This window comes from Nicotiana tabacum, chromosome 21, assembly GCF_000715075.1.
Source record: "Nicotiana tabacum cultivar K326 chromosome 21, ASM71507v2, whole genome shotgun sequence".
Taxonomy (NCBI): Eukaryota; Viridiplantae; Streptophyta; class Magnoliopsida; order Solanales; family Solanaceae; genus Nicotiana; species Nicotiana tabacum.
The window spans coordinates 15,681,302-15,753,390 of NC_134100.1; the positions used below are offsets into that span (position 1 = coordinate 15,681,302).

The 72,089-nt window shown below is 38.0% G+C and overlaps 3 protein-coding genes and 1 long non-coding RNA gene across 7 annotated transcripts; 3 read left to right on the forward strand and 1 right to left on the reverse strand.

The window, feature by feature from the left end:
• Positions 1-23,933: 23,933 nt before the first annotated feature.
• On the forward strand, positions 23,934-26,101 carry LOC107778891 (WEB family protein At2g17940-like). 2 transcript variants are annotated; one of them, XM_016599219.2, is made up of 2 exons: positions 23,934-24,364; positions 25,312-26,101. In XM_016599219.2, exons 1-2 carry the CDS (start codon positions 24,224-24,226, stop codon positions 25,798-25,800), a joined length of 630 nt encoding a protein of 209 aa, XP_016454705.1. In that variant the 5' UTR covers positions 23,934-24,223; the 3' UTR covers positions 25,801-26,101. The 2 variants fall into 2 exon arrangements, with proteins under 2 accessions (XP_016454705.1, XP_016454704.1); XM_016599218.2 differs by having other exon boundaries at positions 23,943-24,364; positions 25,306-26,097.
• Positions 26,102-27,771: 1,670 nt separating this feature from the next.
• LOC107778889 (uncharacterized) lies at positions 27,772-39,401 on the reverse strand. Of its 2 annotated transcripts, none has more exons than XM_016599213.2 (7): positions 39,138-39,401; positions 37,341-37,762; positions 37,166-37,232; positions 30,138-30,211; positions 29,871-30,046; positions 28,775-28,855; positions 27,772-28,031 (listed from the first exon to the last, which is right to left on the reverse strand). In XM_016599213.2, exons 1-7 carry the CDS (start codon positions 39,295-39,297, stop codon positions 27,983-27,985), a joined length of 1,029 nt encoding a protein of 342 aa, XP_016454699.1. In that variant the 5' UTR covers positions 39,298-39,401; the 3' UTR covers positions 27,772-27,982. The 2 variants fall into 2 exon arrangements, with proteins under 2 accessions (XP_016454699.1, XP_016454701.1); XM_016599215.2 differs by having other exon boundaries at positions 37,341-37,727; positions 39,138-39,390.
• A 1,184-nt stretch (positions 39,402-40,585) lies between these two features.
• LOC107778890 (uncharacterized) lies at positions 40,586-47,649 on the forward strand. Of its 2 annotated transcripts, none has more exons than XM_016599216.2 (3): positions 40,586-40,732; positions 43,195-44,057; positions 47,252-47,649. In XM_016599216.2, exons 2-3 carry the CDS (start codon positions 43,198-43,200, stop codon positions 47,421-47,423), a joined length of 1,032 nt encoding a protein of 343 aa, XP_016454702.1. In that variant the 5' UTR covers positions 40,586-40,732; positions 43,195-43,197; the 3' UTR covers positions 47,424-47,649. The 2 variants fall into 2 exon arrangements, with proteins under 2 accessions (XP_016454702.1, XP_016454703.1); XM_016599217.2 differs by having other exon boundaries at positions 40,636-40,774.
• A 10,624-nt stretch (positions 47,650-58,273) lies between these two features.
• LOC107778893 (uncharacterized) lies at positions 58,274-59,688 on the forward strand. Its single transcript, XR_001646496.2, has 3 exons — positions 58,274-58,523; positions 58,734-58,886; positions 58,977-59,688. It is a non-coding gene; the product is annotated as an uncharacterized LOC107778893 (long non-coding RNA).
• The last annotated feature ends 12,401 nt before the right edge of the window (positions 59,689-72,089 follow it).

Below are 72,089 nucleotides of genomic sequence, written 5' to 3' on the forward strand. Positions count from 1 at the left end.
GAGGAGTATAAACTTCTGAAGCTTTGAAAGTCGGCTCTGGGGGGTAGTATTGGTTATCCTGGGCTTGGAACACAGGCTCACTAGAAGATTGGTGTAGTGTAGCAAATGGGGATGCTACGAAGACATGAGTGATTGGGGGAGGAGGATATGGAACTGGTTTGGGTGGTGGAGCTTGCGGTGTTTGGGAGGTGGTGCCATGGCATTGTTGGTATAGGGGAAAGGCCGGAGATGAGTTCACAGTGGGAGGTTCCTGGGGCTGAGCCAATGGCGGGATAAAAGCAGGGTCAGCGGGGTAAGCTGGTGGTGGTTGCCCTTTTGCCCAGGCCTGGTACATTTCAGCCATCTGCTGCTTCAACTTATACATCTCTTCTTTCATCGAATTAACATCCAACTCTTCCACCTCTCTTGAAGGATCGATGACACTCGCATCAAGTTCTTGGCTAGACATGATAAATTCGCCTTTGGACCTGGTGTTGTATGGATGGGTTGCCAGAATGCTCAACAAACTAACCACGTGCCTTGGTTCTGGAGCATCAACAACACATTCGTTAGTGATTAGAGCTTAACAGATTGGTAACCGCATATTTGTGGAATGCAATGCACCTAAGTAATTAATCATTTCTATCATGTATTTGCTCGATTGCTTGTGTTATCCCGGCTTTTCCTTATTTCCATGTGCAACTTCCCTTTTTCTCTTTTTTTTTCATTCTTGCCTTTCTTTGTTTGACTTCTCTTTGTTTTTTTTTATTCTCTCATTTCCTTTTCTTATTTTGTTTCCTTGTCACGGTTCCTTATTTTCTTTCTCTTTTCTTTTGGTTATGGTCGAATCCTATGGAGATTGCCTATGTATCATGATCCCGTATGAATCAGACCGAGCGTAGTTCTGGGTATATGTGTAAAAATAAGTAATAATTTTTTTTGGGATTTTCAAAAAACAAATACTTTGATTATAACGACTCAAAAACTAACAGAATAAAAAGAAACTAACAGACTCTAACAGAAAGAAAATACAGACTCAAGTAAAAAAAATCACGAATACATTAATTCCTTAAATGCTCTTGGGGCCCGCAGGACATCATTCGGTCTCGCCACGGGCCTATATGCAAGATCCCTTTGAAGCCTCTCCAAGTCACTCATTATCTGTCGGGCCAACGTCATCACTGCCGCAAAGAAAGTGGTGCGAGTCATATCCTCACATACTTAGCATTTCACAACAATGTAGTCGGCGATGACTCTGACCCGCTCTCGAATTCTGCCCTTTTCCTGAAGCAGACGCCCGACCTGTTGATTTCGGGTTTCTAACACCTGAGTGTCGTAGAGATGTTGATTTTGCAATTGTTGCATTCCTTCTTCCATCTGAGCCATCAAATCATAACAGTGTTTCCTATCAGCTTTGAAGTCCTTGGCTTGCTTGGTTGCTTCATTCTCGAGGGTAGTCATTTTTCTCCTCAGGATGGTGATTGTCCCTTAATACTTTCTTTTCATTTGCTGCACAAACTTTGCCTACTCTTCCGCCTTCTCCCATTGTGCCCGGACTTTGGCTAGGTTGGCCTCAGACTTTTCCAGGTCATCTTGACACTCAAGGGCTTTTTTTCCAGACATCTTATAAGCCTTTCATCCGCTCGGCTTCTCTCCGGGTTTCTAGCAGCTGTTTTCATCTTCCGGATTTGAGCTTTGAGGGTTTCATTTTCCTGAGTTAGATTTTCTTTTCTCCCTCATCTGCGACGGCTTGCAAACCATTTTCAAATTGAAGGTCCAAGACTTGCCTTTCCAACTTGCTTATGGTAGCCCTGTACTCATTTTCTTTGGTCAACTAGTCCCATTGCACCTGTGCTCCATCAGTGAACTGTTGGACATGGGGTAGAATCTGCACTGATGCCAAATCCGACGCACGTTTTCTTCTGGAAAGGTAGCTTTTGGTTCTAACTCAATGACATGCCGACTCAAATCTTCATCGTATGGGATGGTCTGGTATCTGCATAACTGACGCAGGACTCTATGCAGAGCATAAGGCTGGATACTCCGAAGCCCCATCAACAGTAGGAAACACACCTCAGCCGACATATAAATTACTTCACTGACCGAGAGCCACCCGAACGTCCATTCGATCTTGATTGCAGTCAAGGATCTCAAGTGGGCGTGCCATGCTTTTGTACCCTTCGGGAACTCATAACCCCCCACCCGCTTTTCCTATTTTTCAATGCACTCGATACCAGTCATACCACAATTCAAGTATCCGGGACGGTGACAAAGGTGTTCCTCCATCCATAATTGTAACAACATATTGCACCCTTTAAAGAACTTTCCCCTTTCTCGACAAAGGGTCAGAGCTCGGTAAATTTCTACTAAGATCAGCGGCATTATAGTCCCATTTACCTTTTTCATCATAAAGTCAGCTATCCCCACGAGTCCCAACTCTATATTCCCATCTTTCTGGGGCAATCAAAATACCCAGGAACGCCGTTATAAAAGCTAATCCTCTCTGAGCGTCCCACTTGTCTTGGTTTTCTGCATGAGTAATACCGGTATCCGGCGTCTCGAAGCCACGAGGATTCCCATAACGTCGGTACAGGAAAAAGAAGGTACAAAATCCTTTAGCTAAATTTCCATCTCGGATGTCCCGAGTGATGCTTAACAGGTCCAAAAATTTGTGAGGGGTTACTGCTCTAGGTGCCACCGGGTATTGATTTCTAAGATTTCCGTCAAAACCGGTGTAGCCTGCTATCTCTTCTAGTGTAGGAGTTAACTCAAAATCAGCAAAGTGGAATACATTATGTGTTGGGTCCCAAAATGGTATCAAGGCCTTAATTATGTCCTTTCTCGGCTTAATCTTCAAGAGCTCAATAAGACCACCCAACGCTTTTGTCACAACCTTCCTATTGTCGTCCTCCAAATCATGCCACCACATATGTAGCTCCAAAGGGATCTCTTCACCGACTGAGAAAGGTTCATTTTGAATTGTGCTCATCCTGCACATTTATTAAGGTAATTTCAATTAAAAGAAAACTACGACTCATTTTGACTCAAGAAAAATGACCATCTTTCAAAATTTTTACAAAAATATCTGGCTACGGCCTTTCAGCACTCCGAAAATGAAGATTTTAAGGCTGTGTCGGCTAACCAGCCAAAACCTTAAAAAATGACTAAAGGCGGCTATTCTTGCAAAAACAGCCTTCCAGCGCCCTTTTGAGGGACATTCGGCTATTTTTGACAAGAGTGGCATCACCTTACTTATTTGTAATAAAAATAAAAATTTTGTTCTTTTCGGGCTATTTTTGCAAAAAGAAAGTTGGACCCGATAGAGATTGCCTACGTATCTCATACCCTATGATAATCAAACTGGCGTAGTTCGGACAAATAAAACAAAACCAACTATTTTTAAAAACAAAACCTCTTTTTTTTTCCTTTTGTTTTTCATTTTTCTCAAAATTTCGGCAGAGTTTCAGCACTATTTGGACATTGGGTTTTCAAAACAGGTGACGAACTCACTTAACCCTCACATTGCTATTCTTTTTTTTTTCAACCTTCTCCCATTATTTATAAGCCGATCAACATGCAAATACGAAGCAAATAAATGCACAAGTAGCAAGCAAGATGCATCAGGATGGTCCTTTTCATTTCGGGTACACATGTCCTAGACAGACCCAACCCCTGTGTTGAGTGTCCAAAGTCAAATGCACGTGATGCAAACAAACGTTCCTACTAGGGATCCGACATGAGGCTTTGTTATACTAGGTTTAAAACCTGGTTTTGTTGTTCTAGACCTGGCTTACCCGAGCGGACAACTCGAGCCGAGGGGGAGGGGGGGCAGCGTACCGGGAATAAAGAAGCTTCATCGGCTTTGCAACTTGTCCGAACCTCTTTCTAAATTTGGGATATGACTCTAACAGAAGAGAAATCACACGAAGTGCACACTCCTCCATGATTTAGAAGACTCAGACATCAGATGGGTTTCATAGCAGTTTATATACAGTTCACAGAATATCAAAGCGGTAAAAGCAATATTTAGCACATTAGGCCCAAACATGTAACAAAATCAGATAATAAATAAAGCCAACTATAACAATTCATCTAAGCTCGAATTCTGAATCCTGAACCAGAGATTCTGGGTTCTTTTCCCCAACAGAGTCGCCAGAGTTGTAACACCTCCTTTTTCCTACACCCCGAAAGGTACAAGGGCGTTTTCCCAATTAAAGGACAATCGAAACGGGACTATTTATTATTAAATTCAGAGTCGCCACTTAGGATAATTTTATGGTGTCCCAAGTCACTGGTTCAAATCCCGAAGAGAGGAAAGATTGACTCTGTTTTACGGTCCGCGAACCAGAAATTTGGGTAAGGAATTCTATTAACCCGGGAGAAGGTGTTAGGAATTCCCGAGTTCCGTGGCTCTAGCATGGTCGCTCCACTGTTATAATTAGCTCATTATCTGATTTAAAACATTTTAGACCTATGTGCAAATTTTAACTTTTAACCGCTTTTATTTATTTTAAAGAAGATTTAACGTCGTCTAAAATATGTCTTTGGATCGTGTCATATGAAATGCACCCGCAATCCGAAACACATTTTATTCAACGTTATTAAGATTTGGATTTGAGTCACATGAAATGCACACCCGAGTTTAGGAAGGTAAATTATTAAAATGACGCGCCTAAAGTAACTACGCGTTTGCAACTTTGTGAGGGCCATGGAGAAAGAAAACAAGAAGGAAAGAAGAAGAGTAAAAGGTGAAACAAATTTAAAAATGAACAGAAAACAATAAAGGGAACTCACCGGCTAAACTTGAAATTACCCTTGATACTCTAACTCACCCGAAACTGATGCTAATCATTTGTTCTTTGTCAAAAACAAATGAACAACATCAGTTTTGTAGTGAATCGACCTTCTAATCATGAAAAACTAGAGGCTTAGATCGATGCATGTTATCAGGTTCAACGGAAACTGATTTTGAACTTTTAGGGTTCAAACTTAGATTTAAAATTCGACGAGTTCCGGTCAGATTCGAAGGAAACCAATGATGGATTTGGTATGAGGGATTTATGGGAGTTATGTGGTATTGATTTGGGGTCGATTGGGTAAGCTAGGGTTCGGGGATTTTAGGACCGGACTGCTTCGATTGAATATTTAAGAAGTCCTAGGGTGATTCGAGGGAAACTAGCTACAGATTGGGGAAGAGGGGACGGAGAGGGTCTTGGGGTGTTATTTTCAGGTGGGTAGGGGTGGTGTAAGGCTGCGCCGCCACCGGAAACGATGGAGGTTTCAGGGGCGGTGTCTCTAGTGTTTGGGTGTTTGGGAGAGACGAGAGTGAAGTGTGTGGGGGGGGGGGGGGGGTCTGGGGGATTTGGGTATATTAAAATGGGATGATTAATTGGAGTCGTCAGATGATTGGAATCCAACGGCTCCGATTGAATCCTTAATCGAAACGGGGTCGTTTTGACTAGGGGCAGTTTGGTTCTGGATTGGGTCGGGGTCGGGTTAATGGGCGATGTAGTGGACCGTTTGATCAAATGATATCGATGGCCTTGATCAAAACTTGTCAAACGACGTCGTTTGGGTGGCAATGGGGCTGGACCAGGTAGGGGGACGGGTTTGGACGGGTATGGGCTGGGTCTATCCGGGTTTTGGGAGGGATATTTGATTTGGGCTTGGGATTTTAATTAAATTGGCCCAACTTCTGATTTCTTTTTTATTCCTTTCATTTTCTTTTTATTTCAAAAGTATTTTTCTTCTCAAAATAAAAAATAAAACCTTAATTAATTCCTAAATCAAATTATTCTATTAAATTAACTTAATTATCTCTAAATAATAATTACCACAACTAATTAAATGCCAAAAATAAAATTGCCAAAAATTCGAAATTAAAATGCGACATGACTATTTTTATGATTGTTTTCTATTTTGTTAAACAAATTAATGTACTAATTGATCTAAAAATATAAAAATTAAATCCTTAACATAGATGCAATATTTTTGAATTTTTAATGATTTAAACAAAAATGCAAACAATAACAGGAAATGCGACAAAAATCCAAAAATTGCGAGCAATGGAAAAAATTATTTTGTTTTGAATTTATGGGAATAATTCATATAGGGCAAAAATCACGTGCTCACAGATCAGAAGGCGTGTGATGTATCATTCATGGTTGGCGAGAAGGTCCTCTTAAAAGTCTTGCCAATGAAAGGCATTATGAGGTTCCGGAAGAAGGGCAAGCTGAGCCCAAGGTCTATTGGTCCAATTGAGGGGTTGAGGCGAGTTGGGGAGGTTGCTTACGAGCTTGATTTACCCCCCAGCTTATCGAGAGTTCATCCAGTTTTCCACGTGTCCATGCTTCGGAAGTATCATGCCGACTTACCCCACGTGTTAGACCTCAACACTATTCAGCTGGATGAGAGCTTAAGTTATGAGGAGAAGCCAGTTGCCATTGTTGATATATAGGATCGCCAGTTAAGATCCATGAGGATTTCAGCAGTGGAGGGGCCAACCAGTCGAGAAAGCGGCCTGGGAGTCCAAGAAGGACGTGCGGAGCAGATATCCACATTTATTCAGCACCTCAGGTACTTTTCTATGTCCGTTCGAGGATGAACGTTTGTTTAAAAGGTGGAGAATGTAACGACCCGACTGGTCGTTTTACTTCTTAGAACCCCGTCCCCCTAAATAAAACGTCCTGTTCTTGCTTTAACTAATTTACGACCTGCAGGGATGGTTGGTTCGGGATTTGGAAGAGTTTGGGTTGAAATAGGCTAATTTGATTCCTTAAGATTTTCTTAAAAGGCTAAGTTTGATGTTGGTCAACATTTTTAGCAAATGGACCTGGATTTGTGTTTTGATGGTCCTGGAGGGTGCATAGGAAAATATAGGACCTGGGCGTATGCCCGAAATCGAATTTCGAGGTCCCTAGCCCGAGTAATGATTTTTTATTAGAAATTGTTAAACTGAAAATTCTAAGGATTTAAAGAATCTAAATAATGATTGATCACGTTGGTATTCGGCTGGTATGTTGGTTCTAGAGCCCGGTACAGGTCCAATATAACATATAAGACTTGCCCGTAAAATTTGGTGTCAATCCGAGTAGTATAAGCACGTTTCGGCGCGTTAGGAGTGACTTGAAGAACCTAAAATTCATAAGTTTGATTCAATTGGTTTTAGGGGGTGATTCTTAGATCTAGCGTTGTTTTGAGCGTTCTGAAGGTTCAAGCGAGTCTGTTTCATGATTTCAAACTTGTCGGTATGTTTAGGTGGGGGCCGGGAGCCCCGAGCATCAATCGGACGAGGTTCGAGTGAAGTTGGAAATCTTGGGAAGAGCAGAAGCGGCTTCAAGACCGCAGAAGCGGTCCCAGCTCGCTTGGCCAATTTCGCAGATGCAACCTTCCTCTCGCAGAAGCAGGATCGCATATGCGGTCTCCTGACCGCAGATGCGAAAATCATGAAGCAGTGAGCTTCATTTAATACGGGCTCTGAGCCATTTTTAGCCATTTTTCTGTCACGAACCTAAACCCGGACCCGGTCGTGATGTCGCCTCTCGTGAAGACAAGGCCAACGACACTTATGCATTTCAGTTTTAAGCAGTTAAAAATGAGAATTAAGTCTAAAACATGATAATTAGTCCAACATTTAAGCAATCAACAGTACAAATATGCTGAAGAACAACCCAACACAGCCCGATATCGGGGTTTCACAAGTCACGAGCATCTACTAAGGTCTAAAATACAACAAAATTTCTGTAAATGTGCTAAATACAGTATAATGACATCAAAGGGAGAAAAGCAGCGCTGCGGACGTCGGGCAGCTACCTTGCTAAACTCCAAAGACTCTGCCTCTGATCAACCAATACCCGCTACCGGGTGCAGAAATACCTGAATCTGCACACAAGGTGCATGGAGTAAAGTGAGTACTCCAACTCAGTGAGTAATAATCATAACTAAAGACTGAGTGATAGGAAATAACGAAAAGTACATCAACATGCTGTATAGAAGTAGTACAAAATCAGTAAGAAAGCAATGAAGCTGTGAAATCTCTTAAAGCATCTTAGCTCAGTTTAAGCTTCTTTAAAAAATGACTTTTCAATAGTTAAGCAATTGAATGCAAAGCAATTAGAACAGATAAGCACATAAAATCCGCCCCTCGGGCACAAATACACAATTAAACAGGTAAATGACAGACAAATAAGACAGGTAAGCACATAGAGGATTGTCCCTCGGGCACAATGTCAACAATATCAGCCCCTCGGGCTATATCTCACATCACAATAGGTACCCGCGCTCACTGGGGTATGTAGACTCCTGGAGGGGCCCCTTACGGCCTAAGCGCAATATCAAGCCATCTCGTGGCATCATCACTAGGCCCTCGGCCTCATATCAACAAGCCACCTCGAGGCATACATATCTCAGGCCCTCGACCTTATAATCATAACTAAATGTTTCCTCATAATATAGGCCCTCGGCCTTACTCAGTCAAAATTCTCACAAACCACTCGGGCAATAGTAAAACATGATCCTCAGCCCAAAATATCATTTAAAAGATCATTTAAGTGTTAAAACAAAGTAAACATGGCCGAGTTATGAAAACAGTGGAATATAACATGACTGAGTTCAAGTATAAAGTCAAAACAGTGAGAAAATATCAATAAAAAATCCTCTAAGGGTTTAAATAGTTGGCACGAGGCCAAAATGTGACATTCAGCCCAAAACATGATGATAGCAAATAGATTTCAGTCAAATACGAGGTAAACTAATCATTCAAGACGTACTAAGTCACAATCCCTAACAGTGCACGACCCCACGCTCGTTATCAAGCGTGTGTGTCATCTCAATATAGTACAACGATGTGCAATCCGAGGTTTCATACCCTCAGAACATCATTTACAATCATTACTCGCCTCGATACGGTCCAAACTCTAGCCCGCGATGCCTTTTCCCTCATGAAACATCCTCCAGATGCTCCAAATCTAGCCACAATCAGTACATAACAATTAAAATATGCTAAGGGAACAAAGCCCACTCAAAAATATCCAATTTACATCAAAATCCCGAAAATTGCTCAAACCCGGCCCTCGGGCCCACGTCTCGGAATCCAACAAAATTAACATCAATAGAATCCTCATCCTCCTACGAGTCTATACATATCAAGAACATCAAAATCGGACCTCAAATGGCCCCTCAAATTCCCACTCAAAGGTCTCTTAATCTCAAGCTCTAATCCCTCAATTTTCTTCCTTAATTTCCACTAATACCATGATTAAACAATGGAAAAATGATCATAAACATGAGTAATGAAGCTGATTCTCTTCGATTTTCCCTTGAATTCACTGCCCTAGCTCACTTCCCGTCTTCAAAAATGGAGAACTTAGAAAAAATTCGCGAAGGAACATTATATACTTTCTGACCCAAGTATTTCTGCACCTGCGGTCCTTTTTCCTTCTTCTGCGGTATCGCTTCTGCGACTAAAACGACTGCATCTGTGATTTTCATTAAATTTCCAGTTAGCACATATGCGGTTAAAAACTCGCACCTGTGCTACCGCAGGTGCGCCCAATCCACCGCTTCTGCAGTTCCTGAGGACTTCTACTTGGCCGCATCTGCGGCTACCTTCTGCTTCTGCGATCATCGCACCTGCGGTCTCCCAACCGCAGGTGCGGTTATGACAGAACCAAATGCTTTAGCTGCAAAACTCAATTCCCAATCCTTCCGTCACCCATCAGGAATCACCCCGAGGCCCCCGGGACCTCAACCAAAAGCACAAACATATCCCATAACCTTATTCAAACTCGTTTCAACCTTCGAAATGCTCGAAACAACATTAAAACACTAAAATCACATCAAATTCAAGCCTAGGATTCCAAAATCTTTCGAATTCCGCTTTTGACAAAAAATCCAACCAAACCACGTCCGAATGACCTGAAATTTTGCACACACATCCCAAATGCCACAATGGAACTGCTGCAAATTTCGGAATTCCATTACAACCCCTGTATCAAAATCTCACCTATCAACCGAAAAACACCAAAAATCTCAATTTCGCCAATTCAAATCTAAACCTTCCTCAGAGTTTCAAAATTCATTCCGATCACGCTCCTAAGTCCCAAATCTCCTAACGGAGCTAGCCAAATCATAAAAATTCCGATCCGAGATCATATACTAAGAAGTCAAATCTTGGTCAAACCTTTCAAATTTCAAGCTTCAAGCTGAGAACTGTTCTTCCAGATTCATTCTGATTACCCTAAAAACCAAAACCAACGATTTACATAAGTCACAATACATCACACGGGGCAAGTCATGCCCAAGAACTAGCAAGCAAAGTGCAAAAGCTCAAAACGACCGGTCGGGTCGTCACATCCTCCCCCACTTAAACATACGTTCATACTCGAACGTCCCAAAGTTGCCAAAAACCATCAGATCGTTGTGTAACCTTACCATGCATATATTCGGGGGTGATCCCACATCACCCTATCTCATATAGGTCCGACAACACAATATAACTGAAATTTCACAATCCAACCTAGCCCATAAACCTTAGAACCACATTTCCGCTTCCAAAATTATCCACCAGATCAGAATCTCACATCTATACTCTGAATAAGCCCGAACAAGTTGTAATAACCCATACGTGCAACCTGAGGTGCAATTACATGATATATCACATAACTCAAACGCTTGTAGCGATAACTTCTAATCACAGCAGCTGCACACAACACCCGAATACCGATAGAAAACCTTCTTATCAACTAAAGTCCCATTCTAACACTTCCATATAATGCCAATGATAAATGAAACACGCAATAAACAGTAACCATTTCTCAGATCAACCATTCATGAAGACACTTCTCCTTTGTCAAGGACCATAGCAAATTTCTTAGCTGAACCTCGATGTTATCATTCCCACACGCTAAAACTGAATCCGTTTGTATTCATTCTAGATACCAATGATCTCATCTAATCCAACACAACTACTCTAGTGACATGACACCTCAATACAGACTAAAGCCACAACTTGCGCAATCCGCGCACCAATAAGCAATAATCCGAATATACTCAAATCATGGAAATGACTCAAATGAAAGAGCTGTACTGCAAGCTCCCCAGTACCACCTCAATATAATGATGAGAACCTGAAACACGTCGTAGAAATAGAACAAACGAATCCAATCCGCAGGATCATACCTCCACATAGCTTCGCTCCAATGCACGACCTCATCCAATCACTGGTCCACATGAAACACCTTAAGTCATTATGCTTAAAATCGACAACCATGCGCAATATGATGTCTAAAACCAAAGCAATCATCATAACCACCGTGAAGCAATTGACATACATTACATAAACCCGAAAGGACATAACTAATATGCCATCCACCGAGCAATACCGGTACTCTTTCCCGCTCGACTTCCACTATGAAACTCTAATGGAACCGCACCATCTATTCCTATAACCAACAAATCATAATGTCTCGCAACATAGAAAAGTAATTCATAGATCACCTCAGAGCACTAATATCTCAATAACAACCGAATCAACACATCCCTTACCAATAGCGACTCGAAGTCAACAAAGCCGTCTCGATGCAGAACACACATCCATATAGGTCTACCAATGAACCCCTTATCAAGGAGTTCCAGAAGCTACTCCTTCAACTCCTCTTACTCTGTCGGTGCCATACAATACGGTGCCCAACACCAAATCAATACCGAAATCAAAAACCCTGTCCAGCGACATGCCCGACAGCAGGAAGCACATCCGGAAAAGTCCCCCATCTCTAGAACTGAATCAATGGTAGGAGTCTTTGCACTGACATCCATCACGAAGGCCAAATAAGAAAGACAACCCTTCCCAACCATCCGCTATGTCTTCAAAAATGACACCACCCTACTGGGAACATAGTCCGTCGAACCTCGCCACTCAATCCGTGGCATACCCATCATAGCCAACGTCGTCGTCTTAGCGCAACAGCCCAGAATAACACAACACTGAGACAATTAGTCTATACCCAATAACACATCCAAAATCTAACATACCAAGCAACAAGGATCCACTCGGGTCTCTGAACCCCCAATAGTTACCACACCAGACCGATATACGCGGTCCACAACCACGACCTAACCTATTTATGAGAACTCCCAGTCTCCAACTCCATATAGCACACGATTCTCTACATCCGATCTAAAGTCCACCGTCCGAATATACCACACACCTCAAACACCCAATCATTCCACGAGAGGTACTCTTATAATTCTTCTGTGCCACCAGGCAAACTCGAATATCAGTGGTCGATCCATCAAGAGAGTGCCGCAATACCACCGAAGTACCATCAACTTAATCACATTGCATTTTTTTTGAAAATACATACTCTCATCCAGCCATACCAGTTAGTAATATCATTTCCCTAATAATTTGAAGATCATGCTGCCTAAGAATTTGTGACCTTCCTTCCAGAACTGAATCGTGACCTCACACATGCAAATCTCGATGCTACACAACATATCGCACATACCATATCACCCTAGGATACACATGAGAACTTCATACCCCTTCCGGGTCACAAGAAGCTATGTACTCAACTAGCCAAGAACTTTTCCATTGGACCTCATCTAGGAGAAAATCACTATACATCCCATGTTCCTCATGCCCGTGGAAAATATACACCTCTAACCGTGGTAGAATCATCAAGAACATTTCGAATTCCATTCACACAAAACTAAACCGTCAGGACTGAATCCTTCTAACTCAACCAAGCTACGCAGGCCACTAAAAACCCAAGAGAATTGCCGCGAAACAATTGCAGAAACTCATTACTTCGTAATCACCCAAAGGACTAATCATATCTTTACCATGCCGATCCGGCCTACTACCAAACTATCCTATTAATCCTAGTTCCTTCTGATTTACCTTTAACTTGATACTCCTTCTTGCTATAACACCACAACTCCTCAATCCAGAATCACCATACGAGACCCAAGCATAAAATCACACCGTCTAAGACTCATAAGCTGTGGATTACTCTCTTAAATATTCCCAAAAGCACAACATTCAAAATACCTACCCTGAAGAGATTTCCCTGCGGATCCAAAGCCATTACCTCCACCTTTTGATACTGATACATAGAATCCCATAGTGATATAAAAATACCACGAGTCTTGACACCCTCCAATGCAACTTCAGTTTCTAGCCAAAAAGACAACTCGAAAATTTCTACTTATTACATGAAAAATCTTGAACCCATTAGAACCATTCCCGAGAGTCATTCACTCTACTCAAACTGCAATTAGCCTGACCAAACAAATCGAACAACCTGTGCCTCAATAGCACTCCGACACCGTAGAGTGTAACCTCTTCCTAAAACAACCGAGCAACTTCCTGCTCTATGCGCCGAGTATCCTTTACCAACAACAACTCATGACATTCCGTGATTCTCACACACACCTATAAAGCATTCTATAACCTTTGTCAAGAATTTTCCTTTACTCGAGCCATCTTCAGTCTCAATCTCCGTAGGCCATAACTGATTCTCCCGTACGCCTCAAACTAGAACCAACATAGCACATAACCGTACAATCAACTAATCAATAGAAGACTCCCCCACTTGGCTCGAAGCCATAGATCAAAACACACTCAATAACTCATAACGCATATACTCTATTGCTGCCATAGTGCCATAGTGAGATTAAATTCGATCCTTCAAAAGTTCGTGAAACACAGACCATATGGTACTTTAACTCTTATGCGAATCTCGCATTCAGTCTCGTAACAGTTAAACCCACTCTCTTAAGCGACCCAAATTTAAATTGCAACACGTATATTTCACTTGTAAATGAGATCTCCTAACGGACAACATAAGGATCGCACAACTTCAGAACACTTCGCAGGAGATAACCCACCTGCTTCGCCTCAAACCAACATTTCTGTATACCTTCCACCATCATAAACATTATGTAGTCACTTAATCTTCCTATGTCTGAACTCATACCGCAACATGAAATTTACTTCACTCCCAACTAGGAAGCATGAAAGGATTCTTCACACACCCATAACTCGGGGCTATACCTCAAATCAAGATGGAAATCAAGCACCCAATAGTTCCTCTATCCTCCAACAGACACTTCTCGTCACTTCCAAATCATATGAGTACATCTCGCAGTCATAACATACTCATCGCATAGCCATCAAGCCATCACTTCTGCTAATAAGGACACTTCCGAACATATCAGTTCAAAAACATGTGCTCTCACAATCAGCACCTCGGTGCTTAAGCTATAGGCAAAAATCCGGCCTCGAGTCCTCCAGACCGGCCCAACATCAAACACACAGAGGTCACATCCCGCCCCTCGATCAGAGAACCACAAGCCATCGATGCACATATGATACTGAGCGCTCATGTGCGCATACGAACACGTGGAAGGAGTTCAAAGAGTTACATTTCAAGTTGAATCAAGGACCCAGGATAAGAATTTCAAGAATGTGAAGCTTTTCCTAAAGGTTCTGCAGCCTCTCGAGGATAAATACAGACGTCTCCGTACCGATCTGCGAGACTCTACTAAACCTTCTCATGACTCGTGAGACCTATGTAATCTAGGCTCTGATACCAACTTGTCACGACCCTAAACCCGGACCCGGTCGTGATGACGCCTCTCGTGAAGACAAGGCCAGCCGACACTTACCCATTTCAGTTTTAAGCAGTTAAAAATGAGAATTAAGTCTAAAACATGATAATTAGTCCAACATTTAAGCAATCAACAGTACAAATATGCTGAAGAACAACCCAACACAGCCCGATATCGGGGTTTCACAAGTCACGAGCATCTACTAAGGTCTAAAATACAACAGAATTTCTATAAATGTGCTAAATACAGTCTAATGACATTAAAGAGAGAAAAGCAGTGTTGCGGACATCGGGCAGCTACCTTGCTAAACTCCAAATACTCTACCTCTGATCAACCAATACTCGCTACCGGATGCAGAAATACCTGAATCTGCACACAATGTGCAGGGAGTAAAGTGAGTATTCCAACTCAGTGAGTAATAATCATAACTAAAGATTGAGTGATAGGAAATCATGAAAAGTACATCAACATTCTGTATAGAAGTAGTACAAAACCAGTAAGAAAGCAATGAAGTTGTGAAATCTCTTAAAGCATCTTAACCCAGTTTAAACTTCTTTAAAAAATGACTTTTCAACAATTAAGCAATTAAATGCAAAACAATTAGAACAGATAAGCACAAAAAATTCGCTCCTCGGGCACAAATACACAACTAAACAGGTAAATGACAGACAAATAAGACAGGTAAGCACATAAAGGATTGCCCCTCGGGCACAATGTCAATAATACCAGTCCCTAGGGCTATATCTCACATCACAATGGGTACCCGCGCTCACTGAGGGTGTGCAGACTCCTAGAGGGGCCCCTTACGGCCCAAGCGCTATATCAAGCTATTTCATGGCATCATCACTAGGCTCTCAGCTTCATATCAACAAGCCACCTCGTAGCATACATATATCAGCCCCTCGGCCTCATAATCATAACCAAATGTTTCCTCACAATATAGACCCACGGCCTTACTCAGTCAAAATCCTCACAAGCCACTCGGGCAATAGTAAAACATGATCCTCAGCCCAAAATATCATTTAAATGATTATTTAAGTGTTAAAATAGAGTAAACATGGCCGAGTTATAAAAACAGTGGAATATAGAATGACAGAGTTCAAGTATAAAGTCTAAACAGTGAGGAAATATCAATAAAAAATCCTCTAAGGTTTCAAATAGTTGGCACGAGGCCCAAATATGGCATTCAACCCAAAATATGATGATAGCAAATAGATTTCAGTCAAATACGCGGTAAAATAATTATTCGGGAAAGACTAAGTCACAATCCTCAATAGTGCATGACCCCACGCTCGTCATCAACCGTGCGCGTCACCTCAATATAGCACAACGATGTGCAATCCGGGGTTTCATACCCTCAGAACCTCATTTACAATCATTACTCACCTCGATATGGTCCAAACTCTTGCCCGCGATGCCTTTGTCCTCACGAACCATCCTCCGAATGCTCCAAATCTAGCCACAATCAGTACATAACAATTAAAATATGCTAAGGGAACAAAACCCACTCGAAAATATCCAATTTACATCAAAAATCCCAAAAATTGCTCAAACCCGGCCCCCAGGCCTACGTCTCAGAATCCAACAAAATTAACTTCAATAGAATCCTCATCCTCCCACGAGTCTATACATATACAGAACATCAAAATCGAACCTCAAATGGCCCCTCAAATCCCCACTCAAAGGTCTCTTAATCTCAAGCCCGGATCCCTCAATTTTCTTCCTTAATTTCCATTAATACCAGGATTAAATAATGGAAAAATGATCATAAACATGAGTAATGAAACTTAGGGAACTTACCCAACTGATTCTCTTTGATTTTCCCTTGAATTCACTGCCCTAGCTCTCTTTCCGTCTTCAAAAATAGAGAATTTAGCAAAAATTCGCAAAGGAACATTATATACTTTCTGACCCAGGTATTTTCGCACCTGCGGTCCTTTTTCCCGCTTCTACGGTATCGCTTCTGCGACTAAAACAACTGTATCTGCGGTTTTCATTAAATTGCCAGTTACCACATCTGGGGTTAAAAACTCGCACATGCGCCCACGCCACCACTTCTGTGGTTCCTGAGGACTTCTACTTGACCGTATCTGCAGCTGCCTTCCGCTTCTGCGATCATCGCACCTGCGGTCTCCCAACCGCAAGTGCGGTTATGACAGAACCAAATGCTTCAGCTTCAAAACTCAATTGCAAATCCTTCCGTTACCCATCCGGGATCACCTCGAGGCCCCCGGGACCTCAATCAAAAGCACAAAACATATCCCATAATCTTATTCAAACATGTTCCAACCTTCAGAACGCTCAAAACAACATTAAAACACAAAAAACACATCAAATTCAAGCCTAGGATTCCTAAATCTTTCAAATTCTGCTTTTGATCAAAAACCCAACCAAACCACATTCGAATGACCTAAAACTTTGCACAAACATCCCAAATGCCATAACGGAACTACTGCAACTTTGAAATTCTGTTCCGACCCCTATATCAAAATCTCACCTATCAACCGAAAAACACTAAAAATCTCAATTTCGTCAATTCAGACCTAAACCTTCCACGGACTTCCAAAATGCATTCCGATTACGCTACTAAGTCCCAAATCTCCTAACGGAGCTAACCAAATCATAAAAATTCCGATGCGAGATCATATACTAACAAGTTAAATCTTGGTCAAACCTTTTAAATTTCAAGCTTCAAACTAAGAACTGTTCTTCCAAATTCATTCTGATTACCCTGAAAACCAAAACCAACGATTTCATAAGTCACAGTACATCACACAGGGCAAGTCATGACCGAGAACTAGCGAGCAAAGTGCAAAAGCTCAAAACAACCGATCAGGTCATTATATTTTCACTCACCTATTGGGCGATTTTGGAGCTCTTGAGAGAGGAATTTCACCTATCATCTTGAGGTAAGTTTATCCTACCTATTTGTAGTTTAATACTTGAGTCTTGGGTAGATTAACACACAAAGATTAAGGTAAAATCATGCGGTTAGAGCAAAACCTAGGGTTTTGATAAAAGTTAGATTTAACCACGAAATTTGTTATGAAATGCATTAGAAATCATATAATATTGATCCTTAGGTTATAAAGAACAACTTTCTTAAAGAAATTTCGGAATCCGGGCATGTGGGCCCGGGGTCGAATTTTAGGAAACTTGTGTTTAAGGTTGGGAAATTGCCTTAATAGTTAGAATGCGATCTTGTGAGCTTGTATTGACTAGTTCCTACCTCGTTTAACTAGTTTTGGATCGTTCGGCTCAAAATTGAGAGTTTGAGCTCGTTCTTGGTATTGGAAGTATACTTCGGAGCGAGGTAAATCTCCTTTCTAACCTTATAAGAGGGAATTATCCCCATAGGTGTAATAATTAAATAATTTGCCACTAAATGCAGGGGCTATGTACGCACTAGGTGACGAGAGTCCGTGCGTAGCTACTATTATGTTAATTGTCCAGGTAGTTTAGGACCCGTATCAAGCCATATTTGTGAATGTTTATATATTTTCTTGCTAATGTGATCACTTAGGATACGTTAGAGAATTGGAATTGAACATAAGTGAACGTATGTACTTGTTGAATTTTGAATTTTTTTGAATATAAATGCGCCTTCATGTGTTTTCCTGATGATAATTGATATTTGTGGATCGGGTCGATCGCCTCGGTAGAAATAGATGCATCTATGGTTCGCGTCATTCGACCCTCTAGCAATGCACAGTTTCTTTTCTGTTGGATCGGGCCGTCGACCTCGGCATAATGTGCGCATGATATCTATGTGAAATCTTATTCATGACTTGTTTTGTTAAATGTTTTGAAATGTAAATGGTTAACTGTGATATTATTAAGGACATGACTTATTACTTCTTGCTACAAGCTGCTAATTACTTGTGACTTCCATGCTTAGCATAACACTTTATTATATTATTTGACCCTAATAAGTATCAAGTCGACCTCTCGTCTCTACTTCTTCGAGATTAGACGAGATACTTACTGGGTACATATTGTTTATGTACTCATACGCTTTTGTACTTAATTGTACAGGATCTGAGGCATGTACATCTGGCTATCAGTCTGGTGCGCATCCCTGATCATAGTCCGAGACCTCCACGGTGAGCTGCTCCCTTTCTGTGCCGTTTTGTAGCTTGATGGAGTCTCTCTTTTATTTTTGGCTGTCTATTCTATTTTGGATAGTAGCATATATTTATTCTTTTGTATATTCTACTAGTTGCCCACAACTTGTGACACCAGATCTTGACACACACATTAGTAGACTATTCTTTTGGGAACTGCACAATTATTTTGGGTACATTACTGATTATCACTTGTTTTAACTTCAAGTTTAGAAATTGCAGTACTTATTTTGGTAAAGTAAAATGAACACTTATCTTTATTTCCGCGTTGGCTTGACTGACATTGGTGTTGGGAGCCATCATGACCTATAATGGAAATGGGTCGAGACAATTTATTATAAATCAAAATTATTTTAAATATTATTTTCTATAGCTACCTTTTATATTTTATAGCAAAATAAATGTTTATGGTATATACTACCATTGAGGCATGAAATAAGGCATGAAATACGCTATTTATGTTTTTCCTCTCTCTTGGACAGGTGGACATACCTATTTTTAAGGTGATTGCCGTTATTGTATTCATGAATACATGGAGTGAATACATGTGCATACAGTTGGACTATCCTGGTTTTAGGCGCTTTTTATTGTTGTATTCATGAATACAGTAGTGCGAATACATGTGAATACATGCGCGTACAGTCTGGACTGCCCATGATTTTAGATGCCTTTTACTGTTGTATTCATGAATACATGACGCGAATACATGCGCGTACAATTGGACTGCCCTGGTTTTAGGCGCTTTTTAGTGTTGTATTTATGAATACATGGCGTGAATACATGCGCGTACAGCTGGATTGCCCTGATTTTAGGCGCTTTTTGCTGCTGTATTCATGAATATAGCAGCGCGAATACAGCGAATACACTACCGTAGCAATTGAGTAGTAGCTATAGAAAGTAATTGTGTATATAATAGCTATAAGAATTAATAGTCACTAAACAATAGTGATTTCTGAAAATTTCTCAGAAAAAGGTATTGGGCCATAATTTTTTGGTCTGAATTGTAGTTCCTAATACCTTGTCTGTTGGATTGGACAGGGAACACCCATTACAAAAAAGAAATTTACCACATGGCTCTACAGTTAATTAATGCTTGAGATCTTTACACAAATAGCCTATCGGATTGACGGTCTACTTTTGTTTAGTCTGTATACATAGATTATATATTAGTATAAATAGTTATACATATATTATACTATATGAATTACATCTATTATATATTTACCAATTATTTTTAATTTAAATAATTGGGTGAACGATTATTTATGTTAATTCTTCTTAATGTAAATGTTTCGGTAATTTTGAAGCCCAAAAGCTTACTACTTTGGAAAGGCAACATACTCCAGTCACTCACTTTACAAGATACTGCTGAAATCAATATATACGGGTTAACAGTAGTAAAATTGTTAAAAGATTCAATTTGATATTTATTTAGTGTTTAGAAAACTATTTTCTTTATTTGTGCTTACATTATTTTCTGAAAATCACGAGTCTTTGGAAAACATTTATTTCGTTCTTTTCTGAAAAACTTACATTTGAATAGTTTACTTATTAACAACATAATGGTAAAGATTCATATAGTCGACCTAGCTAGTTTGGTGTCATGATCCGGATTTTCCACCCTCGGGGATCGTGATGTCACCTACTCGTAGAACTAGGCAAGCCACGAAATATAGAAATTCTAACTCTTTCATTTTAATCCTTTTAATAACTTGAATCAATAGGTAATCAACAATTTAAAGATTAACGATAAAAGAATAAGCGGAAGACTTAAACGGATAAAAGTGATCAAAATCAGTACTACAGTGCCAATATACTCCTCTACCCGAAATCTGGTGTCACAATATTCACGGACTGTCTATGAGTATTACGTACAAATGTCTGAAAAAGGAAATACAGTCTGTCACGAAAAACAAGTGAAAACAGAACATATAAATGGATATAAAAGAACGCCGGGCTTGCGGACGCCTGCAGGACTACCTCGGGATCTCTGGATGGACTGAAGGCTGGCTCCCCAAGTGCTACTATCAACGCTGCTCCGATATCTGCATAGAGTGCAGAGTGTAGCATCAGCACAACCGACCCCATGTCCTGGTAAGTGCCTGGCCTAACTCCGGCGAGGTAGTGACGAGGCTAGGACAAGACTCCAGATAAACCTGTGCAGTTATATATATATATATATATATACAGCGAAAAATAAACAATTTAAATGGGAGGGGGTACATACTACGGGGAAAATATCAAGTCCAGCAAAAACTAAAGAGAAATATGAGAGAACAACTCAAAATCTAAAACAAACAATAATAACATTGTTGCGACGCGCAACCCGATCCCTATCATGTAACACTGTTGCAGAGTGCAACCCGATCTAATATAACATTATTGCGGCGTGCAACCCGATCCAATATAATATTATTGCGGCGTGCAATCCGATCGATATATTTAGTATTATTGCGGCGTGCAACCCGATCGATATATTTAATATTGTTGCGGCGTGTAACCCGATCCATATATTTAATATTGTTTTAGCAACAACCACACCAAGAGTCCCGGCAAGGGATCAACAACAAACTACACTATCCCGGCAAGGGATTCAACGGTAAAAATAAATACGTCCCGGCAAGGGAGAAACAACTATAACCAATCTCAACCCAACTTCTAATCATCTCAGCTAACACCAATACTCAATCATAAGTAAATTCCCACGAAATCAAACTAAATCCTTGCTCAATATCGAGAGTTATCAATTAAATCATCCATAATATCATTTAAGAACACAACAAACTCCAATTTAAGACTCACGGTCATGCTCGATACCAATGTATAGATACACGTCACCATGCCTATACGTCGTACTCGACAAGAAGCAAATAGCAAATAGGACACAACTCCTAATCCCTCAAGCTAAGGTTAGACTGAACACTTACCTCGAACTTCCACGACCAACTCAAGCCTCAAACACAGCCTTTCCTTTTGAATTCGGCTCCAAATCAATTGTATCTATACATAATCGACTTCATAACATCAATAAACGCTAAACAATCCAATTTCAATGCTTAATTATAGCTTTCTAATCATTCTTCCTAAAAAGTTAAAAATTGACCCCATGCCCGCTTGGTCAAAACACGAGGTTCGGACCAAAACTCGATCACCCATTCACCCACGAGCCCGAATATATAATTTATTTTCAAATCCGATCCCAAAACAAGGTCAAATTTCCAAATAATCAAAAAGCCCCAACTCTACCCAAATCCCTAATTTTCTACCCTTAATCACATTAGGCCAAGAAATCTAGTGGGTGTTGATAAAAATGGAAGAAAACAAGTCAAAGATTACTTACCCAAGAGGTTATGGTGAATAAGTGCTTCAAAAATCGCCCAAGAGGTGTGGAGAAGATGAAGTTTATGAAAAATTGTGGAAATCTCGTAATATGTTCTGTTTTTGAAACTTAAAATAACTGGGCGAAAATGGTCTTCGCGTTCGCGACAGGTTCATCGCGTTCGCGATGAGTCAGGCCTGAGAGACCTTCGCGTTCGCATAAGTGGGTTCGCGTTCGCGGAGAAGAAACTTCTCGAGCCTTCGCGTTTGCGTCCAGGTGGTCGCATTCGCGTAGGGTACAGTACCCCTCCCCTGCCCAAGCTATAAGCTTTCGCGTTTGCGATACCAGGCTCGCGTTCGCGAAGGGAAGACCCCCCAATGCTTCGCGTTCACGACCTAGGTTAAGCGTTCGCGTAGAAGGAATTTTCCTTCAGCACAAATAACACATCGCGTTCGCGTGGGTCCTCCTGCGAACGCGAAGAAGAAAGTATCAGCACAACAGGAACTAGAAAAACATGCAACTTTTGAGTTCCAAAAACCTTCCAAAACCCATCCGAAACACACCCGAGCCCTCGGGGCTCAAAACCAAACATACGTACTAACTCAATAACATCATACGAACTTATCCATGCGATCAAATCGCCAAAATAACCTCAATAACAACGAATTAAGCCTCACAATCAATGAAATATTTCAAAACTTTTTAAAGCATCAAACTTTGCATTTACGGTCCGAATCACGTCAAACGGATTCCGTTTCTTACCAAAATTCACAGAGTTATCTTAAACCACATATAAGACCTGTACCGAGTGCCGGAACCAAAATACAGGCCCGATACCACCATGTTCTAATCAAAATTCATTTCAAAATCCTTTAAACAATTTCAGGAAATAATTTTCTTTAAAAATTCATTTCTCGGGCTTGGGACTTCGGAATTCGATTCCAGGCATACGTCCAAGTCCCATAATTTCCTACGAACTCTCCGGGACCGTCAAATCACGGGTCTGGATCCGTTTACACAAAACGTTGACCAAAGTCAAATTAATTCATTTTACAGTCAAAACTTATCATTTTTCATAGATTTTCACATTTAGACTTTCCGACTACGCGCCCGGACTGCGCACGCAAATCGAGGTGATGCTAAATGAGGTTTTCAAGGCATCAGAATACAGAATTCAATTTAAACTGTTCTGAATAACTGTTCTGATTTCACTATATTTACATGTAATTAGCATTTTTATATAAAAATATTTAGATACAATAATTCGATGCTACTTAAAAATTTTAAATATTAATTTGGAAGACGAAGTGAATTCTTATAATCTTCCGAACATCAAACACAAACCAGTATATAAAAATTATTTTGTGGCAATAACTTAAAATTCTGTATACGCCAGAGGCCGATCCAGGAGTTGAGGCTTATGGGTTCCCGCCGTAATTTTAGATTAATATGCAATAATAACTGGGTTCACAGTTAAATATTTACAAATATTTAAGTGCATTTTTTAATATAAATACAGGGTCTATGCAAAAGTTACTGGATTTCCGAGAACCCGTATTGTATACTCTAGGTTCGCCCCTGGTATACGCCACTTACTAGATGAGTTGGCAAACTTTTCACTCGGCAACCAAGGAGTCGCTACAATATATATATATATATATATATATATATATATATATATATATATATATATATTAAGTAATATATTAAATGTTTAATTAGTAGGCATTTGGAATGGGATGGAGCAACTACCAAGCAGAAAATATCAGCATCAATTAACAAAGTGATGATAAATTCTAGTGAAGTGAACGCCAAGTCATGAATTGCCCCAACCCCTCTTATCTTCTCAAATGATTTTTTTAACGTTCTTTTTAGGTACTCCCCGAAATAATTATACTACCAATTACTTAATCATAACAAACATGGTCCCTTCTTAGTGCTTCCTTTCATATATAAATTGAATCCAAACATCAAACCATTAAACGACAAGACCAGATTTCCTCATCAACTTGATATTATTGAAACATCCTCTAGCTAGATACTGATCATATTTACTCTATAATAGAGAAAAGAAGCTAAGTCTTCTTTCTACATTTTGCACATTGTAATGACCACGAAGAAACGACACATCTCAACTACAGATATATAAGAGCCAAACTGCTAAAAGTATTGATTTTCGACAAGAAAGATGGAAAAAGAAGGAGAATTAATGGTGCGGGGACGTGTAGAGATCGACACGAGGCAGCCTTTTCGATCTGTGAAGGAGGCAGTCATGTTATTCGGAGAAAAGTTTTTGGCTGAAGAAATTTATGCCAAACAGCTTAAAGAGGTTCTTTTCTTCTCCTTTTAGTTTCCTGTCTTTCCTCTCTTTTTTTCTCTGGTTATGGAGCTTTGAGCAAACGCTTTCATGCATGACTTGCACGTATTATCAGGGGCAGAGATACAATAGAAGTTACGGGTACGATAAAACCTAGTAGCTTTGGTTCAAATTATGTTTATGTACTAAGTAATTCCCGTAACATGTATAAACAATCATAAAGTATGACTACGTCTTTGTCTCCTAAATTCACTTATTCAAGGTCATAAACAGAAGGCAGTTTTATCGTTGTTCCTAGGTATCTAGGCACATTTCCGTTCCGCATAATTTCCATCATGAAAAGACTATCCTGATTTTCGAACGAACCAAGGAAGAGTCGCGGCATGAAAAAACTTACCTATTAGACTAAGTGCTAAATGATTTTAGAGTTAATATTGTATGGATGGAACTTAAACGAGTGACATATGAAGATTCATATATATAGCCAACCCCAACTTGGTAAGGATTTAGGCATAGTTCTTGTACAAAGAATACTACAAAAGGCAACATTGATCTACATAGAAGAAAACAACTTAACATTCGCTTTTTTTTTTTCCGGGGTTTCTCACCCGGTATCCGTTACCTGCATTGGAGCCCGACTATGTTGAATTTGCGCCGTGTAAGGCCCATTTAAGGGGAAGTGTTCCCTAATAATTTTTTTTCCATACCTAGGGCTCGAACGCGAGACCTCTCTGGTTATGGGTGGAGGGATCCTATGCATCCTACCACAACCGTAGGTAACATTTGCTAATGAAATTGAAAGAAAGGCTAGTTAAATAGGAGGGAACAATTGTTTAGACCCTCAACTCTATTAATCTAGCATATGAATACTTCAGGCCATATAATTTTTAGAATATCTATTACAATTGAGCTGTTTTAGCTGTGCGCTTAATTAATTATTTCATCTCTATTAGGTACAGACCAAGCCAAGTGCTGGACAGAACCAGCCTAAAACAGATTCACCAGTGACAATTGAGCTTGAAAAGACAAAGCAAAACCTCCAAAAATCAAAAGAAGAAGGAACTTTTATGGCACATTGTCTTCAATCTCTAAAAGAAGAGTTAGAACTGACAAAAAGAGAAATACAACAGTTAAAGACAAGAGAACTGAAGCAGAAAGTACCTTTAGGCGCGGATCCTGAGATTGAAGAGCTCAAATTCATTGAGAATTCATCATCATCCAAAGTTGAATTAAGAACACAATTTCAAGAGTATGATAATGAGATTGAATTTCAGAAAAAAAGGTCTGTTAAATTTGCTAGTACCCCTTTACTTACTAAGATCATTAATGTGGAGACTAAGACTAGCCCTTCACAACTTAAGAAAAAAATGAAGAAGAAAACTTTAATTCCTTTTTTTGGTGGATTGTTTTCCAAGAAGAAAGGAAATCAAGTAAACCAATATTCATGAAATCCTATTTTAAGTTTGAAATTTTGTGACCCTTTTGAATAAGGAGAATGGTAGAGGTCTCAAAAAGATTTTACCATTGCATTTGGCTGTTAATTAAATAAGTTTTCTTCTTGTTAGAGAATCTTTATTGGTTTATTTCTATAATCTAGAAAGAGAGTGCCTGTAATTAGTTCAATATTTTAGATATGCAAAATATAGTACACATGGACGATGTGTATATATATTGATTGGGATTATCAGCATTGTTGTTCATTATTGAAAAATCTACTATTACTAATGCAGAATAGCTTATTTCTTACAGTTTCACTTGGTTTCTATATGGCAAAAATTCCTTTTTGTCCCCCTCCATTGTGGAAATGACACTAGGTAGCCACTTTTAAGTATACTGTGTAAAATATATCCATAGTTTATAATATATTTAAAAATTAGCCAATTTCGCTCAAACTTTAGGACACAACGTCCTAGAGTTTTAACCTCAAAATTCAAACTTCAGGACATCGTGTCCTAAAGTTTGAATATTGTGTCCAGAAGTTTCAATCTTATGTTCTGAATTTTAAATTAGTAGTTCAGAAATTCAAGACACTTAGTCCTGAATTTCAAATTAGAAGCTCAAGACACTAAGTCCTGAATTGAATTTCCAAATTCAGGATACTTAGTCCTTAAGTTTGGGTGAATTGGCTAATTTTTAAATACATTGTAAATTGTGAATATGTTTTAAATAGCGCACTTAAAATGGCTATTGCTGCACTTTGCCCCCTTTTGTCCTTCTGATAATGGCACAAACTTATTGAAACGTCCCCTTTTATATGGCTTATTTTGATATTTCCACTATCCGTGGAGCTGAATCCGAGCATTTCTGCGATGTCAATTTCTAGGTCTGGACCAGACCATGAGGCATCCGTCAGCTATTTAGATAATAAAAAATAAATCCTCAGACGAAACATGATAATAGAATACAAACTATGTACTAGTTTAATGAGAAAGATTGGCGCCAATGAGACAACTATCACACACCCTTATCGGTTAAAACTAACCACCAAGTGTTTGCACCAACCCAACCCAAAGATTTTATGACACATTTGTACTGTATACAAAGTAAAAGTATAATCAATTAATACACATTCTCGCATTAATTTATCACTGAACCATGGTGAGTTAGCATATTTGATGCGAGCACTGATTGGGGTAAATTTTACCCTTTATAACTCACTCCGCCTTATCGTTATGTAAAATATTTGGAAAAGGAAACTTATGGATATCGACTCTCCCTAGTTGGGACTTAGGATAGAAGAAACAAAATGTATCAGAATTTTTTATTCTTTTTTTTTTAATTTTTTTTTTTATTACATAGCGGAAGGAAAAATAAGGGAAGGAAATACAAGGTGGAAAATCCAACCCTCCGGTAGCCAACCGAGTTTCTAATAAGATTCTTTTTATACTCTATTTACTTGAAACCTAAGAAGGCTAAGCAGATCATACTACTAAGAGGGTGTTTGGACATAAGAATTGTAAAATTCCAGAAAAAAGTGAAAAAAAAAATCAAGTGAAAACGGTATTTAAAAGTTAGAGTTGTATTTGGACATGAATATAATTTTGGGTTGTTCTTGAATTTTTTTGAGTGATCTAAGTGAAAATTTTGAAAAATAACTTTTCGAAGTTTTTCAAATTTTCGAAAAATTCCAAAATTTAACTTCAAGTGAAAATTAAAAATTCTATGGCCAAACACTAATTTTGAAAAACAAAAAAAAAAATAAAGAAAAAAAGGGGAAAAATTTTTATGGCCACATGGGCTCAAAATCTTTCACAAAACAATGCCATTCGCTTTCACCAGGAAAACAGAAACTTCAATGTTATATATCAGATGATGCTAGCAGCCCAGAATAAGCTGTGAAACCAGGCTGCCCCAAACAAGTCTCAAGTTAATATAGATTGCAATATAAATCTTATAAGTGTATTTGGAAGAAACGGTTAATGAGAAAATAGATAACATACAGATAGTATTCTCTCATGTACTCCGTTCTCCTGAAGCAAAACCGGAGAAACGATCAATTTACACCATATTGATTAATCTACCTCATTTGATTGCCTACCAAAACTACACACAACATGATAATAAGTTAGAGGAGGATACAAACGCATCTTGTGAAGCTACAACAAGTTCAAGCCGGTTATAACTGAAGTGCTATGCAACACTAACAGGTTGAGCTGGTACGTCTCTCTCAGTCTTGCACCTGCACAGGCAAAAGTACATAGATGTCAAGACGTAAATATAATATATTGAAAATCAGATGGTTGGAGATCAAGAGTGGGAACAAAATCAATATTTCCGGTCAAGTTTTCTAAGCTCCATTTGCCTCTCTGCCTATATAGCTCAACTGATATAGTTAAGTCAACAACCCTCAACTGCTTCCCTCCCTCTACTCCGACAGCGGTGACCCTTTTCAAGCATTAACTTTTATGTGATTAAAAAACCTTATATTTATTCAGAAAAAAGAAAATGTGATTGAAAAGACCATCATCACAATGAGACTACAAGGCAATATGAAATGCCAAATGCTGTTTTTCTTTAAATGCTTAGGTCCCTTAATTAAAAAGACACTACAACTAGGATCCTTTCCTTTATGTGCCGGAATAGAGAGAAATTTGGCAGGAAAGTGGAAGAGACCTTTTGGAGTGAACATCTTCAAAGTTAATTTTAAGGTGCTCTGCCGAGGGTTTACCAACATTTGCTCACTAGTGGTTCACAAAATTCTGAATAAAGTAGCCCCAAGGGCTCAATGATAAGAGCGCAACACATGATGTCTGCATAGGCACATATCACAGATTCGACCTTGCGGCAGACAAAAGCCGGCTATTTAAGAGAAAACGGGTAGAGGGGTGGGCCCATTATCCATCGAGTTTCAAACCGTGTGCCAGTGGTCCTCGGAGATTTCAGCTTTACAAAAAGAATCTGAATAAAGTACCAGGAGCATACCTATTACAGTTCGATCGAGATGCATAATTATGATTATTGCAATTTGTGCACATCCAGTCCCCATCACGCCATTGCTTTGCCCTGATAAACACATGCAACAGCACTACTTAAAAATGTTGTGAAGAATGATTGCTAGCATTGCACTTAGATGCTATGTTGTGGGGACTCTTTATTTTAGCCGCCGCATCCGTGTCAACACAATACTACTACTGGTAAGGATGTGGGATTCGTATCGGGTGTGGTCAATCGAGATCGGGTACTTTGACCACAATCCATGGACAAATTTGAGGAAAAACGAAAAATTGAATTTTAGCCGCTGCTTGCTAGTGTCTAGTGCCTACAACTTGAGAAATTCCCAAAATGAAAGATTGAATTATTGGCTGCACTCCACAACCTATAAATTTTTCACAGAATTTTCTCATAATTTAGGATATTTTTATAGATCTAATTTTAGAATTTTGAATCATTTTTAGCCGAATCTCCGCACCCGTATACATACCTGAATCCGTATTCCCAAATCTTAAAATTCAGATTATGAAGGATGACCTCTAGATCCGCACGGCAACATAGCTTATATGTAGACCACAGCTTATTTCGTCCCAGAGCTCTTCATATTGTGTTATCAGTTTGTAGTTGATTTTGGTGGCAGTTCAAGTGTGGCAATACAGATTCAGATACATGTTTGATGACATTGCGTCAACAAAAGTTTGATGTTTTTTTTTAAACGGGTAACTGCCACGACTGTATATCCTCATCTTTTCCAGTCACCTTTATTTTTAATGGGTAATTGCCACGACTGTCTATACAGTAGTGATATTAAGGTCAGCCATACAAAAGGTGCTTAGTGACTAATGCACCGGCGAAAATGTACAACAAAGGTTTTCAATGTTATAGTTCCTTAATCCTCGAAGTCCTGATGTCACTTCCTGAACATTGAAAGAGAGGGATATTATCTTATGAATGTTACACTACTATTTCCAAAGTAAATAATCCTAGGTGATAGTCATTTTACAGGATAAATGGGCAGCATCCCTGTTGCCTCCACTAGTCAGTCCAATAACCCGGAAGCAAGAGTTTATAATAAAATATACATTACCCTTTGCCAAGAAGTGTGGGCGCTGCTGGTACATGAGGAACCTGCAGGTTGACTTGCAAAGGAAGCACCATTGAGTTTCCACTAGGGAAGGTTGTTGATATACCATTTAGTTGATTTCCAACTGAACCCACCATTCTCTCTGCTGCTTCTGGATAGGCTTGCTGATACCCAAACGTCTGAAGGTTCAAATAAGATGGTGTGTGAGTGTAAACCGGAAATTCACAACAAAAACTTTCGAGACATCAATACAAGAAGATGGATCCATACATGCCCTGCATTCAGCCTCTTGTTATCCCAGTCATGAACAAGTTCTTCCGATGCTAATCGCTTTGTCCCAAGAGCTTCATTGTGAGAGGGAAGACAGAGGAGAACACACTAGTTCAGTTACACATTCAGATTACTGGACTAAAAGCAAACATGAGCAGGTAAAAAGAGCGAAACAAAATTTTCTTCCCCAAAAGAGGTAGCAAAACGGAATGGAAGAATGAAATAAGTTATGAGTACATTCAAAAATATTAGAGGCTCTAACAACCAATGTTTTGAGAATCATGACCCAAATTAGGATCTCAGGGGTTATTACTATCAGATTGCGGATAGCATGATCCTAGTTTAAAAAAAACAATGACCATTTATTTTAACTTGAATAACTCCTTCAGTCCACTATGAATCTGTATTAAACCCCAACTATGAAAGAGTAGCTTAAAATATACAGCAACTCAGAACAAAAAACTCTGAGATAAGTTTTGTAGAAATTTTCCTTTCTTTTCTTAATGAGTAAAAATGTAGAAATTTTCAGACAAATAGATAAAGAAAACTAAAGGCAATGACTAAATGGCTTATTGATGAGGTGTAGTATTTGTTATCTAAAGGTTGAAATATTGCTGGGATTTGTAAAGTAAAACTGGTAAATTGGGAAGGCTGCGAAGGTAGTAAGATCTGTAGGTTTCATGATCCTTCTTGCCATTGCATACCATTTTAGATGATTCCATATATCCTAAACAATGATTCTTGCCATCTTTGGGATCTAGTTCGACCTTACCAGCTGGAAATATTTGATGAACCCGGACTGGAGGATAGCATGATAACTGGGTAAGTCCAAGCAAGTGACTACATTATGCAATCATTCCAAAGTTACCTAAACATTTAGGGGTCATTTGGTTCGGAGATCAGTTATGCAGGGATTTTTATGCCGTGAATAATTCCATTTGAATGTTTGGTTGGTATAAGACTTGGTACACATTATATAATTTGAAGGAACAGTAAGAAACAGAGAATCTTCACGAAAAAGTAATCAGCAAATGAGAGAAATTCAGATCGCTGATGAAGTTATAATGGTTAAAGACAACCAATTTGCGTTGAAGGATTATAGAAATTCACTTTGCTCACTTTTAGTTTACTTGTCAACAGTTAACGTTGAACGAAGAAGTTTTCAAGATTCTTTTAAGTGTGATCAAGGCCATGCTAAAAATTGTATGAGAGTAATATTGACATTAGATAGTTTAATCCATGTATTAATACACGTATTCTTACTCCATATTCTACCATGCATAAAATAATACACAGATTTCCTCATAATTTTCATATAATACGTTTATTATGTAGAAGAAAAAGGAAAACCTACTCAAACATTGTATAAGCTATGGTGGATTTTAGACCAAGATTAGTTTTCTTAAGATGGAACAATATAGGGAGAGAAAGAGGGACTTGCATATGATGTTTTACGATAAAGTTCCGAGGAAGGTTATGTGGAGGTGGTTGGAGGTTAGAGGTGTACCTGTGGCCTACATTAGGGCTATTAAAGACATGTATGATGGAGCGAAGACCAGGGTGAAGACAGTGGGAGGGGTCTCAGACCATTTTCGGGTCGTAATGGGATTGCACCAAGGGTCGACACTTAGTCTTTTTTTGTTTGCCCCGGCGATAGACGTACTGACACGCCACATCCAAGAGGAGGTGCCGTGGTGCATGTTATTTGCAGACGACATTGTTTTGATTGACGAGATGCGAGGCGGTTAACGCAAAGTTAGAGGTGTGGAGACAAACCCTGGAGTCTAAAGGTTTCAAGTTGAGCAGGACCAAGACAGAATACTTGGAGTATAAGTTTAGTGGTGCGACTCAGGGGGAAGGTGAGGCTGGATTCACAAGTCATCCCTAAGACTGGAGTTTTAAGTACCTTGGGTCTATTATAAAGGGGTATGACGAGATTAACGAAGATGTCACACATCGTATTGGGACAGGATGGATGAAATCGAGACTTGCTTCTGGTGTTTTGTGTGACAAGAAGGTGCTACCAAAACTTAAAGGTACTACAAAGCGGTGGTCAGACCGACTATGTTATATGCGGCTGAGCATGTCCAAAAGATGAAGGTAGCAGAGATGGGGATGTTGAAATGGATGTGCGGCACACTAAGTTAGATAGAATTAGGAGTGAAGTTATTCAGGACAAGGTGGGTGTGACCCCTATTGAGGACAAGATGCGGGAATCAAGGGTTAGATGGTTTGAACATGTGAGTAGGAGAAGCACACACACCCCAGTTAGGAGGTGTGGGGGGTTGACAGTGGAGGGCCTTAGAAGAGGTAGAAGTAGGCCGAAGAAGAATTGGGGAGAGGTGATTAGGTAAGACATGACATAGCTACAACTGACCGAGGACATGACCCTTGATAGGAAGGTGTAGAGGTCGAGGATTATGTTAGTAGGTTAGGTAGTCAAATTATTCATACCAGTAGTATCAGTATGTACTTTCGCATTCTGTAAGTATTAGGTTTCTATGACTACCTGTTGCTTCTTGCATTTCAATTATTTTACTATCTTGTTGTTATTTATACTGTTTTTACATGGCTTCTCGGTGTTGTCCCATCTTGTTTTCTTTTTTATTTATGTGGTGCTTATGCTTTCCTCAGCCGAGGGTCTATTGGAAACAACATCTATACCTTCACAAGTTAGGGCTAATGTCCCCAGAGCCCAATATGTGGGATTATGAGCCTGTTTGGATGGGCTTAAAAGCTGGTCAAACCAGCTTTTAAGTACTTTTTAACTTGTGAAAGTGTTTGACAACCAAAAAAAAGGCTTAAAAAAAGTTAAAATCTGCTTAAAAGAAGCCAAAACCAATAAGAGCCCATTTGGATTGGTTTAAAAAAAGTGACTTTTAAGTTAAGTGCTTAAAAACACTTTATAAGTGCTGGAACTTGTTTTATAAATAAGCAATTACGTGTTTGGATAAAAGTGCTGAAACTGAAAAAAAGCTGATAAAGTGTTTGGTAAACAAGTGCTGATAAGCACTTTTCTTGTTAAAATGACTGAAATATCCTTAAAGTTGGCAAGGATCAAATAGCAATAGAGGTGGCCGGCGCCAGCGGAGGAAGCTATCCCAAAATCCACATAGAAACCGCCCTTCAACCTAGCCTCACGTTTAAAAACAAATTAACTCCTTCTCCTGCTCCTCATACTCCTTTGACCTAAGTTGCTCGGACTCGAGTGCAGGTATCCGATACGGGGACGGATCCGAGTATCGAATTCAGCAAAATATAAATTTTAAGATTCGGGGGTGCGAATCCAAATATGGATACGGGTGCGAGGATTCGGCTAAAAAAATTCAAAATAAAAAAATAGATATATGTTTAGTAGTTTTAAATTTTTATTTACCACATAATTACTATAAAATTAATATACTTGTTGCAAATACTATGTAAAGTAAAAAAAAATTGTTCTAAAAAATTACTCATTGATGTTAACAACTATTTTGGTCATCATGATAAAGTACCGTTATTTTTCAATTGCAATATAGAAATTACTTTAAAAGAACGGAACGACTACTATTAAACTGCTACTGTTAAATCAATAATAATATTTGAATACTAAACAAGGTTTGGTGGCAAATATGAGTGACCTTGGAATGTGCAAAAGTATTATTATATAGTATTTTTTACATTTAAGAGTTCTTTAGGCATTAGAATCAAGAACATGACAGTAGTTTATGACAGCTGTTCTCCTCAACAAGTCTTGCAATATCCACATATTTTTAAAAGAGATTTAACAAATATTATTAAACAAAGTTTGGTGGCAGACATCACTAGCCTTGGAATGTGCAAAACACTAGTGTATTTATTATTATACTGTATTATTTTATTACATTTTCTTTACACCTAAAGGCACAGCAGATCATCTTCCCCAAGGACCCCAACTTCTTTCAAGCTTCCCCGACTTCTTTCAAGCTTGTACAGATGCTCAAAATTACCCAATTTCTTTCAAGCTCTTACAAACCGCCATTCACGCTGCCTTTACCCCTTCGTTCTTCCTTCATAAGTGAAAACGAAAGTCATTCAACGCCATTCCACCAAGTTCTGTCGATGGACTCCGGTCAAAGTGTCCGACGTCGGTTGACTGAATCCGGGATGTATCCCGTTCCCGGTCCCGTCCCGCTCCCGTATCGAGACGGGTACGACACCAAAATAGGCAAGTCCGTGCAACTTAGCCTTTGACTACTGTTTTGCCCTGTTGTAGATTATTTTTCGGTTCTCAGCATTCAAGTTCTTGCTTCTTTGCAAGAGCCCATTCCTCACTCCTCTTCTGCTTCTTTAAAACTGACTTTGGGACTGGAGTTTCACCCATCGCTTGGAATTGTGGAGGTGAATGGAACATAGGGGTTGCTGGTCGGGGACGAGAAGGCGATAGTATGTTTTATTGAGGGGTAATTTCGGGATTAAGAAAAATTATAAGAGATAAGAATGTAATATTTTTTGTCAAAGCAATATGGCTTTTAAGCCAATTTCGAAAAAGTTAAATTTTCCAACTTATTGGTTTTGGCTTTTTTAAGCAGATTTTAACTTTTTTTAAGCCCTTTTTTTGGTTGCCAAACACTTCCACAAGTTAAAAGGACCCATCCAAATAGGCTCTAAGTTGGAAAACCTAACTTTTTTCGAAATTGGCTTAAAAGCCATAGTGCTTTGACCAAGTATATTACATTTTTATCCCTTATAATTTTTCTTAATCCCGAAATTACCCCTCAGTAGAAAACCTTACAACATACTATCTTTTTCCTTTCTCCATCTTGTCGCAGTAGCCTTCTTCTCCATTCTTGTTACAACGTACTCTGCTTTCTTCTTCGTCTTCTTCCATAACTTTTCTCTTTTTTCCTTTCATTTCTTTCTTTACACTTCATTCATTATTTTCCCCTCTTTTTCTTTTCCTTTCATTTCTTTGTTTATGCACCCCTCATATTTTTCAATAAAACACTTATACATTTGGTTTACTAATAGTAGACCAAATATATATATACTGCTCCTTTCTGTAAATTTCATAGTCGTAACTACGACTTTTGTGACTAATTTGCCAACTTTTTCTTTTATCTTTTTTTGGGGTTTTCATTTTTCAACTCAAGAATAGCAGCAGCAGCAACAACTCAAGAATGGATTTGATTAACAAAGAAAACGCGTAGAGGGTTTATGACAAATGATGAGAATAATTAACTATCTCCATTCTCTGGCCAATTGCTTTCTGTTTAGAGTAAACAAAAGGATTAATTTTGAAGATTTCAACTTGAAATTTCTAATGGATTCTTGGAAAGGGGCTGATGAATTAGAAGCTATGAACGAAAATATAATATTATAGTAATCATCTTCTTTATAATGTTATCTTCTTTATAATGTTAACAACTTTAAGGATATTTCAGTCATTTTAACAAGAAAAAGTGTCTACCAACACTTCTTTACCAAACACTTTATCAGTTTTTTTCAGTTTCAGCACTTTTATCCAAACACGTAACTGCTTATTTACAAAACAAGCTCCAACACTTATAATGTGCTTTTAAGCACTTAACTTAAAAGCCACTTTTTTTAAGCCAATCCAAACGGGCTCTATATTGGGTATGTTGTTGTTGTATTAGTTTTTCTAAAGAGACCAACCAAACAATGTATAAATCTATGCTGGATTTTATACCCTGATTAATCCATCCAACCACCAAACCAAACAAGCCCTTTTAGTGGTATAGGGTAGTACCTAAAGACCAGACGTTCTAATTGCCTAAATTCTAGGGTACGAGAGAGAACCTTTGACATCAAAACATATACACATTTCTTCTGATGATTAAAAGTAACAATTGAAAAAGATAAGGCATCATTAAATATGTGAAACAATTAGAGGATTGGATGACGATCAAGTAATGATCAATTCAGAATGGATTTCAACAGAAGATAAGATACTTTTCACAACGAATATCTTTCATCCCATTATGATACAACACAATAATTTTTCTCTTTTAAAAAAGTTCAGCCTAGAAACCTCAACATGTCAAAATGTCCACATCAGACTTTTCCTTCAAAAGTAAGAAGTAAATTAAATTGGAGCCCTTGCTCAATACATGTTTTGAACATATAGGTTCCAAGGATTTGGTAGGATCTCAAAGCAACCGGGGAAAATTAGCCAGCTAAAAAGTCGAAATACTAAAAAAGAGTTCTGCAAGGACAGTGACCGAAGCATCGTGGTGCTTTTTTTTAAAATTTAAAATAAGGTATAAGCCTTGAGATCTATACTCAATTAATGGAAATGGTAAAGCTACATGGGCTCTTTATTACTCCAATGTGTTAAATAGACTAAATGAGAGAAATAAAGGGGGAAATGAAAAAAAAGGAGATAAATTATCATAAACTTACACATTAAATATTTAGGGTTATGAGATTATAAAATGAATAGGATACGAAGATAAAGAAGTGTGAGTTATGAAAATAAACTTTTAATATAAAATAAATTGAAAGAACAATGAAAAATCCCAAAAAAGGAGAAAAAAGATAAACATGTTTCTTGGCTTAAGAGAGGTGCCACAGTGTTGTCAAAGGCGAAAAGCGTTAAAAAGCGGTCCAAGTCTATCGGGGCTTTAAGCGAAAAGTGCAATTTAAGTGTGGGCTTTAGTTAAAAAAGGCGCAAGGAAGTTAAAAAAGGCGCAACGAAGAAAAAAATAAAAATATATATGTAATGCAAGAAAGCAGTGACAATTTCATTCATAATGATTTCCTCAACGATTAATATAGCTTTTTGCCAATCACATTTATTGTTTTGTACCACTTTATTCAAAAAATAGAACTTATAGGCAATGAGGCGCACACGTCAGTGCCTTGCCTACACTTAAGCGCAACCTAAGTGAGGCGAAACGCATACCTTGAGCTTTTTTGAGCTTTCAGGGTTGAAACGCGCCTCAAATGAGCCTTTGACAATACTGAGGTGCCAACTCGCTTTCTTATTGTTCTTATATATATATATATAGATTACTGGAGGATCAAAAAAAAATTTATGCTACGCAAACCTGTCATAGGGGTGCTGACAAGAGAAGATGATGAAGCTGGAGCCGCAGAAGCATTGCATTTTTTGCACTGCAAGAGCAGATGTACATCCATATGAAACCGCCACTCAAAAATGTCTTTTCATATATTGAAAGTATTTAATGTTCCGAAAGTATTTAACGTTCTGTATGGTAGTACCTGAGCTCGAGAAGAGTAGTTGTGAAAGCCACAACTGCAGAGCCAGTCGCCGTTACGCCATCCATTTGGAACTGGAAGCAGTTGGTGCGCTTGGCTTCGGTACGGAACTCCAGGAGTGCTGTTACCAACGGAAGTCCAAGTAGAAGCTTGCAGCAGTCTATACCGATCAGCATGTTGGCTTTCGTAATTACCAGCCTCCCCTAAAGACCAGTTAGAGCTCAAGGGAAGTTGCTGCTGGAGAGCTCCATTTCCTAATAACCCAATGTTCAACTTTTGCTCTATTCCTTGTGCCCTGGCAAAATAATTTGGATGAGTTGGGAGAGATGCTCCAGGGATTGCAATAGCTGGCATTGCTGCTACCTCCTTTGGTTGTCCACATTTTTTGCACTTTTCTCTCGAAGCATAATTGTTGTTAGTGCAACCTAATGGAGCATTCCACACACACGCAATACACAACGCACCCAGGAAGAGGAAACAAGCCGAGAATACGCACGCCAACCCGCCATCCAAGATGAAGACAGACAGAAGAAATCATAAAAAACTCAACCTACTAAAATCAGGTTTCTAATACAGTTTAACATAGAAAATCAATCTCCCATAGAATATGAGGAATTCTAATCATAGTTCACTTTATAGCCAATATAAATGTTTGGCTTGTCTGGATCCGGTAATTAATTCCTGTCAAGAAACTAAGGAAGCTATTAAACAAAAAAAGGACAAGAAGTGCAGAGAGCACGAAAGCCAGCGAACCAATAATGCAATAAGTTGCACCAGACAAATTGGCAAGCAGCTAGAGCTACAAGGGGAAAATCCAACTTGATGCAAAGAATAAACTGTCAGTTTGGCAGCAGTATAAAGAGAATCATATTTTAATCAGTTCAAGAATGCTACTTAGAGGGCTTATCCACCAAAAAATGCTACTTAAAGGAAAAAGCAATTTTACATGCGAGGCAAATAGAGATACAGTTGTTTATTCTTAAACTAGAAACCAGTTTCAACAAAGCTGTTTTCAAATGAAAAGATAGCGTAAATCAATTTTTTATACCAGCAACCAATTTGAAGATAAATTTCTTTTAAAGTGTCAGATTAAAAAACATTGTATAAATACTTTGTTTTCCAGAAAAGATCATTGATCTCCACTGAATAATCCAGAACTAATTTCAAAGAAGTCGATGCCAGAGGATATGCAGAATTCCATACATGCGGTCAAAATACTTATAAAGAGATGTATGTATAAGATAGGTGACAATAATTTTTGATCGTTGTATAAGATAGTTGACACTTTGTAAGTAACATGTACAAAACTTCAATCATATTTACTTGGGTATTAGTTTCGAAAGAAGTACTGGCGTATTATGGCCAGAGGCGGAGCCAACTTATGTGTCTTGGAATTTTAGAAGGACGACTTAAAGTGCTAGTAATTGGGTCCTATAATTTAATATTCGTACATATATAATAAATTTCTTAACACAAATACACTGATTGAGCAAAAACTATTGGCAAAAGCTACTTGGTTCGACCGAACCAATAGCCGGGCTTCTAGCTTCGCCCCTGATTATGGCACACTGAACATATTAAATCAGTTTCACCACTTAAAATGTCTTGTTTTAGCACTTTGATGCTTACAAACTACTTTCAAACAGCTAAGGCAAACTAGCTACCAATAAGTTCAATATAATTGGCGACTTAGCACAGTTAAACACATAGGAAAAATTCAATTTTTTCCATTAAAAGTATGAACGAAAGAACAGACCAAAACATAACACAAAAACAATAATAATTCGAAATGGAAATTACCAGTGCAGATCCAATCGCCGATACGCGGAAGCCACTTGGAATCAGAAGGAGTGTTGTTGTCAACAAGGAGACGAGGCTGTTTACATCTGTTGCAGAAACATCTGAATGCATAATTCCTATTGCCGCAACCACTACACGCCCAATCTCCTTCTCGTCCCATTTCTCTATGAGATTGTGCTGTTGTTATTGCGCAACACCTTTTGTACTTCCCGCTTGGTATTAGCCTACTAGGGGATATGGATGCCCTATTTTGTTTTAGGGAATGCCGGGGTCACGTGACTCGCGTCCTTTTATATTCCGTTTCCTCCCCTTCTATATTTTTTTTAAATATCCCGCCGTAGCATAATCTTTTTCCTTCTCAAAGTTTGGAACCTAAAATATCTCTTATATTGCTGTTATTTTATTATGCATTTTTATGGTACTAATATATCGGCTCCTGTTGCTTTTTTAAGCTGAGAGTCTCCTGGAAACAGTCTCTCTACCCTTCGGGGTAGAGGTAAGGTCTGCGTACATATTACCCTCCCCAGACCCCACTTGTGGAATTATACTGGATCGTTGTTGTTGTTGTTACTGTGTTTGTTTGATCAAATTTTTATTTGGGCCAAAAGTATTTTTTTTTGTGGCCAAAAGCACTTTTGACCAAAATTAAAAGTGAAAAATCTTATTCAACCCAACATAATCTTTGATGGTTGTTTTATTTTCAGAATACTGAAATGCAACACATCCAAATACTTATAGGGTCATGGATATTGTGAAGAGTGAAGTTTAATATTGAAATGTAAAATTTGACAGTGTATCATATGAAATATTACTTTCACCAACAGATCTTTTTTTTTTTTTTTGATAAATAAAGTGCGTGTTTAAATTTAGTTTTAACTTTTCAATTCTAACATCAACTATTATATGAAAATCCAATTAAAAAAGATAATTCAATGAATACAATATAAATAAAACTATCATAAACCAGTGTTTTAAGATAAAAAAGTATTTTTTAGACATATTGAAATTTTTTTTGACTCTCGAAATTATTTAATTCAAAAATTGGATTTTTGGTGAGAATAATAGTTTATTTGTCCAAGCTTCTTTTTCGCTTAAAAGTTTAGATGTTTGGCCAAGCTTTTAGAAAGAAAAAAAATACTTTTAGAAGCAGAAGTAATTTTTAAGAAGTAAAAAAAGTAACTTCTCCTCAAAATACTTTATTCAATAGACAAAAATACAGTAAAAAATACTTTTTAAAATTTGATTAAATATTAATTACTACTTAAAAGTATTTTTTAAATGAAATAACAAAATACAAATTGCTTTTCACTAAAAGTACATTTTGAAAAATATTTTTTAAAATAAGTTTATTTTATGCAAAGGCTCAAAAGGAAGTGATACCCAATCTGTAATTTAAGAAGGTTTAGGGGAAACAAATACAATTCCCATAAAGTTAAACTGAAAAAGACAGACAATCAAGAACTTGAAGCTGTCTTTACCAAATTCCTTCAATACCCATCCTCCACACAACGCGTGTTCGAGCAGTATCATCATCATCATCACCTGCCAAAAATCTAAAGCTCTCAATTGTTTTTTTTTCCCATTAAATTTACAAGGTGCCTCTTTTTCTATGCCTTTGAAAATTTTCCTAACAAAATGTATGTTTTCTTTTTTGCTCAGATTGTACCTGCTAATTTTTTTCATCCTTGCTAATTTTTTGATTTTGTGTTTATTTTGGTTCCTTAAATGATAAATTATTGGGTATTAGTAGGATTTATTTTTATGGTAATTGTGTTTGCTTTATTGGGTAAAATTCTGATTTTTATTTTCTTGGTGGCTTTAGATATTTTTAGGGAGGGACAAATTATAAAGATTCTGTCTTGGGGTTATATTGGATTTGTTAAAGAAGCCAAATTGAAAGTTGGGTTGGACTAAAAATGCTGTCTTTAGCATTTTTTTGAACTCACTGCCAAAAGTAACAATTTGTACTTTATAAGTGAATTCTTTTGATTTATCTGTAAAAAGGAGGACAATGTTTAGTTTCTTATCTTGGGTTTGCAGTTGATGGAATTGGCAGTCTGCCTCTTACTAGGAGTTTATCTTGAACTTCAATATATTTATTTATTGTTTTTGGTAGTGTCTGAGTGGTTGGACGCACCTCGACTATTCCACACATATACTGCGTAATAAAGCTTAGATAGATGGGATGGAAGAAATTATCTTATTTTCTTATTCTTGGTTCGTTATTAGTACATGTTGTGTCATTCTCTTCCGTTACCCTGTTACCTTGTTGTTGCAATTGTTTGTGGCTTTATTTTCATTGTTCTCTGAGTCCGGGGTCTACCGAAAACAATCTCTCTACCTCCATAAGGTAGAGGTACGGTATGCGTATATATTACCCTCTCCAGACCCCACTTGTAAGATTACATTGGGTTTGTTGTTGTTGTTTTTCTTTATTTGAACTTATATATACAAATGTATCTTATAGATTCAAAATATGAATTCTGTAAATTTGATGTGAATTAAACGGTGATAGAAGTTGAGCATAAGGGGCACTATCTTCTTAGTGTAGTTTCTGATAGAAGTATTTTGTTTTTGCTAGGGGAGTATGTAAATCTTCATTCTTATCTTACAAAAAACATTATTCATTGTCTGTTTTAGAATGCGTTTTGTATTTTTTGTGGCAAAATTGTAAATGCACGGCACTGCCAAAGAATTTGTTCATGTATTTATGATGCATTATCCATGTATGGGGTGGTGTTAACAAGAGGCGGGAGGTTTGGAGGCACACCCTAGAGTCTAAGAGTTTCAAGTTGAGCAGGACCCAGACGGAATACATGTAGTGCAAGTTCAGCAACGGTATCCAGGAAGGGGATATGGAGGTGAGGCTTGGTACGCAAGTCGTCCCCAAGAGAGGTAGTTTTAAGTATCTGGGATCTATAATACAAGGTAATGGGGAGATTGATGAAGATGTCACGCCTCGTATCGAAGCGGGATGGATGAAGTGGAGGCTCGCTTCCGGTGTCTTGTGTGATAAGAATGTGCCGCTGAGACTTAAAGGTAAGTTCTACAAGGTTGTAGTTAGACCGACTTTGTTGTATGGAGCAGAGTGTTGGCCGGTCAAGAACTCTCATACCCAGAAGCTAAAAGTACTCTGAGATGAGGATGTTGAGGTGGATGTGTGGGCATACCGGTTGGATAAGATTAAGAATGAAGTTATTCGGGAAAGGGTGGGAGTGGCCCCTGTGGAGGATAAGATGCGGGAGGCGAGGTTTATATGGTCGGGCATGTTAAGAGGAGAAGTATAGAAACCCCAGTTAGAAGGTGCGAGCGGTTAGCATCGATGGGCAGCATGAGGGGTAGAGGTAGGCCTAAGAAGTCTTGGGGAGAGGTTATTAGGCGGGACATGGCGCAGCTGGAGCTGACTGAGGATATGGCCCTAGATAGGAGGGTGTAGAAGTTAAAGATTAGGGTAGAAGGTTCGTAGGTAGTCGAGCATTTCTCTTTGTCTTACTCAGTTCGCTAGCATTAGTGTTAATATGATATCTTTTATTCATAGATGACTATTACTACCTAGAGTTTGACTGCATTCTTGGATTAGATCTTATTTCATTTTGCTGTTATTTCTACTTGTTGCAATTACCTGTTCTTTTTCAGTCGTTCTCTAGCCGAGGGTCTATCGGAAATAACCTTTTTGCCCTTCCAGGGGTAGGGGTAAGGTTGCGTACATCTTACCCTCCCCAGACCCCACTTGTGGGAAACTACAGGGTTTGTTGTTGTTGTTATCTGTGTATCAAGAACTGTGTCGTAGTGATTAAACTTGGGGGTTGTTTGGTTAGAAGGAACAAGAAAGAACGGCCTCGAGTGGATGAGAAAGATAGTATTTTGTTAGTCACAGTTTACTGTCTTATTCATTATTTGCATTTGATTCATTTTCTTTTTGACTTAGCCAAAAAACACCTTAGACTTTTGAGATGATCTTAGTGAGATTTCGTTCTCCATGTGTGCTGTACGTGTTGCTACTTCCTAGTGTTGTTAGATCTTAACGATCTAAGTTCCTAATTTGAATTTATAACAGGTGATGTCGGCTGAGGAAGATATTGATCTTTCAGATTTAAAGTACCAACTGAGCCAAACACAAGTTAGTTGGAAGCAAGAGATGGAGAAAAACCAGTCTCAAGTGGATGCTTTGCAAGCAAAACTATTAGATGTAAAAGCTTGTATTCAGGGTTCAGAAGAAGATACAAAAAAGGAGTTAGATGTACTTTGGCGTAGAGTCAGAACTGCTGCAACATTAATGACGTATTTGAAAGCTAAAGCTAGAGTCATGGCTGTTCCAGATTTGGCCCATATGTCCTGCGGTATAAAAGAACTAGATGGAGTAGGAATTATTGATAAAAATGGTGTACCGTTGTCTAGTTGGTCAAGGGACTTAGATCTCTCGTCGTTTAGTGATGCTGATGATGAGACATGGATTAAACTTGCGAGTAAACAAGATTCCTTTGATGAACAAGATGGATCTTATACGAGCGAATTACTCACCAGTGTACAAATGGTTACAGATGTTATGGAAAATCTTGTCAAGAGGGCTATAATGGCTGAATCTGAAACTGCTTTAGAGAAGGAGAAGGTAACAATAGGTCATGAAGAGATTCAAAGAAAGGCGCTTCAGATTGAAAACATGTCAGGTAAGTTAGAAGAGATGGAAAGGTTTGCTTTGGGTACAAATTGTATCTTGAATGAGATGCGCCAGAGAGTTGAAGATTTGGTCGAAGAAACTTCTAGACAGAGGCAGCGAGCTACAGAAAATGAGCAGGAGCTTTCTCGTGTTAAAAGAGATTTTGAGTCTCTGAAATCCTATGTCAGTAGTCTCGTTAGTGTCAGAGAAACTCTTCTGTCATCAGAAAAGCAATTCCAGACAATTGAAAGGCTTTTTGAACAGTCAGTATAACTCTTTCACTCGAACATAATTTCCGTTATCATAAAATGATGGTACATCTGTTTAATTATGTTCTTTGAGTGCTTCTGGTCAGTATGCGAGTGATATCAGAAGTTACTGTTAGTGTACTAACATAAAAAACAAGTTGCTTACCAATTCACTTAGACATTGAATTTATGTCAACGGATCAAGAACCCTTAAGCATCTTTTCCAGCCATGTTTCTCCCACAGCACCAGAGTGTCCTTTGGTGGAATTGGTTATAATAAATTAATAATTCTTTAGGTCTTTGAATGTTGGTCATATGATTCATACCATGTATCAGGGCACTAGGTTGTTTGTTCTCGGCTTTACTGATATGTACAGAAACAATAAAATCTGAAAGATAAAATGAAATATACTATTTGTACTAAGAATGAAGAATCATCCTTTTTTTTTTCTAGTGCAAAGTTGAATTTAAGCTAGCACTATGGCATGTCCTAGACACAGAACATAGAACGAGGCGGTTTGACTGCAGGTTTGCAAAAGCTTTTCTCTGATCCAACTAGTGATGGTAGTGATAATCACCTTCTACCAATATTACAAATTAAGATGCTGGACTAACAGTTTATAATAAAAACTGAACTGGTCACTAAGACAAAAAATTGGAACTTGCATTGTGAAACAATTCAAATTACTGAATTTTAGTTCATATTAAGTTTATGTTATATATTTTAGACCTCTACAAAAATTCAGATTATCCTTCTAAGTGATTTTTAACTGAAATTTGGAACTAAGTTGATCTATTAATAGTAAAGTGTAGTGGCTCCAGGGCTATGGTCTAGTAGTATGAGCACAACGCGTGGTTTGTGGACTAGGCGCAAGTCACAGGTTCAAATTTTGCCGCAAACAAAGGCCTGGTATTCAAGTGGGGAAGGATAGAGGGGTGGGCTCATTATCCCCCGAGTTTCGAACCTTACGCCATTAGTTCTTAGGGATTTCCCGGTTATCCAAAAAGATTAACTACAAAGTGTAGTATATCTTGTCTTTTCCGCTTACTCTTCGGTGTATTTGAAATTATAGTTTTATTCATGTATAATTTAATAATTATTCGCTTTTTGTAGATTTAAGTGGTAATGATCATATAATTACTGTATTACTTTTATCTTAACTTAATGCAGTAAGTGATTTGCTTGTATAGAGTCTCTATCGCCTTCCGTTCCTTTCCCAGTTCTTTTTCTCTCTCTCTATCGAACTTTATCCTTCATATACACTGTGTGCGGGTAAACTATACAATCGTCACGTCATTCCATCTCCACTTGGTCTCTCTAATTTGTCTTCACCCATCCTGACTCTTAAAGTTTCCAAATGATGTTAATGCTGGTTTATGTTAGATAATGTTCTTTCCTAGAGGACCTAAAGTTCTTGAAAAGTTCCTTTTTGCTTCTCACAATGGGATTTATTTTCCCTGCCGCAGGGGGGGGGGGATTACTTATTCTCTGCTGTGGTGTTTTATCCATTTTTTATCTGGATATACTTTTCTGACTGGGCTAAAATTCATGTTGGCCCTGCAATTTACGGGGGATGTGTTGTCGAATTATCTAGCCTGGTGTAAACTCGAATGTTGAAGTTCTATAGGCTTGTAACCGACTAATATATTCTGCCTGTGTGCCATTCCTGTTTTACGTTCCTCTATGTTGAAGTTACCAAGCAGTATAGAATAAAAGAGTGTGTCATGAAAATTAGGAAGAGCAGTACAAAGGGAAAGAATGTGGCATGAAAATCAGGATTTCTATAAGCTATTTGACAAAATTCCGCTGCTTTGTGTTGATGTGCGAACAAAGTCCTATGTTGGAGGTTGAAAAGAAAAATAAGCTACATATGAGGCGTAAAATATTCTTAATGGTGTGAGGCCTTTTGGGAAAATTGTATGGGTTTAGCCTAAAGCAGACAAGATCACAACTGTTACGAGTGTTTTTAGGTTAGCTTAGCCTTACATCTGATATCAGTGTCGACAACTTAGTGATACAAGTATAGAAATGTCGAAGTGATGTTGTGGAACGGCCGGCCTATGGCCTTTGCTTGTCTACATCCAAATTACTGCATTTGCCCATCGTTGGAGACGCACACACAAGAAGCTTGTGGATTTTGGTGTCCATAAGTACTTAGATAATGTGGGTTGCATTCTCCAGATAATCCCATATATCTCGGTGATGTGCCATGAGGTACTTAGTTCGAGTGGGAGATTGCTGGGTGTGCCAATGGTCCCACGAATGTTGATAAGAAAATAAGCTACAAAAGGGTGTGGGAATACTCTTTAATGGTGTGAGGCCTATTGGAGGTCGATTCGAGAGGAAAGTCTGTTTTGGAAGGTTGAAGTTATTACCCAATGGAGGTAAGTCTCTTGTCTATCCTTGTAAGAGGGAATTTTCCTTATAAGCGATTTGCTTGTTGTTTGCCACATGATTAGGTACTTCATATATGTGAGGTGATGATCGTATATACGTGGTTAGGTTTTGAACATAGCCGGTTAGAGTTAGGCATATATCATGTTTTTTTGAGACTATATAAATTATTGTCCATATATCTCGGTGAAGTGCCATGAGGCACTTAGTTGGAGTAGGAGATTGCTGGGTGCGCCAACGGTCCCACGAAAGTTGATAAGAAAATAAGCTACGAAAAAGGTGTAGGAATACTCTTTAATGGTGTGAGGCCTTTCGGAAAATAATTGTATGGACGTGATCCAAAGCGGACAATATAACACCATGATAAGAGTTTCTGTGGGCTTGCTTAGCCCAACACTGTGTTCTGAAACACCATTGGGAAGATCCTGAGCAGAGCATGTCTTTGTTTCTTGCTGTTTTTGGGCGAACTTCGTGCCCCTTACTTTCTGCTGCAATTGGACTACCTGCTCTTACAACTGGCTTCGTTCGTTTTGGTTGATTTCCGCCTTCTTAATGGTCATAATAGTATAGTACTAATTAATTATATCTCACGCTAATTTGACGCATGAGAATAGAAGTCTAAGCACATCTAGTGGCTAATACTTGGTTTTTCTTCTCCGGAGCATTAAGAGTAGTGGTCTCCGCAAGAATTATAATTGTAATAGTTTGTCTTATATATCCCTGTTTGCACGAAAAGTATATCGTTGTAATTAACAAATGCTAAGGTCCCATATCCGGGAATTTTTATGAGTTCAGTTTGTTTTATGTGAACCAGGTTAACTGCGAAAACAACCCAATTGGAGAGCGAGAAGATGCAGAAAGAGGTCGAGGTCCAAAAACTTATGGAAGAGAATGTGAGGTTGACAGCTCTTCTTGACAAGAAAGAGGCACAACTCTTGGCCATGAATGAACAATGCAAGGTTATGGCACTGAATGCTTATAAGTAATATTCTGCTTGCAACCTTTGTTCCTTTGTGGTCTTTGTAAAAGGTTGTCACAAGGGTTGAATTCCATAAAATCTTGTATTCTATGCATGCATCTTTGAGAGAATTTCTGCAACCATAGTTGTGTTGTATTTGCTCATTAGGTGAAGTAATTCAACTAACTAGATGCAATTTGCTCTTGAATTTAATGGAAAACTATGCTGCGCCATGTTAGGCGCGTTCTCTTTTACCTCTTGCCCTTTTTTTTTGAAATATGCTTTTAGTTAAGGGAAACAGTTTACTGCTTTATGTACACTCAAGAATGTGACCTATCTGTTAATAAAGTGGGTAAAAACTATGGGAAGCAGGATTCAAATTCTAGCAAAAACAGAAAATATGATAGGTGATTTTTCGTATGTGCCTGGTACTTAATGGGTAGAGTTACCGTATGCCTATTTTGGTGAGAGGCAATGGGTACCTTCCATATATGAGTTGAAGTGTGTTTCCATATATGAGTTGAAGTGTGTGCAAGTAAGCTGATTGGACACCACTATTATATAAGGAAAAAAAGAGAGGATGATACCAAATTGTGTAAGCAAGTCAAAAATTGATGAGACGACTGCCAAAACCGACCAATGTGGTTGGTAATTGACAAAAGCCAACCGAAAACCAATTGATTTGTGGCGGTCGGTAGAGCCAATCGACCGACTTATTTTGATGGCAAAGGGACGAAATGAAATATGGTGGGGAAGTTAAGATGTATTTTTCTTCAATACCTAATCATAAGAAAATGTTAAATCGTAACTGATAAAGATAACATTAATTTGAATTATCTTATATTATTTAGAAAATTATTTTTTTTAGTGCCTACTATTGACTTCTATATAAGAATCCTGTTCCATAACAGCAGGCCATTGCCCATTAGCTACCTTGCAAGTAATCCATATTCCAAATATAAATGAACTCGTAAAGGCTCAGCCACACATTGCCTTCCAAATGAAAATAAAGCATATTTTTTGTTGTGACACATTCTAAAGGAGACGGCTGTAGTTCGTTAAAAAGAGAGACTTATAGTTGATTTGAACGGTGTGTCTTAACGATCAGTAAAGTTAGTGAATAACACGGAAGATTAAAGTCCAAATTCAAATAAAGACATCAAACGTTAGGTGATATCTATACATATAAAAAGTAACGTGTGCCATGTAAAATAATCAAGTTGCGCACTAGTTAGCCCGACATACGGCTAGCTATCACCAGTGGCGTACGCAGAATTTTTAATAAAGCGGTATCAATATTTAAAAAAATGAACGAATAAATAAATTACTATAATAACAAGCGGTGTCATTTTTTATATTTATACCCATTATTTTATTTTGTATACTATATGTACATGCATATTTAATTAGAATTTCGACGAAACAGTATGATGTAACACCGTTTGCCGTAAGCTGTATTCGCCCTTGGCTATCACAGTCTCCTTACCGTGATTGCTCTTTATCTTTTCTTTCGTATGGTTTTCGTGTCTGCCACAACCTCTTTAATTAAGGTTATCTACTCAATTTTCACGTTGTAGGCTTGTAGCAATAGTTGCATTATTAAGGGATCAGTCAAGGCAGATATTAATTAAAACCTGGAGTTTGATTAGAGCGCGTAGATAATTTCATAAATGTTTGTTGAATAAATTAAGAACATGTAATGTTTTCTTGTGAAGGGGAGCCTTGGCGTAGTTAGTAAAATTGTGGTCATGTGACTAGGAGGTCACGGACTCGAGTTGTGGAAACAACTTTTTGCAAAAATACAAAGTAAGAGTACGTACAATAGATCCTTGTGATGCGTCTTCTTGTACATGTTGACAAGCTCATCTCCTTTAGTATCTCCACATCACTGTCAAAATTAATCTGCCCTAACCAAATAGTAGAGTTCCTTTCATCCCTTTTCTCTATGTTGTGGATAAGGTAAAAAGGTATTTTCTGGACAAGGTCAAAATGTATATTCTGCCACGTATAGGAGAAATTAAAAAATAGCCAGATTTACAAGTGGTCATTCAAAAATAGTCCAGTTTCAAAAGTAATCGAAATTTAGCCACTTTTCATATAAAGATAAATCTGAACGAAAACATTGTTCAAAATCCGGAAAAATACTCCAGCATAATATACTAGAGTTCCAGTATAATATACCGGTCCAACATAATATATTGGAGTTTGGAGCACCGGTGCTCCAGTCTCCAGTATATTATACTGGAGCCAGCAAAGTATACCGGTCCAGCATAATATGCTGAAGTTCATACATAGATGCATCGAACTCCAGTATATTATGTTGGACTGGTCTCTGTTGCAGCAAAATAGTGGTTATTTTTCATTGACTTGGTAAACGCGGACTATTTTGAATGACCAGTCTGAAAACTTGCTATATCGTGCTATTTTTACTAGTTATATAAGTTTGATCTCACCCGGCCTTTGCCAAATATGGTAGGTTGCCTGCAGTTCACCAATTTGGAGTGCAGTCCTTTTCCGAACATGTATAAATGCAAGATACATCGTGCACTGCGCTGCCCTTTGTTAAAAAAATGAAAGATAAAGTTTCTTCACAAAAAGTCTGACTTGAATTGCCGTAATGTACTTACATTTATGATTTTTATGTCATGTTTTAGTTTGTGACTTGTTTATATAGACATATAGTTCACATTGTTATTATGTCGAATACAAAGTAATAGGCCATCTTTCTCAATTCTAATTTGGTCTGTTCAATTATATAAAGTGGAAAAAATGAATATACATTTCTATGAAATCTGCATCTATGTGGCAAAACATTAATTAATAAATGTAATTGGTACCCACATTTATTGAGTATATTGACTTAAAATTTCGAATACAATTTTATTCACGTGCTTATTCAAAATTTAATTGGTGATCCCTATAAGAAAATGCCATTTTTGTGTTCCTTAATTAATACTGGTCCTAAGCTCCTTCTGTTATCCATTCTCATTCATAGAACATGAAAGTACCCACCTGCATCGATCACTTCTATTGACTTTTGTTACTTAATTTTATTTTGAAAGCCTCAGTTTCCTGTATTTATGTTCTTTTCAGGGCCCCAAAATTACTGTTTCTATATATAATATTTAATTTATATAATTATATTTCTTATCATTGATACATTTCTTCTTTTATTTTTATATCAATGTTTAATAACTTAATTTCTTTCTATCACTGATTAGTACAACCTAAATAATTTTCAACCAATTTTATTTTACTTTGTTGTTGAGTCCTTTTTCTCTATTCATTAATTAGTCACCTAACTTTATTTAATAATAATCCAATTTATTATTTATTTTTTCTCACATAAATTAGACGTTCTCTCATTTCGGTTGTGACGCACTCAAACACGCAAGTGTCGCAACAAACAAAGTTTGCAATGTTTAATTTATTACTTTTTTGTATTTTGTAAAACCAAATTGTCTTTTTTTTTTTCCATTCCTCATACTCACCTGCCTATTTTGTCAAACACTTATCGTCATTATATATATATATATATACACACACACATACACTACTAGAAATTCGGCAAAAACCGACCAAAGTCAAAAAACCGGCCAAAAACTGACCAAAGTTGGTCGGTTTGTTGGCCAGTTTTTTAAAATATTTTTTTTACGAAACCGACTAACTTTAGTTAGTTTTCTTTGGCGCAAAAATGCGCGAAGCTATTTTTGAGTTCCGCAAAATTTATTTTTCAAGAAACTGACCAACTTTGGTCGGTTTTTCAATTAAAATATATAAAAATTAATATTAAAAAAAATCGATCAATGGTCGGTTAATTCGGCCGGTCATTTTAAAAAATCGACCAACTTTGGTCAGTAATTTTATTTTTAATAAAACCGATCAATTTTGGTCGGTAATTTTCGTGCGAAAATACAATTAAAGAGTATAAATCAAATAAAAGGCAGACTTAAAATAAAATGCACCAATGGTCTAGTGGTAGAATAGTATCCTGTCACAGTACAGACCCCTGTTCGATTCCCAGATGGTGAATCTTTTAATTACATAATTAAAATATCGACCAACTTTGGTTTTTTTTTTGCAATATTTTTTTTTGAATTTAATTGACCGACCAAAGTTGACCGGTAATTTCCGACCAACTTTGGTTGGTATGCCTTTCCGATCTCTAAAATACCGTCCACACGTAAATGGCCGCATTTTGGACGGCTATTGGTCATTACCGATCAAAGTTGGTCGGTTTTTACCGGATTTCTAGTAGGTGTTATATATATATATATATATATATATATATATATATATATATATATATATATATTTTAGAGTTTAAGTAATATGCATAATCCGTACACCCATTGGATTTGTCCAAATTGTGTAATATATTCATAGATACCTAAAATTGACCATGAGCACTCGCTATGATCATGTTTGACCATTTAGGATTTACATTAAAATCATTAAAAATTTTGGATCCGCCACTGCTCACTTGGGATGCGGCTCTTCTCCGAACCCTACGTAAATGCAAGGTACTGTTATGTCGAGGAAGAGACAAACCCAAAAATAAAGAAGGTAAAGAACACCAAATTTTAACGTGAAAACCCCTTCAAATCGAAGGTAAAAATCACGAGATCACAAAGATCCAAAAAACTCCACTATAACAATAAGAGGGTTACAAAAATTCTCCAAATTGACTACACAGCAAGTGCCAAATATGGAGCAACAATAGCAACAAATAATCAATTGAAGAAAGAGGAAAATCCACAAAAATAAAGCTGTTGTTCGAGGCTCAAGATCGGATTCTATGGGAAGCGAAATCCGATCTTCACCATTCAAATCAAAGATCAAGATGTTACAAACACTCAGTCAAAACTTTAGCCTGATCCAACAGTTAACGAATCGGAAAACATGATTTGAAGTTGGCTGATCGGAAAAAATCTACAGCGAAACAAATACTTTTCTTCTCTCTTCTCTCTTGATGAAAGCTCTCTTAAAAACTAGTCTTATGTGCTTAAGTCTTTCAAAGACTTGTATCAATGAGCATAGAATAATTCTTCAAGGTTGTCCTATTTATAGATCATGAGTGGTGCTTTCTCTTAAAGCCAAAACCCACTCAAAATAGGAATAAACACCGAATCCACTTCCGAATAGGAATAGAAACCAAAAGGGAATAGGATTAGGCCATTGGGCCTTTGGCTGGACAACATGAGTATGTGCCCAACAAACTCCCCCTCCATCCAATGGGCCAAATGTGTCTTTAGAGGAACTATTGACAGCCTTCATGCCTGCCAATTTTCTGCAAAACACATGCTTATCTGCAAGTTTAACTATGAAGTCTTCAGGCTGTCCATATAAATCTCACTCATTTAAATCACCACGAAGAAAAGCAGTCTTGACATCCATCTGCTCAACTTCTAAATCTAGACTTGCGGCTAAGCCTAGAACCATACGAATAGAAGACATCTTCACAACAGGGGAGAAAATTTCATCAAAGTTAACTCCCTTCTTCTGGCCAAAACCTTTAACAACTAACCAACCTTGTATCTTGGCGCAGAGGTATGGTTATCTTGCTTTATTCCGAATATCCATTTGTTAGATAAAGCTCTCTTACCTTTCGGCAATTTCACTAATTCATATGTGCCATTCTCATGGAGTGGCTTCATCTCAGCTTCCATGGCTTCGATCCACTGATCTTTATGAGTATCTTGCATGGGTTCATCATAATTCTTAGGTTCTCCCATATCTGTCAAAAGTACATACTCATCAGGAGGATAGCGCATGGATTTTTGCTTCTCCTTTTTAGATCTTCTAAGAGAGGTTTCAGGAGCATTCGAAGTAGTTACTTGAGCAGGAATTGGTTGCTGATCAACCACAACTTCATCAACTGAAGCATCCATAATATCTATACCATGATGATCATTTTGTTCTTGATCACTGTCTCCATCATTGTCTTGGGTTCATTCATGTGCAATAGGTGCCTTAGCAATAGAAACTGGATCACTATCAACTAAGCTCTCATTATGAGAATCTATCTTCTCAGCTTTGTCAATACATTCAATAGTCTAGTTTTCAAAGAATATTGCATAACGACTTCTAATAAGTTTATTGTCAACTGGATCATAAAAACGATACCCAAACTTATCTTGACCATAACCAATAAAGATGCACTGCTTAGTTTTGACATCCAGTTTCGATCTCTCATCTTTAGGAACATGCACAGAAGCTTTACACCCAAAAACTCTCAGGTGATCATAAGAAACATCTTTGGTAAACCAAATTCTGTCTGGGACATCACCATCCAAAGCAACAACAAGATGATATAGACAACAATGTTAAGTGCTTCCGTCCAAATGTATTTGGAAGTTTAGCTTCTGAAAGTAAGCATCTAACTCTCTCAACTAGAGTTCTATTCATCCTCTCTGCCAAATCATTCAATTGAGGCATCTTGGACAGAGTTTCTGATGGCGAATTCCTTGTTCCTTGCAATAGTTATCAAAATGACCACAATATTCAGCACCATTATCGGTGCGAATATATTTTAATTTCTTCCCCTTCTGTCTCTCAGCTAAGGTCTGAAATTCCTTAAACACGCCAAGTGCTTGATCTTTAGATTTCAAAGGATACACCCAGAGCTTACGAGAATGATCACGAATGAAGGTCACAAAGTAAAGTGCACCACCTTTGACTTTACTTTAAAAGGACCACACAAATCAGAGTGTACTAGCTCCAATAAATCAGGCTTTCTTGAGGGAGGATGGCTATGAAAAGAAACTTTTTTCTATTTTCCAGCTAAACAATGGATACACCTTTTCAGCTTTGCTTGTTTCACTCCAGAAATCAAACTTTTCTTAGCCAAACACGTAATCCCCCTCTCGCTCATATGACTCAATCTTCTGTGCCAAAATTCTGATAAAGTGTCACTTTCTACAAGATTTATGGAGTCATTATGAATATATCCCTATGTCACATATAAATGACCATACTTGACTCCTCGAGCCACTGCTAACGAGCCCTTGGTGAGCTTCCATTGGCCATTTAAATAGGGCATTATGGTAACCTTCATCGTCTAATCTTCCTGTGGAGATTAAATTGAAAGGAAAGTCTGGAGAATGATTAACATCTTGAAGAACTAACATTGAACCATTATTAGTTTTCAAACAAACTGTGCCAACACCAAACACCTTAACTTTACTAGCATTGCCTATCTTTAACACTCTAGAATCAACATGAGTATAAGATGAGAAAAAGTCTTTTCTTGGTGTGACATGTGAGGTAGCTCCAGAATCTACTATCCAGGTCGTCTCATGGGATACCAAATTGATGACGTTTTCATCATAAGCAAAAAGAAGGTTATATCGAACAATAGCAGCAACATTGTTCTCGTTATTTTCAGCTTTCTTTCCTTCTCTAATGTCTTGATTCAACTTGCGGCAAAACCTTTTGATGTGTTCTATCTTGGCACAGTGGTTGCATGTAATATTATAGTATTTGGAACTTGGCTTACTTCTACTTTTACCTCTATTCCTTGAGCCTCTTGTTATATCTCTCCCCCGGTCTTGTGTAACCAAGATATCTGCTTGTGAGGATAAACCCTGAGATTTTCTCCTTACTTCCCCGTTCAACACACCACTCCTGGCATATTCAATGGTCACCTTACCTTCAGGAGTTGAATTTGTCAAAGAAACACGAAGAGTTTTCCAAGAGTCTGGTAGAGTATTAAAAAGCTAAAGTCCTTGTATCTTATCATTAAAATTAACTCTCACTCTAGACAGGTGATCAAGGACGCCCTGAAAATCATTTATGTGACCAAAGATAGGGCTGCCTTCCTTGTATTTAAAGGTCATCAATTACTTTAGCAGGAACAACTTGTTGTTCCCATATTTTGAAGCATAAAGAGTCTCTGGCTTTTCCCACAATGATCTCGCATGTGTCTCGTTCACAATATGGTTGCGAACATTATCTTCAACCCATTGTCGTATATATCCACATACTTGTTGGTGCTCGAAATCCTAATCTTCATCAGATACATTCTCGGGTTTATGAGCTGCAAAAACGGGTAGATGCATCTTCTTCACGAATAACAAATCTTTCATCTTGCTTCTCCAAACATTATTTTGTCAAGTTTATTTTGTCAGAAAATCCAGGCCACAAGGGAGAATTATTAGGTGTTTGTCCAGATTTTCTCACCATAATTGATTTTCCTATCTCACGAAGAAAAGGACAACATATTTACCATAATTAGATTTTCATTTTTCTAGAAGGAAAATATTATTCTTCCATATTTGTCTAGTCCCTTTTCTTGTAGGAAAAGGTTTGGAGTTCTATAAGTTGAAGATCCGTCCTTCTCATTAAGTAAAATCCACAATGTAGCCATAGGGGGCTTGAGAATCGTATTTAGGGGGAGAACTTTATGGGACAAGTGTTAGTGTGTCACTTGTGTTTGCCTCTTCATGAGGTTATTCTCTCGATATTTTGTACTCCCTTTTATATAGTGGATTACTCACCTCTGCTGTGGACGTAGATCAACTGACCGAACCATATTATATGTTTGCATCTCTTTTGGTATATTTCTCTTTTGTTATCGGATTTATCGTCGTTCAAGTGTTGCTTTACTAACTTCCGCATGACACCTGGTTTTTTCGGTCCTAACAAGTGGTATCAGAGCGATGTTCAAGACAGGTTCATCTTGGAGGGTTCAGTTCTAGCCGTAACATATTTGACAATAATAGTAATTTTTATCTGAGAAATTTGGCCGGTGTGCTACGCACATTGAGACAAACTTTGTGGTGGAGATTTGGAGATGCGACCCTATTGAAGGCTATGCGAAGAAGGTGGATCAAGTTTATTTCGTCAGAAAATTCAGGCCAAGGGGGAGAATTGTTAGGTGTTTGTCCAAATTTCTTACCATAATTGGTTTTCCTATCTCATGAAGGAAAGGACAACATATTTACCATAATAAAGTTTTTCTTTTCCTAGAAGGAAAATATAATTCTTCCATATTTGGATAGTCCCTTTTCTTGTAGGAAAAGGTTTGGAGTTCTATAAATTGAAGATCCGTCCTTCTCATTCAGTAGTATCCATAATTTATCCATATGGGGTTTGAGAGTCGTGTTTAGGGGGAGAACGTTACGGGACAAGTGTTAGTGTGTTACTTGTGTTTACCTCTTTGTGAGGTTGTTCTCTCTATATTTTGTACTCTCTTTTATTATAGTGGATTGCTCATCTCCGCCATGGACGCATGTCAATTGACCGAACCACATTAAATATTTGTGTCTCTTTTGGTATATTTCTCTTTTGTAGCATGATTTATCGTCGTTCAAGGTTTGCATTATTAGCTTCCGCATGGCACCTGATTTTTCGATCCTAACAGGTACTTCGTGCACCGGGTCGTCCTTTGCCCAAAAAATCAAAGATAAAGTTTCTTTGCATGATTTTAATGTCATGTTTTAGTTTGTGACTTGTTTATATAGTTCACATTATTATCATGTTGAAAAACAAAGTAATGGGACATCTTTCTCATTTCTATTTTGGCCTGTTCAATTATTTCATCTCATTAGCTGTTGCTCTGGTTGTTTCTGGTCTATAGTCTAAAAGTCCCAGCAATGTTTGAGAGATTTATGGCATGTGAATTAGAGAATATAACTGTAACAATTAAAATTTCGTTCCTGAAAATAATAATCAAGACAAGAAATATAGCGACAAAAAAAGTATTTGTATTTCAATAATTTACGCGGGTTATAATCTTTGAACAATCTTAAGTTTAAAAGATGTAATCCTCTGATTCTTCTCCTCACGACCGTCAATTCAAGAGCTTCACTTGTTGTTGAATTGATGGACCACTTGTTGTTGGGATTTGACCACGAATGCGGAGCTAGGCTTTGATCACAAACGTGGAGGATGGAAAACTTGCGGCTCACCCCTTGGAGACGACGACTTCTTGCTGTTCGGAAGACTTGCGAATCACCACTGTGGAGGAGAACTTCAATATATATCCTTTTTCTTCTCCCTTTAGCTTTATGGAGACCCCTTATTTATAGTTGGAGGGGAGGGAACTTGTGATAAACACATATCTTTTTCCTCCAATTTGATTGGCCAACTTGAGTCATCAAACCTATCATTAAAGCTATGTGATAAGCTTGCACATAATTGGTTGAACCATGTCATTTGAATATTTGGCGACATTTGATTGGTCCTTACATTTGACTTGGCATGCTACATCACTTATGCGCGTGGCATGATTTTAGTGGCCCTTGATTTGACTTGGCGTGCCATGTCATTTGACACGTGGCATGGATTTTGGGCTTATCATTTGAAGTCCAACAAGATGAACTAGCCCAATTAACTTAGGCTCTTAATTAAATCCATATACGCATATTGGATTAAATAATAAATTCAATTATTCTAGCCAGTAATCTTTGTTTGGGCTGACATGTCTTTGAATTTATCACGTGGTCCAAATAATTTAATGAACTTAAACTCAAATAAAATTCAATCGTCTACAGATGCCCCCTACTTCAAGTTGCATCGGTTTGTAGACTTGTCAAACTTTAACGGCGAGGCTTGAAGTACTAATATTGACAAACTTGTCTGAACCTCAAACTTGACTCCTTGTAAGCCCTTTCCTATTTTGGAAATACAACCTTGTGAATTTACAACATATAGCATTTGGATCGAATTGATTTGGCTTTTCGAATTCGCCTTGCGATATTCCTGCTCAATAACTTCAGACTTGAGTCCATCAATACTATATGAAGTCGTTCTCTACTTGAAATTGAAAAAAATGGAAAGTCGCGCCCTTTTATTTTTTTTAAAAACTTTCAATTGGTATTCCACTTGCTCGGTTTTCCTGTCCAGATATTTTAGGACTCATGCCAACAAAAACTCCCTTTTCTTTTAGGAACAAGAGAGAGTAGTATTTTTTTTCAATTTGTCTTCTTTTAGGACCCAACTTTTCTTGTCCAGAAATTTTAGGATATAAACTCCTCAATCCTGAAATTTGAGTTCTTCTCAAAGAGTGACAGCTCAATGAAACCATGTTGGGAACGAATCAAACACTACCTTCGGTGGTCGATATAAGGACTCATTCCGATGCATTATATTCACACCAACTCTTTCGAGTATTTCCTTCCTTTATGTAAGTCCTCATACACTTGTTTTGGTCTGGTTTGCCTCTTATCATGGTGCTTAATAGAACAAACGTCTTCTATCGTTCCAACTTCTATTGCGGCGTTATGGACTTAGCCTTGCTTTCTTTTCATTTTCCGGTTGATCATATAATTTATTATGCTCAGATGAAGCAAAGCTTGCAGCTAATGTTGTTCTTCCCTTATTGTCTTTGTGACAGAACTTTCCTGGCAGCTTGGAGAACTTGCAGGAGAAAATTCATAACTTGTTGTAGGAGCACCTGAATCTTAACGGTTTGTGGAGCTGGAACGCAGACTCGTAGCACCTTGACATATCCGAAAATCCTGATCACATAGCTCGTAGATTTGTTTAGGTAACCTCTTCGAAATCAGGTTCTTAATTCGAATTCGCTGATGGTTTTAGATTCGCGCATCGTCACGAGAAACTTAATAACTTTTTGAAGGAATACCGAAATCACAAACGGTTTATGGCGCTGGAAAGTAGACTCGTGGAGCTTCGACATGCTTAAAAATCACGACCAGAAAGCTAATATATTTATCCAGGTAATATTCTGAAATTCAGAGTTGCGATCTTGCTATATTGCGTCTCCAGATTTGCGCGCTCACTAGATAGCTTGTATCTTGACGTAGGCCCAAAATCAAGCACTACTTGATCATTTGAATTCTAAACTTCAGAGACTACTTTTACACCGAATACTCGCACTTCAATTCATTGTGTGCTGGTTTCTATGATTTTTTTTAAAGTTAGCTGCAGGATCTGATTTTTCTGTTTCAATTTTGGACATGCTTCATGAATTTTAATCTTTTTTCTCAATTCCTTTCATGCAACGTATACAACCTTGACTTCTGGCAATCAAGATGCAATTTTGTGACCATAATAAGCCACACCCTCATCTTGAAATCACGAGCGACGAGCAAAATCAGTCCGATAAAGTTCTCACCTTGAAAGTTCATCCTCCAGTGATCAGTTCCTTCCCTCGTGTTAGAAAGCTGCCTGCCACATCTCTTCATCTTACAGAATGGTGGACAAGGGAGGCCAAAGATGTTATGGGCGAATATTTGGGCGAGGTCACTAGTGTAAGCACGTGATTTTTGCCCTATATGAGAAATACTCCCAGAAAATGCAAAATAAAATGATTTTCCTTGGTGTGCAATTTTGAGTATTTTTGTGATATTTTTGGATAATTATTTGTATTTGTCTGTGTTTGCTTATTTGTTAAATTAATAAAAAATATAAAAATATGTCGCATTTTGCATGTAGGATTTCATTCTACAATTGTTAGTAATTAAATTAGTTTTACAAAAAAATTAAAAATTACAAAAATAGGCATCTTTTGCATTTTTAGCATTTAATGTCCAAATGAACAATTTTATGCTTAATTATTACTTAATTGTGCGTTAATTGTTATTGGGAGTTAATTTGCGCTTTTATAACTTAATTTAGTTCTTAATAATAATTTAAGTATTTTTATAATTTAGTTTTAGAAAATAAAAGAAGAAAAGATAACAAAAATACAAATAAAAATCGGATTGGGCCACTTCTTCAATTTTCAACCCCAGGCCCAAACAATTGTCCACGACCCAGTCCACTTCACACGGGTCGACCCGGTCCGCCCCATTAACCCAATACCCAACCCCTTTCTTCATTTTTTGGTCTAAACACAAAAACAAAACAAAAATAACAAAAAACCAAAAACCCTAAAGACTAACTCATCCGCCTCCTCTCTTCATCCTCTCAAAACTCCAAGCTCACAACCATGGCTGCCCAAACCATGCTCCCTTCTTCTGCGTCCACCACCCAGCACCTTCCCACCGCGAACACCACCACCATGGACGCAGCCCGGACTCTCTCACGTCCAAACACCTTCGACCAAACAATCCCCGTCAACCACCAGCTTCCCCCTCGTCGTCACTGTCCAGTCGACGACCAAACAACCACCAAACGCCACTGCCCAGACGAACCCTCGCCTCCCCCAATGCTCGAACCATTGGACCCCCCTGTCGAGTAGCAGCTGTTGATGCTGATGCTGCTGCTGCGTCACGTTCTTCTCCGGCAAAAACCCAGAAAACGAACAAGAACCCGTCGCCTCCAGCTGCCTCCCCGTCATCGTCACGACCCAGTTCTGTCGCGTCTCCGCTGTTTCCATTGGCCAAGCTCATCGTCCAGTTCGAAGCCCCGTCCCCAGCTGTCGCGTCTCCGCTGTCCGTCGACCTCTCATATGGGTTTGTACTGAAACCTCGTCGTCCACGGATGCTTTTACTGCTTCACTTCTGCCCCGCCAACTGCCGGTTTAGCTTCGGCGTGGTTTTCAGTTGTCAACCGCCGATATTGCTTCGTATGTTCATGTTCGTTCGTCGTCTGCTCGTGTTCGCCATCGTTGGTTTGAGCTTTGGTCGAGGCTCGTCAAGTTCGTTGTTTGTTTGGTCGTTGTTCGTCGTTTCGATCCGGTTAGTAGTTTTTTTTGAGTTTTATTTTGTCCGTATTTTGTTTTGATATTTTCGAATCTAAAATCAGCAAATGTTTGTTTTGTTTATCGTTTGAATTAATTTTTAGTTCATGTTCATGTGTTGTTTGTTAAATTAATTTTTCAGATTTCAAATGAAAGATTAATTGTTTTTCATGTTTATTCCATGTTTGTATTGTTGTTTAAGTGAATGTTTGCTAGTTTAATGTTTGTTAGATTCAAATTGAAATTTAATTTATTATTTCTTCAATTTGTTTCATGTTGTTATGTATTTTCCAGAAATTATTTATGTTGTTTGAGTCATGTGAACCCGTCATGTTTGTTGCTAAAAATAGATTTAATTCATGTTCATCTTTGTTTGAAGTTCATGATTAAATCCAGTGATTTAATGTGAGTTTATGTTGTCTTTGATTTGTTTAATTTAGTATTTTGTTGTTTGTATTGTTGTGTTTTGCTCATACATTCATGGTCTAAATTAACCAGGATTGGTTCCCGATATGGTTAATTCATTCCATTAATTTTGAGTTGTGTTGTTCATCGTGTTCATATAATTGTTGTTGAAGATTGTTGAGAAATTGGTCATCTTGATCATATTTCGGTCAAGTTATGATTAATTGAGTGTTTAGAGCTGATGGGGGTAATTTGGTAAATTGCATTACATTCGGGGGTAGATTTGTAATTGCAATAAGGTCGGAGGGGTAGTTTGGTAATTGAACATTATTTTGATTCTTTATGTTAAGCATGGGGGACAAATATAATGGGGTGGGGTTTTTGATGTACTTGTTTAATATAATGGGGGACAAGACAAAACATAATGGGGAGGAATCTTGCACTTGTTTAATGTAGGCATGGGGGACATATTGTAATGGGTTGGTAATGTGACATTTATTTAATGTAGGCATGGGGGACAAAGTTTAAAATAAAGAAGACATTTGATAGTGGGACAAAGCATGCCATTGGGGGAATAATTTGGGTTTAGGAATTCAAGGCAAAGTCTTGCTATAAATATAGAGTCATTTCTTGACATTGAGGAGAAGACTAGAGAGTTTTAAGAAGGATTTTTGGGGGAGAGTTGAATATTATTGAGAGGATTTTTAGAGAGAGTTGACAGATTCTTTTACACTTGAGAGTTGACATACTTTTATACTTGAGAGAGTTTGTGATAGTAAAAGAGAAAGACAATTTGAACTTTCACTCGAACAATTCTGTTTGCTTTTCTTCGAGTGTTATTCAAAAGTCAGAAACTACTGCATCTCGTATCTTTTCTCTCTTCTGCTTTGACTGCGATTGTACTTTTGCACTGTTGAGTTTTCAATCTGTTACTGGGTTATTCTACTGGTTGTTACTGGTTTTGCGGTGTTGCTGAACCTGCTGTTGCCGCGTTATTACTGTTGCTGACTCCTACTTCTTTTGTTCTTGTACTGCTGTTTCCAGGTACACATTTGTACACTCTTGGCTTGAAGCGAAAAAATGAAATATTAATCAGGCTCCTGTTCCTGTTGAATTCTTTTGTTTGGATCTGTGTTTGAATATTAATTTTCCTCTCTTTGTATAAAAATGTAGTCGATTAATTAATGAGTAATGAGGCTGCATATGTATGATTTCTTCATCTAATAATGCTAGTTTAAATTACTTGAAGAATAGTTAATCGGCTTTGATATTATTGTGTATCCCTCTCATGTTCCAGCATTAGTAAATAATAGAGTATAAAAATGAAAGCAGTTTTTCTTTGTACAAACTCGATTGCAATTTCCAATCGCATTAGCCGTAAACTAATAACTAATAGGTTACGTTTTCAGCATGTAAATAATTAAGAGATTTTCTTTTATTTTTAGAGACAAACTTAATAGAAAATATAGTCACTATAGGTTTATCCTTTAAAATAAAAATGAGACGAGCCTCGCCAAATAAATCACAAACCGCCGGGGCCCTCAATAAAATACATAACCATTGACTAGACTTTGGATTTGGTCGTTTAATGAACCTTCACGGCCTCTTCCTAAAATAACAATACGCTAGTTGCTTTAGGCGTACCTTTAATAATTTAACCTTCTTAAACTCGGGTGCACATTGATGTGACCCGAATCCAAATCTCAACGGAGTCGAAATGTGTTAACAACTACGGGTGCATTGATTGTGACGTGGTTCGAGATGCATTTTCATGACGTTGCAATTCTATAAAAATAAATGATAATAATAAAAGAGGTTTTAAACTTAATAAAAGCACATAAGTCACAACATGTATTTAAATCCGATATTTTGCCATTATAACAATTTAAGCGACCGTGCTAGAACCACGGGATTCGAGGGTGCCTAACACCTTCCCTCGGGTCAACAGAATTCCTTACTTAGAATTTCTGGTTCGCAGACTTCATTTGGAAAAGTCGAAAATTTCCTCGATTTGGGATTCAAGATAAACCGGTGACTTGGGACACCAAAAGCCAAACCTTTCCCAAGTGGCGACTCTGAATTAAATAAATAATCCCATTTCGAATATTGTCACTTAAATTGGAAAAACTCCCCTCGCGTATTTATCCTTCGGGGCGGGCGCGCAAAAAGGAGGTGTGACAGCTCTGGCGACTCTGCTGGGGATGTAAACCCAGAACTACTGGTTCAGGGTTCAAGAATTCGAGCTTAGAATAATTGTTATATTTGGCTTTATTATCTGATCTTTATTACATGTTTTTGCATAACGTGCTAAATGTTGTCTTTTACCGCTTTGATATTATCTGAACTGTATATAAACTGTGCCGAAACCCTTCTCTTCTTACCTCCGGGGAGAAGCTCGCTGGTCGAGACTCCCTATTCTGTTAGTGTCAATACCTGAAATAAGAAAGAGGTCGGACAAGTTACAAAGCCGGACGATCTCGCGGGTTCCCGGTACGTAGCCCCCTCCTCGACTCGAGTTGTCCGCTCGGGTACACAGTCTAGAACAAATACCCAGGTTACGAACCTAGAATAACTTGACTTCATGCCGGATCCCTAGTAGGAACGCTTATTTGCATCATGTTGCATTTGACTTAGGGGACTCAACACAGGGGTTGGGTCCGTCTAGGACTAGCAACCTGAAATGAAAAGACCATCTTGTTGCATCCTATTTGTTTTCGTGCATTTATTTGTCTCGGACATGCATGCTGCCTGACTTTGGAGTATTTGAAAAATATAAACAAAAAAAAATAATAATAAAAAATAACAGTGTATAAGGCTAATTTTCTACTTTGAAAAATAGCAATGCCCAATTACTGCCAAAACTCTGCCGAAATTTTGCGATAATAAAAGGGGAAAATGTTTTATTTACTAAGAAAAAGAAAAACAAAAAGATAGAAAAATAGTCTTTTATTTTTGGCAAGTTGTTTGTTGAAAAATAAAAGGAAAGAATTTTGTTCTAAATTAATTCGGTTAATTTGACCGAACTACGCGGGTCTGATTCTCACCGGATGTGAGATACGTAGGCAAACCTCATCGGTTCCGGCCCCAATTTTTAAAAATAAAAAAAAATATTTTTCTTTAGTTCTTTCTTTATAAATGTTTCTTTAGAAAATACAAAAAAAAGAAATAAAAAATAATATAGAAGTTTTCTTTAAACTCAAATAAAAAAAAATAAAAAAATAAATAAATAGTCTCCTTCTTTCTGAAGTCTTTCATATGAAAAAATGAAATAAGAATTAAAAAGCAGCAACAAAAATCCAAAAAAAAATACTCTTTGCTTTTTAGTCTCTTTTTTGTAAAATGTCCAAAAAGAAAATATTTGAAAAACTGAATTTCAAAATATTAGGATTTTTCTTTAGAAGTGCTTTTGTAAATAAATAAAACTCAGAATTCCACATCATTTTCTTAAAAGTCCCTCTTTCAAAATTTAAGAGGCAACATCATATACATTCTTTCTTCCGTAGAAAGGTAAAACAAACAAAAAAAAAATCAACCAAACACATTTTCTTTTTGTTTAAAAAATAATAAAGAAAAAAAAATTTCCAAAGTTCAAGTCAAAAGCAAATAATTTTTTAGAAGTATCTCTTTAAAAAAAATAATAAAACAAAAATCAAAACAATAAAAAATCTTCTTTCTTCTTTTAAAGCATTTCTTTCAAAAATTCAAAAAAAAAGGGTTAGTTTGCTTACTCTATTCACGAGCCCGAACTACGCGAGTTTGATTCTCACCGGATGTGAGATACGTAGGCAACCCTCATCGGGTTCAACCCCACCTTTTGCTAAAATAGCCAAAAATTAATAAATAAATAAAAACGTGTCAAATTTTAAATTTTGCCATAAATAAGTTGGGTGGTGTCCAACCTTCCCTTTTGCTAAAAATAGCCAAAAATATATGTCAAATTTTAAATCACTCATAAATAAGTCAGGTGATGCTGTTTTGTCATAAATAGCCAAATGTTCCCGAAAGGGACGCCGGAAGGCTGACTTTGCATAAACAGCCACCTTTGGGTCATTTTTTAAGGTTTGGTCCAGTTGACCCACACAACCTTAAAATCTTCGTCACCGAGGCGTTGAAAGGCCGTGTTGGCAATATTGAGTTTTCTAATTTGAAAAAAAATGATAAAAAGAGTCATAAATAAGTCAGGTGATGCTGTTTTGTCATAAATAGCCGAATGTTCCCGAAAGGGACGCCGGAAGGCTGACTTTGCATAAACAGCCACCTTTGGGTCATTTTTTAAGGTTTGGTCCAGTTGACCCACACAACCTTAAAATCTTCGTCACCGAGGCGTTGAAAGGCCGTGTTGGCAATATTGAGTTTTCTAATTTGAAAAACGATAAAAAGAGTCATAAATAAGTCAGGTGATGCTGTTTTGTCATAAATAGCCGAATGTTCCCGAAAGGGACGCCGGAAGGCTGACTTTGCATAAACAGCCACCTTTGGGTCATTTTTTAAGGTTTGGTCCAGTTGACCCACACAACCTTAAAATCTTCGTCACTGAGGCGTTGAAAGGTCGTGTTGGCAATATTGAGTTTTCTAATTTGAAAAAAAAAACGATAAAAAGAGTCATAAATAAGTCAGGTGATGCTGTTTTGTCATAAATAGCCGAATGTTCCCGAAAGGGACGTCGGAAGGCTGACTTTGCATAAACAGCCACCTTTGGGTCTTGTTTAGTATTTTTTATCCAGTTGACCCACACAGCCTTAAAAACCTTCGCCCCGAGGCGCTGAAGGGCCGTGTTTGCAACACCAGGTTTTTATTGTAATTTGAAAAAAAAAACCAAAAAAACAAAAAGCAAAGAGTCAGCGGTCGGGTGAATACCGTTTGAATTTTGTCATAATTGTTATATTCGGTCGCGTCTTAAACCGTTCTTGCCGAAGTAGCCTTAGAGCATCTTTCAGTTGTCGAAAGGTTATTTTCGTAAAAGAACGGACAAGTTTGTAAAATGATCCTCCCCGGCCTCAAAATTCATGTGAAATTTGGAAGGGGCCACATTTGCAAAAAATAACCGTTCGGTTGCATTTTGTGAGTGTTGAAACCCAATTTTTATTATGAAGAAAAAAAATGTTTCATTGCTTTTACCTTTCATTTGGCCCGAACTACGCAAGATCTGATTCATGCGGGGTCATGATACGTAGGCAATCTCCATCGGATTCGATCATAGCTATAAAATAAATTGAGAAAAAAAACAAACTGAAAGAAAAGGAAAAAGAAAATCGAGTGAAAAAGAAAATAGAAAAAAAAACAAAAAAGAAAAAAAAAAGAAAAAAAGAGAGTGCAAAAAAATAAAAGAGCGGCACAAACAAGATCAAGAGTGACTAAAGAGAGGCAAGAATAAAAGAAAAGAGGTACATAGTGAAGAGGGCTAGTTTAGGGTCGGGATGAAACATGCAACCCGTTCAAACACATGGTAAAAGCGTTTAACTGTTTAGGTGCATTGCATCCCATCTTGCGATTTCCTATATGTTAAATGCTTCAAAACTAACAAGGTTGTGTGTGTGAGTAAATTAGCCAGGTTCTGTTCTGGTGATTGGTTTTGTTGGTATGCAGTGATGAGCAGCCTCGCACGCGCCACAACATTATACACAAAACTGAGCTCCACCTCTCAGAAACGCCCATCCTTACCAAGCTCCATATAGTCCCCCAATCAAATGTTCATCAGTACAATCCTCACCCAAGAGAGTCTTTCAAAAGGAATTAGTTCACCTCTATTGGTGAATCATACTCAGGCTTGTTCCAAAAGCTAGTCAGGCGAAGTCTGCTGCAGCCAGTGGCCCCAAATCGGCCAAACACCGAGTCACCCCTCCCCGCATCGAGCTAATACTAGATGTGAATGCCACTCTGGAGCAGTGGGGCACGATACAAAGGACTGTTGGTCATTAGACCCTCAAAATAGCAGTTGAGGACTTGATTGAAGCTGAAAGAATCGTTCACCGGGACGAAAAGGTTCCTAATATGATGAACATTCCCCTGCCTACTCTCACAAATGGGCCAATAGATGGAATGATATGTGAAGCTGAGGAATTTGATCCGGCACTGAAGGCTATTGCAGCCATTGCCGAGACAGAAGAAAAGCCAAAAAATGATTGTCAAGCTTGAAAGTTCCCCATCAGACGGGAGTCTCGGTAGCCAGTCTTGCTATCCTTTCTGCATCTGGATTGTCTTAGGGTGTGATCCAGATGTTTTACTTTATTGTCTTACTTTCCAATGTAAACCCTTCTATCTTCAAAAATAAAAAAAAAATAAAAAAATCAAATGAAATTGATATTTCATTTTTCCGGAATGTCTCTTTTCTTAAAATCTTGTCAATCTTCTCATTCTCTTTTTAGTTCTGTTAAACGCAGATTTCAATAACATGACATGCTTGCGGACTTCATGCCCGGATCTTAAAACTCTGCCAGACCTCGAAATAATGAATCAAGAATTGGGTCGCAATGAAGAATAGCTTAAGGAAACAAGACAAAGAGTTGGAACAACTGAAGGAAAATTGATTCCCGAAATTGGAAAGGTCCATACATTACAACAAGAGTACTGCCAAAAAGAGTGCGTTGTACTTGGGACACATCGAAGGAAATGTCCTTGAAATAACTGTCAATGCAAATGCAGTCAAAAGGTACTATGTTGGATCCTTTATATAATAAAATCTTTTCCGGTTGAGATGACGAAGGCTTTCATTCTCGCTACCCAAACACTATCAACCCTTTGCAAACCTATTTGAGCTGGTTACTCTTCTTTGATTACCCTCTTTGGAACATGAAAATATTATTGAAAATAAAATGAAAAAAATTGAAATGAAAAAGAAAAAAAAAGAAGAAGAAAGAATTGGAAAAATAAGAAAATATATATACAAAAAAAGGGAGACAATGAAAATGAAAAAGGAAGGGAAGTGAAAAACAAAGCAAATCAGAAAAAAAAACAAAAAACAAAAAAAAACAAAAGTGCCTGAACTACGTTTGACTTGATTCCGAAAGGATACGTAGGCAACCTCTCCTTGGGGTTCAGTCACACCAAAACTAAAATCCAAGAAGTCCCCCAAAAGTGAAACTGGGGCAGAAGTTATAATGGTTCGGCAATGATCCCGCCCAAAAGGTTCCAAAGTTGTAGTTCAATCCAAATTCTTTTCACCCCAAACCTTGTTCAAGTCCTTCTGATCAATCGGCAAAGCGGTTCAAAATGGGAGGATGGATTTATTTGGGTCTGATACAACAAAATGAGAGGAAATAAAATGAGAGAGTCTTGCTGGTGAAAACCCACACGGGCACCGTAAGGCGACGCTAAGCAAAGAAAATCAAAATGAGAAGTCTTGTTTAGTGAACACCCACACGGGCACTATAAGGAGATGGTAAGAAATGAAATGAAAATGCCAGCTCGTGAAAACCCACAAAGGGCGCCCATGACCGAAAATGAGATCCTCACAACCACCGTCATCAACAGAGTCCTAGCAAGGTTCCTCGGTGTTCAAGGCAAAGTTGTGATAAATTTTTGGGAGTCAGACGGTTTACACAGATCAGGCATCCAGTCCAAAAGGCATGTCATGTTCATTGAAGTCCGCATGTACTCCAGATAAGTCCTTCTCTCCTTTCCCCGAAAGGGACACTTCTAGTTTTAAACTCATTCTCCATTCAATTATTTGTTTCTCTTTGAATCCCTTTTGGTCTAACACTGTTCCAAAACCAAGACAAAGAAAGGATGGCAAGACTGATTTACAGGGCTTTCGTTGGATACACGCTAATGTGCAAAGGGCACCCAGCCTCAGCAGGGGGCATCAAGACGACCTCGACTGGTCATGGCAGCCTATAAAGGCAATTGAAGTTGAAAGGTTTGGGTTTCACATGGTTAATCGCCTCCACGAAGTTAAAAAAAAAAGAAATCCCCACAAAGCCTCCCTTTGTAAAAATTCTCCAGCAAGCTTGCCCCAACAAATCCCCAGCAAGTTCGTTCTGTACAAATCCCCACAAAGTCTCCCCTTGTACAATCCCCCACAGAGTCTCCCCAATATATATATAAAAAAAAAAATCCCCGGCCCACTTTGAAACAAATCCCCAGCATGCCCCGTTGTACAAAAATCCACACAAAGAATCCACTTTGTAAATATTCCCCCACAGAGCTTCTTTTTGTACAAATCCCCACAGAGTATCCCCAATAAAATCCCCGTTGAGAATCTCCAAGCAAGATGGGACACAAAAAAAAAAAAGCCTTACGAGGCAAATCATCACAGAATCTGGACATACAAAGCCTGAGCAGTCAAAAGAGTTTCGCCATTTGAATCAAATCAATGGCAGGATTTCGCAACAGGAATGAGGACGCAACAAAGCAACTGGGATCGATCAAGGTCACCGAACCGACCGTCATTTCCAAACTAACAATTGTTCTTTGTCTGAAAAGTTGAAACAAGTATAATCCAAAACAACCGTGCAAGAAGCAGGTGTCGTCTAAAGAAGAAGGTACATGGGTACAAGAAATATCTTGGCAATAAGGAACTCACTCGAAAGGTAAATTTCCATGAGACTCCCTTTCATCTTCTACTAAAACAAGAAAATCCAAAAAAAGGTTAGCTAGCATTCTCGAACTTTACCCCCAACCAGTCAGCATTAGGGTTTTAAACCCTAAACTGAACTTTTTTCAGCCAACATTAGGGTTTTAAACCCTAAACTGAACTTTTCCAATCAGTCAGCATTAGGGTTTTAAACCCTAAACTGAACTTTTTCCTTTAATCAGCATTAGGGTTTTAAACCCTAAACTGAACTTTTCCTTTTAGTCAGCATTAGGGTTTTAAACCCTAAACTGAACTTTTTCCATTCAGCCAGCATTAGGGTTTTAAACCCTAAACTGAGCTTTTCCATGCAGTCAGCATTAGGGTTTTAAACCCTAAACTGAACTTTTCCTTTTAGTCAGGATTAGGGTTTTAAACCCTAAACTGAACTTTTTCCATTCAGCCAGCATTAGGGTTTAAAACCCTAAACTGAGCTTTTCCATGCAGTCAGCATTAGTGTTTTAAACCCTAAACTGAATTTTCCTTTTAATCAGCATTAGGGTTTTAAACCCTAAACTGAAATTTTCCTTTTAGTCAGCATTAGGGTTTTAAACCCTAAACTGAACTTTTTTCCATTCAGCCAGCATTAGGGTTTTAAACCCTAAACTGAGCTTTTCCATGCAATCAACATTAGGGTTTTAAACCCTAAACTGAATTTTCCCTTTAGTCAGCATTAGGGTTTTAAACCCTAAACTGAACCTTTTTCCTTTAGTCAGCATTAGGGTTTTAAACACTAAATTGAACTTTTCATTTAGTCAGCATTAGGGTTTTTAAACCCTAAACTGAACTTTCCAGCCAGTCAGCATTAGGGTTTTAAACCCTAAACTGAACTCTTTTCCATTCAGTCAGCATTAGGGTTTTAAACCCTAAACTGAACTTTTCCTTTAATCAGCATTAGGGTCTTAAACCCTAAACTGAATTTTTCCTTTCAGTCAGCATTAGGGTTTTAAACCCTAAACTGAACTTTTCCTTTAGTCAGCATTAGGGTTTTAAACCCTAAACTGAACTTTTTCCTTTCAGTCAGCATTAGGGTTTTAAACCCTAAACTGAATTTTCCCTTTAGTCAGCATTAGGGTTTTAAACCCTGAACTGAATTTTCCCTTTCAGCCAGCATTAGGGTTTTAAACCCTAAACTGAGCTTTTCCATGCAGTCAGCATTAGGGTTTTAAACCCTGAACTAAATTTTCCCTTTAGTCAGCATTAGGGTTTTAAACCCTAAACTGAACTTTTTCCATTCAGCCAGCATTATGGTTTTAAACCCTAAACTGAGCTTTTCCATGCAGACAGCATTAGGGTTTTAAACCCTGAACTGAATTTTCCCTTTAGTCAGCATTAGGGTTTTAAACCCTAAACTGAACTTTTTCCATTCAGCCAGCATTAGGGTTTTAAACCCTAAACTAAGCTTTTCCATGCAGTCAGCATTAGGGTTTTAAACCCTAAACTGAATTTTTCCTTTAGTCAGTATTAGGGTTTTAAACCCTAAACTGAACTTTTTCCATTCAGCCAGCATTAGGGTTTTAAACCCTAAACTGAGCTTTTCAAGCCAGTCAATATTAGGGTTTTAAACCCTAAACTGAACTTTTTCCATTCAGCCAACATTAGGGTTTTAAACCCTAAACTGAGCTTTTCCATGCAGTCAGCATTAGGGTTTTAAACCCTAAATTGAATTTTTCCTTTAGTCAGCATTAGGGTTTTAAACCCTGAACTGAACTTTTTTCCATTCAGCCAGCATTAGGGTTTTAAACCCTAAACTGAATTTTTCCTTTCAGTCAGCATTAGGGCTTTAAACCCTGAACTGAACTTTTTCCTTTGATCAGCATCAGGGTTTTAAACCCTGAACTGAACTTTTTCATTTAGTCAGCATTAGGGTTTTAAACCCTAAACTGAACTCTTTCCATTCAGCCAGCATTAGGGTTTTAAACCCTAAACTAAGCTTTTTCCACGCATGTCAGCATTAGGGTTTTAAACCCTAAACTGAACTCTTTCCTTTAGTCAGCATTAGAGTTTTAAACCCTGAACTAAACTTTTTCCTTTAATCAGCCTTAGGGTTTTAAACCCTAAACTGAACTTTTTACATTCAGCCAGCATTAGGGTTTTAAACCCTAAACTGAGCTTTTCCTTCCAGTCAGCAT

Bases quoted from the DNA above. Each gene is read 5' to 3' on its own strand.
- LOC107778891 (XM_016599218.2), top strand. From the start codon at position 24,224: ATGGAAAAAGAAGGAGAATTAATGGTGCGGGGACGTGTAGAGATCGAC. The intron at 24,365-25,305 runs GTTCTTTTCTTC...CATCTCTATTAG, and splicing joins ATGCCAAACAGCTTAAAGAG to GTACAGACCAAGCCAAGTGC.
- LOC107778889 (XM_016599213.2), bottom strand. From the start codon at position 39,297: ATGGGACGAGAAGGAGATTGGGCGTGTAGTGGTTGCGGCAATAGGAAT. The intron at 37,233-37,340 runs GTACTACCATAC...CTGCTCTTGCAG, and splicing joins ACTACTCTTCTCGAGCTCAG to TGCAAAAAATGCAATGCTTC. The intron at 30,212-37,165 runs GTTTGCGTAGCA...CTCACAATGAAG, and splicing joins TGTCAGCACCCCTATGACAG to CTCTTGGGACAAAGCGATTA.
- LOC107778890 (XM_016599216.2), top strand. From the start codon at position 43,198: ATGTCGGCTGAGGAAGATATTGATCTTTCAGATTTAAAGTACCAACTG. The intron at 44,058-47,251 runs GTCAGTATAACT...TATGTGAACCAG, and splicing joins ATTGAAAGGCTTTTTGAACA to GTTAACTGCGAAAACAACCC.